At 38.1% G+C, this 63127-nt stretch overlaps 1 protein-coding gene across 2 annotated transcripts; it reads left to right on the forward strand.

Moving 5' to 3' along the window:
• Positions 1 to 33428: 33428 nt before the first annotated feature.
• PLEKHF2 (pleckstrin homology and FYVE domain containing 2) lies at positions 33429 to 60730 on the forward strand. 2 transcript variants are annotated; one of them, XM_066379168.1, is made up of 3 exons: positions 33429 to 33679; positions 48956 to 49065; positions 59611 to 60730. In XM_066379168.1, exon 3 carries the CDS (start codon positions 59625 to 59627, stop codon positions 60372 to 60374), a length of 750 nt encoding a protein of 249 aa, XP_066235265.1. In that variant the 5' UTR covers positions 33429 to 33679; positions 48956 to 49065; positions 59611 to 59624; the 3' UTR covers positions 60375 to 60730. The 2 variants fall into 2 exon arrangements, with proteins under 2 accessions (XP_066235265.1, XP_066235264.1); XM_066379167.1 differs by lacking the exon at positions 48956 to 49065 and having other exon boundaries at positions 33435 to 33679.
• The last annotated feature ends 2397 nt before the right edge of the window (positions 60731 to 63127 follow it).

A 63127-nucleotide genomic window follows, 5' to 3' on the forward strand; every position in this document is an offset into this window, starting at 1 on the left:
GCAAGAGGAAGCTGATCCTTATACACAAGTTTCCCCCTCCCACACTACCCAGACACAGAAAACGCAGACACAAACAGCAAACAGGGCAACCCAAGAAGACCCAGAAACAACACAATCAGGAGTGGGTGGCAGACAGCATCAATGCTGGACCTAGCTAGCTACACAAGCATCACACTCAAAGGAGGAGTCCCACAGGCACCAGACACTGTGGAGAACAAATACATTCAACAGGAAAGACACTGCACAGTGTTTAATTTATATGATCAAAGTTGACCCATAAGGCCAGACAGCCTGAGGGAATAACTGCACCCACAAAAGGTCAACTGCTTTCAATACTCACATACAAGAGGAGGGTAAATTCCACCCTCAAGAAAATTCCTAGAGCAAGAGGTCTATACCACTGAGCCCATGTTTCTCATAAAGATACCATAACAAATTTCAAAGTCAAACCAGAGCTACCTAATACACAGACAAAATGGGCAGATAAAGAAATATGACTCAAATGAATCAACAAGAGAAATCCCCCCCAAAGAACTTAATAAAATGGAAGTAACCAAACTACCAGATGCAGAGTTTAAAATAATGATTAATAGGATGTTCAAGGATCTTAGAGCAACAATGGATGGTCACAATGAGAACTTAAAGAGATAGCAAGTATCAAAAAGGACATTGAAATAAGAAAAATAAATCAGTCAGAAATGACAAATACAATATTAGTAATGAAGACTGCACTAGAAGGAATCAACAGAGGCTGGATAAAGCAGAAGATTGAATCAGCAATTTAGAGGACAAGATAAATGTAAGCACAGAAGAAAAGCAGCAAAAAGAAAAGAGGCACGAAAAGACTGAGGAAACTATAAGAGACCTTTGCAACAACATAAAGAGAAACAACATCCACATCATAGGGGTTCCTGAAGGAGAAGAGAATGAACAAGGGATAGAGAATTTGTTTGAAGAAATCATAGCTGAAAATTTCCCTAAATTTATAAAAGAAAAAGTCACACACATTCAAGAAGCACAGAGAATCCCATTAAAGAAGAATCCAAGGGGACCTACACCAAGACACATCATAATTAAAATGCCAAAGTTGATGAAGGAGAAGAGAATGAACAAGGAATAGAGAACCTGTTTGAAGAAATTATAGCTGAAAACTTCCCTAAATTAATGAAGGAAAAAGCAACACAAGTTCAAAAAGCACAGAGAGTCTCATTAAAGAGGAACACAAGGGGGCCTACACCAAGACACATCATAATTAAAGTGCCCAAGTTAAGAGACAAAGAAAAAAATACTAAAATCTGCAAGAGAAAAGCAGTTAATTACCTACAGAGGAGTCCCCATAAGGATGACATCCAACTTCTCAGAAGAAACACTTGAGGCCAGAAGGGATTGGAAAAAGATATTAAAAGACTTGCAAAGCAAGAACCTACAACTAGACTTCTTTATCCAGAAAGACTATTGTTAAAAATTGAAGAAGAAATAAAAAGCTTCCAAGACAAAAATCCCCAAACAACCAAAAAATACCTCAATAAATTCATTACAAGTAAATCAGTACTGCAAGAAATGTTAAGGGGCTTGCTGTAAAAAGAGCAAAGGAAAAAAATATCGAGAAAAAGAGGATTGTAAATTTAAAGAATAAAATGGCAATGAACAACTACATATCAATAATAACCTTAAATGTAAATGGATTAAATGCTCCAATGAAAAGACATAGGGTAGCTGCATGGATAAGAAAACAGGACCCGTACTTATGCTGTCTACCAGAGACCCACCTCAGAACAAAAGATACATATAGACTGAAAAAGAAAGGATAAAAATAAAGAATTTCAAGCATATGGAAAAAAAGCTGGGGTAGCAATACTTATATCTAACAAAATAGACTTTAAAACAAAGGCTATAGTAAGGGATAAAGAAGGTCACTACATAATGATAAAGGGAGCAATCCAACAAGAAGAGGTAACCGTTATAAATATCTATGCACCTAATATAGGAGCATCTAAATATATAAGGCAGACTTTGATGAACAAAGGGCAAGATCAAGAGCAATATTATAATAGTAGGGGATTTTAATACCCAGCTAACATTAATGGATAGATCCTCCAGACAGAAAATTAACAAAGAAACAGTGGTCTTAAATGACATACTAGATCAACTGGATTTAATTGATCTCTTCAGAACAGTTCACCCCAAACCAGCAGAATATACTTTCCTTTAAAGTGCTCATGTGCATTTTTTAAGACAGATCACATCTTATGACACAAAACAAGTCTCAATAAACTTAAGAAGTTGAAATAATATCAAGCATCTTCTCTGATCACAATGACATGAAACTAGAAATTAACTTTAGTAGAAAAACTGAAAAACATTCAAACACTTGGAGGCTAAATAGCATGTTATTAAATAATGAATGGGTTAACAATGAGATCAAGGAAGAAATAAAAAATTTCCTTGAAGCATGTGAAGATGAACATACAACAACTCAAAATTTATGGGACACAGCAGAAAGCAGTCCTGTGAGAGAAGTTTAAAGCATTTCAGGCATACCTTAAGAAGCAAGAAAAAGATCAAATAAACAACTTAACCCTGCATCTAAAAGAACTAGAAAAATTACAGCAAGTAGAGCCCACAGGAAGTAGAAGAAAAGAAATAATAAAGATCAGAGAAGAAATAAATGACATAGAGGCTAAAAAAAAAAGTACAGAAGATCAATGAAACCAAGAGCTCGTTCTTTGAAAAGGTAAACAAGATTGATGAACCTTTAACCAGACTCATGAAAAAAAAAGAGAGAGAGAGAGAGAAGACTCAAATAAGTAAAATTAAAAATGAAAGTGGAGAAGTAACTGACACCATAGAAATACAAAGGATTGTAAGAAAATACTATGAAGAACTGTTTTCCAAAAATTTGGACAACATAAGCGAAATGAATAAATTTCTAGAAACATATAATTTTCCAAAACTCAATCTGGAAGAATCAGAAAACCTAAACAGACCGATTACAATGAACGAAATAGAAACATTTATCAAAAAACTGCCAGCAAACAAAAGTCCTGGACCGGATGGCTTCACAGGTGAATTTTACCAAATATTCAAAGAAGAACTAACATCTATCCTTCTCATGCTATTTCAAAAAATTCAAGAAAAGGGAAGATTCCACGTTCCTTTTATGAGGCAAGCATAATCCTCATTCCAAAACCAGGTAGACACTACAAGGAAAGAAAACTATAGGCTAATATCCCTGATGAACTTATATGCTAAAATTCTTAACAATATACATGAAAAAAGTCATACATCATGATCAAGTGGGATTTATTCTAGGGAGGCAAGGCTGGTACAATATTCACAAATCAATCAATGTGATTGATCACATAAACAAAAGGAAGGATAAAAGTTACATGATTATGTCAATAGATACAGAAAAAGCATTTGATAAAATCCAGCACCCATTCATGATCAAAACTCTCAGCAAAATGGGAATACAAGGAATAAACCACAACATGATAAAAACCATCTATGACAAACCCACAGCCAACATCATACTCAATGGGCAAAAACTAAAAGCAATCCCTTTAATATCAGGAACAAGACAGGGGTGTCCCCTTTTACCACTCTTATTCGACATAATTCTGAAAGTCCTAGCTACAGCAATCAGCCAAGAAGGAGATATAAAAGGCATTCAAATTAGAAAAGAAGTAAAACTATCATTATGTGCTGATGACATGATATTGTACATAGAAAACCCTAAAGTCTCAGTCAAAAAACTACTGGACCTGATAAATGAATTTGGCAAGGTGGCAGGATATAAAATTAATATTCAGAAATCAGAGGTATTTTTACACACCAACAATAAATTGTCTGAAACTGAAATATAGGAAACAATCCCCTTCACTACTGAAACAAAAATATAAAGTACCTGTGAGTAAATTTAACCAAGGAGGTTAAAGACTTGTACTCGGAAAATTATAACACATTGATAAAAGAAATCAAGGAAGATATAGACAAGTGGAAGCATACACCATGTTCATGGACAGGAAGAATAACCATCATTCAAATGTCTATATTACCCAAAGCAATCCTTAAATTTAATGCAATTTCTATTAAAATACCAATGGCATATTTCAAAGATATAGAACAAATATTCCAAAAATTTATATGGAACCAAAAAACAAAAACAAAACAACAAGAGCCTCAGCAATCTTGAAAATGAAAAATAAAGTGGGAGGTATCACACTTCCTGATATCAAGTTATAGTACAAGGCCATTGTACTAAAATTAACTTGGTACTAGCATAAGAACAGGCATACAGATCAATGGAACAGAACAGAGAACCCAGAAATAAACCCACGCATTTATGGTCAATTGACATTTGACAGAGGAGCTAAGAGCATACAATGGAGTAAAGACAGTCTCTTTAATAAATGGTATTGGGAATGTTGGACAGGTACATGCCAAAAATATATAAAACTATACCACCAACTTATACCATTCACAAAAATGAACTCAAAATGGATAAGACTTAAATGGAAGTCACAAAACCATAATTATCTTGGAAGAACACATAGGCCATAAACTCTTTATTATCTCTTGTAGAAACAGTTTTGCTGATTTATCTCCACAGACAAGTGAAATAAAGGACAGGGTAAGCAAATGAGACCATATCAAACTAAAAAGCTTTTGCATAGCAAAAGACACAATGAGCAAAATAAAAAGACAGCCCACACGCCTGTCCAGGTGGTGGCACAGTGGATAGAGCGTTGGACTGGGATGCAGAGGACCCAGGTTCGAGGCCCCAAGGTCACCAGCTTGAGTGCGGACTCACTTGGTTTGAACAAAAGCTCACCAGCTTGGACCCAAGGTCACTGGCTCAAGCAAGGGGTTGCTCCATCTGCTGAAGGCCCACGGTCAAGGCATATGAGAAAGCAATCGATGAACAACTAAGGTGTCACAACGCAAAACTGATGATTGATGCTTCTCATCTCTCTCCGTTCCTGTCTGTCTGTCCCTATCTATCCCTCTCTCTGACTCTCTCTGTCTCTGTAAAAAAAAAAAAGAAAAATAAAAAGAAAAAAAACAACCCACACAATGGGAGAACATATTTGTCAATACATCTGATAAGGGGTTAATAACCAAAATTTATAAAGAACTTGTAAAACTCAACACCAGGAAGGTAAACAATCTAATTTAAAAATGGGCAAAAGACACTGTGGAAAACAGTATGGAGATTCCTCAAAAAATTAAAAATCAAACTGCCTTTTGACCCAGCTATTCCACTTTTAGGAACATACCCTAAGAACACCATAGCACTGTTCCAAAAGGAGAAATGCATCCTCATGTTTATGGCAGCATTGTCCACAGTAGCAAAGATCTGAAAACAACCCAAGTGTCCGTCACTGGACGAGTGGATTAGAAAGCTTTGGTACATATATACTATGGAATACTACTCAGCCATAAGAAATGATGACATCGGATCATTTACAACAACATGGATGGACCTTGATAACATTATACTGAATGAAATAAGTAAATCAGAAAAAACTAAGAACTATATAATTCCATACATAGATGGGACAAAAAATGAGACTCAGAGACATGGACAAGAGTGTGGTGGTTATGGGGGTGGGAGGACAGGAAGGAGAAGGAAGGGGTGGGGGGAGGGGAGGGGCACAAAGAAACCAGATAGAAGGTTATGGAAGATGATTTGACTTTGGGTGATGGGTACGCAACATAATTAAATATCAAAATAACCTAGAGATGTTTTCTCTGAACATATGTACCCTGATTTATCAATGTCACCTCATTAAAATTAATATTAAAAAAATAAAAATAAAAATGGGCAAAAGAACTGAATAGACACTTTTCCAAAGAGGACATTCAGTTGGTCAATAGGCATACGAAAAAATGTTCAATGGCACTAACCATCAGAGAAATGCAAATTCAAACCACAATGAGATACCACCTCACCCCTGCCAGAATGGCACTCATTAACAAAACAACACACAATAAGTGCTGGCAAGGGTTTGGAGAAAAGAGAGCCCTCTTGCACTGCTGGTGGGAATGCAGATTGGTGCAGCCACTGTGAAGAACTGTATGGGTTTTCCTCAAAAAATTAACAGTGGAATTGCCTTTTGACCCAGCCATCCCACTTTTAGGAATATATCCTAAGAATACCAAATCATTGATTCAAAAGAAGATATGCACCCCCATGTTTATGGCAGCATTGTTTACAATATCCAAGATCTGGAAACAGCCCGTGTTTGTCAGTGGACAAGTGGATAATAAAAAAGCAGTGGCACATACACACAATGGAATACTATTGATACATGATTGTGAAAAAGAAGGAAATCTTACCTTTTGCAATAGCATGGATGGACCTGGAGATTATAATGCTAAACAAAATAAGCCAGGCAGAGAAAGAAAAATATCATATGATCTCACTTACATGTAGAATCTAATGAACAAAATGATCTGATGAACAGAATAGAGGCAGAGTCAGGGTCACAGGGACCAGAGGGACAACTGTCAGAGGGAAGGGGGATGAAGAGATGGAATCAGAGAAGGAAAAGGGATTAGTGAAATTATATATATTGATATATAACAAAGAGATATAGATAACAGGACAGAAAATCCTAGAAAGAAGAGCGGAGGGAGTTAGGGGGAGAGGGGCAAAGGGGGTATAAAAAGGGACACAGGGGTGGGGGGTGAGGGAGTTATATTCAGTGGGACATTTGAATCTATGTAAACACAATAAATTAAAATGAATAATAAAATAAAGAAAAGAAAATGCCAAAGTTAAGAGACAAAGAAAAATTACTAAAAGCTGCAAGAGAAAAGCATTTAATTATCTAAAGAGGAGCCCTCATAAGGATGACATCTGACTTTTCAACAGAAACATTTCAGGCCAGAAGGGATTGGCAAGAAACATTCAAAGTGATGCAAAACAAGAATCTACTACCAAGACTACTTTATCCAGCAAGGCTATCTTTTAAAATTGAAGGAAAAATAAAAAGCTTCCCAGACAAAGAAATTCGCAAGAAATTCATTACAACCAAACCAGTACTGCAGGAAATGTTAGGAGGCCTTCTATAAAAAGAGCAAAGGAAAAAAGAAATCAAGAGAAAGAGGATTGTAGGTTTAAAGAATAAAATGGCAATAAATAAGTACATATCAATAATAACGTTAAACATAAATGGGTTAAATGCTCCAATCAAAAGACATAGGGTAGCTGCATGGATAAGAAAACAGGCCCTGCACATATGCTGTCTACAAAAGACCCACCTCAGGGGATCTTTTTTTTTTTTTTTTGTATTTTTCTGAAGCTGGAAACGGGGAGAGACAGTCAGACAGACTCCCGCATGCGCCCAACCGGGATCCACCCGGCACGCCCACCAGGGGGCGACACTCTGCCCACCAGGGGGCGATGCTCTGCCCCTCTGGGGCGTCGTTCTGCCGCGACCAGAGCCACTCTAGCGCCTGGGGCAGAGGCCAAGGAGCCATCCCCAGAGCCCGGGCCATCTTTGCTCCAATAGAGCCTTGGCTGCGGGAGGGGAAGAGAGAGACAGAGAGGAAGGAGGGGGTGGGGGTGGAGAAGCAAATGGGCGCTTCTCTTATGTGCCCTGGCCGGGAATCGAACCCGGGTCCCCCGCACACCAGGCCGACGCTCTACTGCTGAGCCAACCGGCCAGGGCCAGGGGATCTTGATAACATTATACGGAGTGAAAAAAGTAAATCAGAAAAAAACAAGAACTACATGAATCCATACATTGGTGGAACATAAAAACGAGACTAAGAGACATGGACAAGAGTGTGGTGGTTACCAGGGGTGGGGGGAGGGAGGACTTGGGAGGGAAGGAGGGAGAGGGTTAGGGGGAGGGGGAGGGGCACAGAGAAAACTAGATAGAGGGTGACAGAGGACAATCTGACTCTGGGCGAGGGGTATGCAACATAATTTAATGACAAGATAACCTAAACATGTTTTCTTTGAATATATGTACCCTGATTTATTAATGTCATCCCATTAACATTAATAAAAATTTATTTAAAAAAAAACAAAAACAAAACAAAACAAAACAAAAAACAAAAGACCCACCTCAGAACAAAAGATACACATAGATTGAAAGTGAAGGAATGGAAAAAAAGTATTTTATGCAAATGAAAATTAAAAAAAAGCTGGAGTAGAAATACTTATATACAAGATAGCCTTTAAAACAAAGGTTCTATTACGGGACAAAGAAATAAATGATATAATGATAAAGGGAGCAATCCAACAGGAGGATATAACCATTGTAAATATTTATGCACCTAATATAGGAGCACCTAAATATTTATATATAAAGCAGATATAGATGGACATAAATGGTCAGATCAACAGCAATACTATAATAGTACAAAATTTTAATACCCCACTAACATCAATGGATAAATCTTTTAGACAGAAAATTAGCAAAGAAACAGTGGTCTTAAATAACACACTAGATCAACTGGATTTAATTGATCTCTTCAGAACAGTTCACCCCAAACCAGCAGAATATACATTCCTTTAAAAAAGTGCTCATGGTACTAAGCATGAGCTTTTCTAAGACAGACCACATGTTACAACACAAAACAAGTCTCAGCAAATTTAAGAAGACTGAAATCGAATCAAGCATCTTCTCTGATCACAGTGGCATAAAACTAGAAATCAACTACAATAAGAAAAACTGAAAAACATTCAAATACTTGGAGGCTAAATAGCATGCTATTAAATAATGAATGGGTTAACAATGAGATCAAGGAAGAAATAAAAATTTTCCTCAAAACAAATGAAAATTGGCATACAACAACCCCATATTTATGGGACACAGCAAAAGCAGTCTTGAAAGGAAAGTTCATAGCATTAAAAGCCTACCTTAGGAAGCAAGAGAAAGCTCATATAAACAACCTAACTGCACCTAAAAGAACTCGAAAAAGAACAACATATAAAACCCTGAGAAAGCAGAGGGAAAGAAATAATAATGACCAGAGTGGAAATAAATGGCATAGAGGCTAAAAAATATTACAAAGGATCAATGAAACTAAGAGCTGGTTCTTTGAAAAGGTAAACAAGATTTATGAACCTTTAATGAGACTCATCAAGAAAAAAAAGAAAGGACCCAAATAAATAAAATTAGAAATGAAAATGGAGGAGTAACAACTGACACCAAAGAAATACAAAGGACTATAAGAAAATAATATGAAGATCTATATACCAGAAAATTGGACAATGTAGATAAAATGGATACATTCTTAGAAACATATAATCTTCCAAAGCTGCTCCTGGAAAAATCAGAAAACCTAAACAGATTGATTACAACAAATGAAATTGAAACAGTTATTAAAAAACTAACAGCAAATAAAAATCCTGGAGTGGATGGCTTCACAGGCGAATTTCACCAAACACTCAAAGAAAACTAACACCTGTCCTTTTCAAGTTAGTCCAAAAAATTCAAGAGGAGGTAAGGCTTCCAAGCTCATTATGTGGTAAGCATTATTCTCATTCCAAAACCAGGTAATGACATTACAAAAAAAGAGAGTACTACAGGACAACATTCCTGATGAGTGTAGATGCTAAAATTTTTAACAAAATATTAGCAAACTGGATCCAGCAATATATTGAAAGATCATACATTATGATTAAGTAGAATTTATTATAGGAGGCAAGGCTGGTACAATATTTTCAAATCAATAAATGTAATTCATCATATAAAAAAATGAAAGATAACAATCACATCATTATATCAATAGACACAGAAAAAGCATTTGATAAAATTCAGCACCTATTTATGATCAAAACACTCAGCAAAGTGGGAATACAAGGAACATACCTCAACATAATAAAGGCCATCTATGACAAACCCACAGCCAACATCATAATCAATGGGCAAAAATTAAAAGCAATTTCGTTAAGATCAGAAACAAGACAGGGGTGTCCCCTTTCACCACTCTTATTAAACATAGTTCTGGAAGTCCTAGCCACAGCAATCAGATAAGAAGAAGATAAGAAGATAAGAAGAAAAAATAAAAGAAGAAATAAAAGGCATCCAAATTGGAAAAGAAGAAGTAAAACTGTCATTATTTGCTGATGACATGATACTGTACATAGAAAATCCTAAAGTCTCAGTCAAAAAATTACTTGACCTAATAAATGAATTTGGCAAGGTGGCAGGATATATAATTAATATTTAGAAATCAGTGGCAAACTTTACTATTGCAAACTAAAGTATATACTTAGGAATAAATTTAATCAATGAAGTAAGAGATTTGTACTTGGAAAATTATAAGATATTGAAGAAAGAAATCAAGGAAGATACAAACAAGTGGAAGCATGTACTGTGTTCATGGATAGAAAGAATTAACATCGTTAAGATTTCCAAAACAATCTACAGAGTCAATGCAATTCTTATTAAAATATCAATGGCATACTTCACAGATCTAGAACCTATTTTGCAAAAATATATATGGAACCAAAAAAGAACATGAATAGCCTCAGCAATCTTGATAATGAAGAACAAACTGGAAGGTATCACACTTCTTGGTATCAAGTAATATTGAAAGGCCATTTCAATCAAAACAGCTTGCTTTTGGTATAAGAACAGGCATACGGATCAATGGAACAGAACAGGGAATCCAGAAATAAACACACACCTTTATGGTCAATTAATATTTGACAAAGGTGGCAAGAGTATACAATGGAGTAAAGACAGTCTCTTTAATAAATGGTGTTGGGAAAATTGGACTGGTACATGCAAAATATGAAACTAGGCCACTAACTCACACCATTCACAAAAATAAACTCAAAATGGATAAAAGACTTAAATGTAAGTTGTGAAACCATAAATATCTTGGAAGAAAACAGGCAGTAAACTCTCCAATATCTTTTGTAGCAATACTTTTGCCAATTTATCTCCATGGGCAAGTTAAATAAAGGACAAAATAAACAAATGAGACTATATTAAACAGAAAATCTTTTGCACAGCCAAAGACATCATTAACTAAATAAAAAGACAACCCACACAATGAGAGAAAATATTCACTGATACGTTTGATAAAGGGTTAATAACCAAAATTTATAAAGAACTTGTAAAACTCAACACCAGGAAGATAAACAATCCAGTTAAAAAATGGGTAAAGGAACTGAATAGATACTTCTCCATAGTGGACATACAGATGACCAACAGATGTATGAAAAAATGTTCAACATTCCTAAACATCAGAGAAATGCAAATTAAAACCACAGTGAGATAGCACCTCACATCTGTCATAATGGCTTTCATTAACAAATCAACACACAACAAGTGCTGATGAGGGTGTGGAGAAAAGGGAACCCTCCTGTACTGCTAGTGGGAATGCAAACTTGTGTATCCACTGTAGAAAACAGTATGGTGTTTTCTCAAAAAATTAAAAATGGAGCTGCTTTTTGACCCAGCCATCCCACTCTTAGGAATATATCCCAAGAACACCACATCACTGATTCAAAAGAGGAAATACAGCCCCATGTTTATGGCAGCATTGTTTACAATAGGCAAGATCTGGAAACAGCCCAGTGGACTTTCAGTGGATGAGTGGATTAAAAAGCAGTGGTACATATACACAATGGAATACTACACAGCTGTGAAAAAAAGGGAAATTTTACCTTTTGCAATGGCATGGATGGACCTAGAGATTATTATGCTAAGCGAAATAAGTGAGGTAAAGAAAAACAAATGTTATAGATCTCACTTATATGTGGAATCTAATGAACATGGCGAACTGAGGAATAGAATATCAGAGACAGGGTCATGGGGAACAAAGGGACAGCTGTCAGAAGGAAGGGAGATTAAGGGGCAGGATTAGAGAAGTTTAAGGGATTAGTGAAATTATATATACATGACACATAGATACATATAACAAGACAGCAAATCTGAGAGGGAAGAGTGGAAGGAGTTAGGAGGAGGGGGCAAAGAGGGTGTAATGGGGGCCATGTTATTGGGGGGTGAGGGTGTTATATTGACTGGGACACTTGAATCCATGTTAACACCATAAATTAAAAAATTTAATAAAAAATAAAAATAATAAATAACCTACATCTATCTTCTTCTTCTATTTTTTTTTTCATTTTTCTGAAGCTGGAAACAGGGAGAGACAGTCAGACAGACTCCCGCATGCGCCCGACCGGGATCCACCCGGCACGCCCACCAGGGGCGACGCTCTGCCCACCAGGGGGCGATGCTCTGCCCATCCTGGGCATCGTCATGTTGCGACCAGAGCCACTCTAGCGCCTGAGGCAGAGGCCACAGAGCCATCCCCAGTGCCCGGGCCATCTTTGCTCCAATGGAGCCTTGGCTGCGGGAGGGGAAGAGAGAGACAGAGAGGAAAGTGTGGCGGAGGGGTGGAGAAGCAAATGGGTGCTTCTCCTGTGTGCCCTGGCCGGGAATCGAACCCAGGTCCTCCGCACGCTAGGCCGATGCTCTACCGCTGAGCCAACCGGCCAGGGCTAACCTATATCTATCTTAAAATAAAATAAAATATTAGTGTCATTAGTCCAAGAATAGCCAATAATAATGGCCAGGTGTCCTTAGGGCCAATGGCATATGACCAAGAGATGGTTGAAGAAGCAAAGACTTCAGTTTGGGGACATAGAACAGAATGAATGATGTATTTAAGTCTACAGTTGTGTTCTCATTAGCATCCTGCCTCACTAACAAATCACACACCAGGCAGAATGTGCAACCACCAAGATACCTTTGGGGGGGTTCAATATTAACAGACACAATTTCATTCCTCTGTGAGGTTCATTTCATGGGTGCCACTTGCTAATGAAGCCAGATGGGCTATCTAAGCAGTGTCTGTAGTATTGGAAATGCTCCATAAAAGTATTAGCAGTTAAAACACACTGAGTGCTTGCTGAATGCATCCCAGGCACTTTTCAAAGTGCTTTTTATACATTTGCTCATTTAATCTTTAAAACATCTCAATAAAGTAGGTATTTCTATTGAACCAACTGAGCAGATGTAGAACAAACAAAGAGCTGTCAAGTCACATATCCAAAAGCAGCAGTCAATAAATGGCAGAGGAGGGGAATGAGCCCAGAATATCTGGGTCCAGAATCTGTGTTTTCAAATTGTTCTGCAATTCTGCCTTCCTTCCCACCTTTACTTATGATTTGTTATAATGGATCATTATATATCAGAACTGAGCTATCTTCCAGGCTCCTGAAGGACATGCTTGCTTGTTTTTCCCTAACAAGGTATCATGGAATTACATTCTTTCTGGATCCCAATGTTTAATATCAGATTTGTGTTGCTGTGAAATTTTTCTGAGTACAGTTTCTCTGCTGATTGGTAAGTAACTTGTAAGTTTTTCAGGCAATGTTTTTCTGGAAGGGAATTATTATCCCATCTCTCTGTTCCCCTCATTCAGGGGTCGGGAAGCTTTTTGGCTGAGAGAGCCATGAACACCACATATTTTAAATGTAATTCCGTGAGAGCCATATAACAACCCGTGTACATTAGCATTATCCAATAAAAATTTGGTGTTGTCCTGGAGGACAGCTGTGATTGGCTCCAGCCACCCACAACCATGAACATGAGCGGTAGGAAATGAATGGATTGTAATACATGAGGATGTTTTATATTTTTAACGTTATTATTTTTTTAAATTAAATATTTGTCTGCAAGCCAGATGCAGCCATCAAAAGATCCACATCTGGCTCGTGAGCCATAGGTTCCCGACCCTTGCCCTAGTTGGTGCTGAAGCCTGCAAGGCTGGCCTGGCTTATCTGACCCTGAGTAACCTGGCAGAGGGTCTGAGGTTCTCATCTACAGTTTTGAAGGGAGAGCCAAGACTCCCAGACTGGGTGGGTTATCCAGTGAACTTGGGAATTGCATTGTACTATGTCATCTAAACAAGGTAGAGGTGAGGTAGGTAAAGAGAGCTAAAGCTGGGTAGAATGGGATCAGAAACCCAGTGAGGAGAGGAGTAGGAGAGGCAAGCCAAAAGGAGTCACTGGAGGGCATTATGGGCAGTTCTGAGCAACCTGGCACGATTGGAGACAGGAGGCTGTTGCCAGAAGTGTAAGAATGTTTAAATAAACTTTACTTCAGAGAAAACTTAAAACTCTATTCAAATATTTATTAATTTATTATGCTTTAAACAAAATTTAATCATTATGAATAATTCTGTGCACTCTTTCTACTTACTTAGTGTTGTGAATAGAACCTTTCCAGAAATCAACATAGTCTACATTCTTGAATTTCTGGTAGTTTTATGGCATTTCTTCCCATTGCTGGTTGGCCATTTCCTTATTCTAGTATCTTTATGTTCTGGGCCATGCTTTGGTAAGGTGTTGTAAAACTGTGCCTGCTAAAGTGCCATTTCCCCATGCACAAAGACACCTGGACTACTCATTGTGGGCATAGACTCTTGACCAAAATAGTCATTCTTTGTCCACCTTGTCCAGATTTTCACCTATAACAATAACCAAGGGAGTACTGGGACTAAGGGCTTTATAAAAACCTCAAAGGATTAATTGAGGAAGACCAAACCCAGACAATGAAAAACTATATACCAATTATTCTATGTGGGTGGAGCGCAGAGTACATTCCTAGCAGCTGTGGCTGATGCAATGCTGTGAGAATACTCCAGCTCCCAGAAGCCTCCTGGGCATACCCAGGAAGGAAGCTCGCCCACTATAAAAAAGTGACTTAGCACCAACCACATAGCTCCCTGATCTTTTCAGCCATTGGCTATGAAGGACACGCTGTAACATCCTATTGCCTGAACCTGTGTATATAAGTTAACTGAATAAAGTGGATCTGCGTCACTGAACCTGGTCCCTGGAGTTGGGTCTTTGCGTCTCCGTCATCCTCACCCGCGGCAGGACTTGTCCACAATTCTATATGTGACCAGATATTCCATAAGTTTAAAAATTTTGCCTGGGGGCTTCTATGTTAGCTTTCAAATCCTCTGGTTATGGCTAACCCTTTTGTCCCTACTACCCAGTATGATTCTTCCTTGCTTTGTCATCCTGACTCTGCTGGTTTCACTTCCCTGCTCAACACCCTCCACTGAGTCCTACTGCTCTTAGAATGACACCCAAGTTTCCAACTAAGGTCAACAGAATAATAATCCCCAAAGATGTCCACATCCTAATTCCTAGAACTTGATTATGTTATCATACACAGCAAAAGAGACTTTGCAGATGTGATTAAATCAAGGACCTTGTGATGGGGAGATTATCCTGGATTATCTGGGTTGGCCTACTGTAATTATAAGGGTCCTTATAAAAGGGCAGCCAGAATCAGAGAAAGAAGATGTGATGATTGTGAGCAGAGATGGGAGTGAGGTGAGGCCATGAGCCAAGGAATGCAAATGGCCTCTAGAAACTGAGAAAAACAAATTCTCCCCTTGAGCCAGAGCAGCAGAGGGTGCTGAAGAACATTCTGGGTAAACACCAATGCTTCCACATTATACTTTTTAATTTTGTAGAATTAACCTTCTGAAAATCTTCAAGCACAGTGAAGACATGTATCAGTCACGGTATTTATTAAGTGCCCTAATATGCAAAGGCCTCTGTTTTGTATATAATTGTATTGGGTTGATAGTACAAAATAGTGGTTTACTCCAAAAGATATGTTCAAATCTTAACTGCCAGAATGTGACAGTATTTTGAGAAAAGTTTTTTGCAGATGTAATTACATTAAAGATTTCAAAATGAGATCATCTTGGACTTAGGAAGGACCCTAACTCCAATGACAGATGTTCTTATAAGAGAAAGGCAGAGGGGGGATTTGAGGTCCAGAGACCCACAGGGGCAAGGCTGTGTAAAAAAGGAGGCAGAGACTGGAGTTATGTTGCCAAAACCCATGAACACTTGGAGCCATCAGACTGTGGAAGAGGAAAGGAGAGATTCTTTCCTACTGTTTTCAGAGGGAACCTGGCCCGGCCAACACCTTCAGAGAGAGTTCAAACTTCTGGCCACCCAAATTATAAGAGAATCAATTTCTTTTTGTTTTAAACCCAGGTTGTGGCATTGTTATGGCACCACAGAAAACAAACACCACCATGTTCCCTACACTTGCTATTATGCTGAAAACCATTAAGATCCTGTTTGCCTATTGTTTTACAGATGAAGACACCTTGCTATCCTGTGCTCTCCCATTCCTCCATGCTTCTGCTTGTGATTCTTGTCTCACCCTCCAGTGCTTTGATGAACCAATGGGACACATTTCTTTGACTTTGCTTTTACTATATGTAGTACAACCAGCATAAAGATTAAAAATGTTTAGCAACCAGGATGTCACAGGTGCTGAGCAATCGGAGTAGACACTGGCTGCAGTATTGGAGCAAAGTCCAGGAGGCCCCCGCTGTGGCAGGCATTACCTCTTTAGGTGCTGGATCATGGCTACCAGATATTGACAAGAGTCCTAATTTTAATTCTTACTGTGTCCTGGGAAATGTGCTAAGTAAACTGTCTTTTGTTGTAAAGTACCTTAGCGCCAGGTTTACGTAGAGACACCAAGTCCAAATGAATTTTTAAGGAGTTTTATTAAAAGGAGGGAATTGAATATGCCGGCTGCATATGGCTAACACAGGGCATAGCTGACCCAAATCATGCATGCCGCACACAGCCCTGAGGCAGGTTATATACCTTTGATCACACACAGGTTGGTGGGAAAAGGGGGAGGTTAAGAGATGACACAATTCCTTAGCAAGCTTATAACATTCTTCTATAGGATTTATAAAAAACATTTCTACATATTAAAACTTATAAGATAACACCATAGCAGAAATGTTGTTCTACATATTAAAAGATATTCCCAAATTTTTTAGTGTTCATTTGCCACCCTTTGTTTAGAGGTATATACATTAATCACACGTTTTTTAGGAGGGGAGGAGGAGTCTACATGGTGCCTAATGGATAAATGCCTGCAAATGGCCCATTAAAGAGGAAAGAAGGAGAAAGGAAAGGCTTCACTTAATTTTTTCTTCCCATCCCCCGCACCTGGCTAGGTGTTTACTGTTTCTCACAGAGGTGGGGGAAGGGGAAATTTAAGTCTCCTTAGCACAAAATCTTTTTACAATACAATACTGTTGTCTATCCTGAGTTGGTGCAAAGCACACACAAGTATAAAAATCATTTTTACAAAATATCTCTGTATGCCTAGCCCAAATTATAAAATGCCCTTTAAGCTTCCTGGTAAAAAGGGGTTTCCTACACAGTATGTCTCTGCAAGCTAGGAAACTCCCACATCCCTTTACTTTCACTCCCTACAGAAAGGAAAGGACAAGAAACCTGACTTTAAAACATCAATATTAATTTTTCAATTCTTTGGTACCTTACCACACTTTCTGAAACCTCACTATAGCCTGATGGGTGAGAAAACTGAGGCTTAAAAGCAGTGGTGGGATTCAGCCAGTTCGCACCAGTTCAGCAGAACTGACACCTAATTTTTTGTTGAGTTCTGCGAACTGGTTGTTGAAATGGCATTTATAATCAGGGTTCTCTCTAATGTGGGTGTCTGAGCAGCCGCCCTATATGGAAATCACAAATTTACGTTCCTTACTTTTTTTTTTTAACATTCATCTGCTCAACAGCTTATTCTAAGTGCCTGTAGTAATGTTCATACTGTCCACAAGTGAAAATAATTCAAGTGAAAATGCCAATCAAGAAGCAATATGAAAATATCTTAAATAACAGTATTACTGGGTATTTTTTTTTGGTCAGGTATTATTTAATATTTTTTCGTTAATATTTTAAAACTCTTCCTTATAACATAATGTAGTTTTGTGTACCTGTATGGCCAGTGGCTGTAGCCATTCAGGTTCCATTGGATTTGGGCAGATGGTAAAGGAACTGTGGAGCCAGAAAATGGTGGGCTATTCTGCTTATTAGAGTCTCGCAAAGGCGGACAAGCAAGCAGATGGGGAAAACCGCTTCCTTCTCTCTCTCAAGACTCCCTGGTAAAACAGGCAGGCCAGGCAGGAAAAACCCCTTCTCTGGCAAAAAATAGCAAACAATGACCCCTCCAAAGCAGGCAGGCAATCCACAATTTGCAATCTGCCACCCTGAGGGCAAGCATTCCTTAGACTATGCACACCTGGGGCTGCCTCCCATGATGCATCAATCAGGCAAAATACAAGCAAGCAAGTCTAACACACTTGTTATACACTTGTTTGCCCAACAGTACCTCTTTTATTGTTCTTATTTATATTAATTGCATGAAATAATAAACTACCTTTTAGCATATTGTTTTTTTATACTTAAAACAGTCATTAGGGGAGAGAACCAGTTGTTAAATTATTTTAACACCACCACTGCTTAAAAGAGTTCAGTAATGTGCCCAAAGTCACACATGTGGTCGAGCAAGTGCAAGGGAGAGGTGAGCTCCATGCTTAGGATACAACCCAGTGCAGAGAACTCAGACTATGCAGAGGCTCAAGGACTGCCAGGAGTCAGAAATTTCAGCCAGGACGTCTAAGGTGAGAACCTGGTAAGATTTCTTGAGCCCTTGGGCTTCCCCACACTTGCTGTTCTTTCCCTGCCTGCTATCTGCACTGATCTGCAGGGAAGTCTTGGCATGGAGAGGACACGTGCTTATGTGAGGTCGGAGCAGAGACTAGGTAAAGCAAGCAAACCTGTATTTCTAGCCTTGGAAGGGGGAAGTGGAGCCAGAGAGAAAATGGGTGGTAAGGCTATAAAGAGGAAATGGCCCTCAGCAACCTGAGGCCTGTAGAAGAGAAGAAAGGAGAACCAGTGAGACCCACTTCAGCCTTAGCCAGATGCATAGCCCCTGGGGCTTAGCCACTGAACACCTGTGCTCCCCAGACAGGCAGGGGGAGGATAGAGTAAGGGGGCTTGTGCCATGATGCTTTTTAGTGCTTGACCTTCCTGCTTGTTCCTTATAATGCTGATAGCCGTGCTTGCTGAAAGTCAGTGGCATTTCTGGTACTACAATTGTGGGTGTACTTTACAGGAACTTTTAAACAATTCTAGTCCCAAGTGACAAATCTATCACAAGTATGCAAAGTGGAGCTATTTCAGGGGATATACTTATGAGTCATTTGCTGACTTTATATTTTCTACCACTGTTCTACAATTGCTTTCTTTCATTCAGTGTATACAGGTGATAGTTATGTTTTTACCTCTTTCTACCTTTTTCCCCCCTGTGAGATCGAAATGGCATCAACATCAAAAAAGGCAGGTATGGTTTTCTTTAATATTTCATGGAGATTTATAGAATTAACTTTGATACTAGTGCTTCAACTTACATCTGAAATTACAAATAAGCTAATTTAAATGCTCTTCAGAGATTTGTAATACATAAAAGTATATACATCAAGATAGCTTTGCATTTGAAGAGTTTATCAAATTGTGTGCCCATCTTGCAAGATTGCCAACTCTTCATAAAATTTTTTATGTTTAATATATCTACTTAATCCAACTTTGCTAGTGAATTTTAAAAAATTTGTCTTAAACACCTAGCTCATTTTATGGCAACACCAGGAGGGCTAAAGGAGAGAAGAAAAAATATATATAGTGACCCAAGAAATGATGACTTGGTGTGACTGAAAAGACCAAGAGTTTTTATTCACTATACTATTTCTGGAAGGTCTCCCTTGGCAACTCTTAAGTGTTGTTATATCACTTTTCTTGGAGGCTTCTCTAGTGGTTTAAATATGGTGAGATATAATGAGAGAATTATAATACAAAGGGAAGGGAGAGTTTGGCTCCTCTGATTGAAAATGTGTCTCCATTTTCCCCTTTTAAAGCTCGAAACCCTTTCCAGTTGACTCAGCTATACTGGTTGGAGCTGTGTTGCAAACACTCAGAGGGACCCACACTTCCCCATTCATATCACCACATCAGGAAGTTAGAAGCATAACTTTAACTCAACAGTCGTTTTTCTATCCACATCTTTTCCATAAAGTAGTCAGGCCTCAGATGAGGGTCTTTACTCTGCACCAAGGTTTCTTTTCTGTGGTGCCAAACCTGATTGCTCTGCGAGAAGTTCTCAGATAGTTCCGAGGGAAGCTTGGCCCTCAGAGAACTTCCCACAGTCATTTATCTAAGCAGATGCTCTAAAATTACAGCTATCTACAAATTAACACTCAAGGAACGCTGTTCCTCAATAGCTGCAATGTTCTGTTTTTAAAAGGCTTTCGAGATACTGCAGATGGTAATTTTTTTGTCAGTCATGACAACAGAGATCAGGATCATGTTTATGGTGATTATGCTCATTACATTTAGGGCTCAGTTTAAGCATATTTTGAAATAAAAATAACTGTATTTTAGAGACCCAAAAGTGACTCAAGGTGGCTGGATAAGACTGTTGGTATTATGAATTAGGGGTCTTTTTTGAAATCAACAGAAAACCCAATTTATACTGACTTAAACAATTAAGGGAATTCATCATTTCACCTAAAAAGATCAAGGTTGTTTAGGCTATAGATAAGGCTTGATGCTGTCCAAGTATTGTTTCTCTTCCTCCCTCTGTTCTGGCTTCTACTGTGTAAGCTGCATCAGAGGGCAGACTTCCTTCACGGTCTTGAGATAGTTGCCAGCACTTCTGGGTTATAGGATTCCAATATTTCACAATTAAAAAGTGAAAGTAACATAAGGTTATGGCAGACATTATCAGTTTTCACCAGTATATCATTTTCCTTCCTTCCCGGATGCACAAGAGACTATACTTTCTAGCTTGACTGGTGCTGACCAAAAATGAGTGTATCGCTTCCAGACTGAGGCAGTGAAAAGTCCTGTGGGAACTTTCAGCTCTCCCTTCCCTTTCAGGGGGATAGGGAGGGCCAGATATTGAGATGGTGAAGCCACAAAAGCAAAGCAACCTAGATCCCTGAGTCACTACACGGGTGTCTGTTGCCTTGGAGAGTCTTTAGATGTTCTGGCTGTTGATTTCTGTGTGTTACATCACTCCAAAACTTAATGGCTTCAGACACCAATTTACTATTATCTCTATGGTTCTTTTTGGGGTGACTGGGCTCTCACACAGTTGCAATTCTCACACTGTTGCAGTCAGGTGTTGGCTGGAGCCACAGTCATCCAACAACTCACCTGAACTGGATGTCCAAAATGTCTCACTCATCTGGCTGGCTAGAATTGATGTTGGCTATTAACTTGGTGATCTGGAGCTGTAACCAGAGCACCTATATGGCTTGGGCTTCTCACTGCATAGGTTCTTGGCTCTAAGAGGAAGTATCTATCCCAAGAGTGTGTGTTCCGAGAAACCCAGGTGGAATTGAAAGGTTTCTTATGACCTTGGATGTCCTTGAAGCATTATTGCTGTCATATTATATTGGTCAAGGCAAGTCACCAAGTCTAGTCCAGGTTCAAAGGTAGGAAAATTAGATTCTTAAAATTTTTTTTTTCTTGAGAGAGAGTGAGAGAAAGAGACAGGAAGGGAGAGAGATAAGAAGCATCAACTTGTAGTTGTGTCACTTTAGTTGTTCATTGATTGCTTCTCATAAGTGTTTTGACTAGGTGACTCAGGTTGAGCCAGTGACCCCTTCCTTGCTCAAGCCAGCGACCTTGGGTTCAAGCCAGTGGCTTTGGGACAATGTTGATGATCCTATTCTCAAGCTGGCAAGTCTGGGCTCAAGCTGGCAACGTTGGGTTTTCAAACCCAGGTCCTCAGCATCCCAAGTTGACAGTCTATCTGCTGTGCCACCAATCACAGGCTAGATTCTTACTTTTGATACAGGGAGTAACATATGGTATAGAAAGGGAAATTATTAATAGTGGTGATCTTTTATTATCTACTATACTTGACCAAAGTGGATTTTAGGAGAATGAAATGTAAATTTTATGTGTTAAGCTATTGAAATTTTAGAGGTTGTTTGTTACTTTAGAATAAGCCTAGCCTATGCTGGGTGGGAATTATAGAAAATACAAAATAGACTGAATAAAAAGATGATGATTAATCTTTTATATATTTCCTTGTCAATAGTTATCAGGTTATTTAGACAAATTTGTAGTGTTTTTCCTCACTTAGCATTACAATATAAACATATCTCTTTTTCATCAAGGTCTTAGTAAAGATTTTAATTATTGAATAATATTTCATTGTGACAAAGTATGTGACTGCTCCCAAATAGACATTTAATGTTTCCTCGTTTATTTGATAGTATAAATTATACAGCAATAAATACCTTTATGCACAAAGCACTATTTCTTTGTTATATTATATTCACTCATCTTTAGATCCTTGGTTTTGAAAGGTTTTATTATAATAAATTTCTTGAAAACATTTTAACTATACTGTCATTCCCATTTTTCGGTGGACAAAGCCCACATTTAGATTTCTAGTCCTGATATCTCCTCTTACTCTAGATTTGACATTATTGCTTGGGATCACTAATAGGCATTTCAAACTAAATATGTCAAGTGATTCTTGATTCTCTTTCCATTTTCTCAAACTAGCTTCTTTCCTAGGCATCTTTATCTCAGTAAATGGTGCTACAGTCATCCCAACTGCTCACGCCTAAATCTAGAAGTCCTTCCTTCCAGTCTCTCTCCTTCTTAGTCAGTTAGCAAGTCCTACTTGTTCTACCCCCAAAATTTATCCCACCAGTCTGTTTCTCTTTCTTCTCAAAGCGGCCAACCCGGTCTAAGCTATCTGCTTCCCTTGAGCTACTTACTGCAATGGCCTGCTGAGAGATGTTCCTGATTCCATTTTTGCTTTCCATTCTGAATTAAATCTGGTGAAACTGGAAATCAAACAGTATCATTGTCCTGTTTTTTATCCTTTAGTTCCAGGGGTCCCCAAACTTTTTACACAGAGGGCCAGTTCACTGTCCCTCAGACCGTTGGAGGGCCGCCACATACAGTGCTCCTCTCACTGACCACCAATGAAAGAGGTGGCCCTTCCGGAAGTGCGGAAGTGCGGTGGGGGGCCGGATAAATGGCCTCAGGGGGCTGCATGCGGCCCGCGGGCCGTAGTTTGGGGACGCCTGGTAGGCTCTTCTGGTTCAGGCCCAAACTCGTCTGGCCTCTGCCTACCTCACTTAGCTCTTTATAGCTGCTCCTCTGCCAGCAACACTGCTCTTCTTTCTAGTCTGAGTTCACTACAAACTCTTTCCGCCTTGAGGCCTTCACATATGTTTCTCTCTTGGCCTAGAACACCTTTTTCTATCTCTTCCAAGAGTGGCTGCTCTTATTTTTCAATTTCATTGTTGTCTACTTAGAGAGGCTATATGAACCTATCTAATGTAGCCAGTCACTTTCAATTTAGTACCCTGTGATGGCTCCAGAACTTTTCTTTTCAACCACAGTTTATATTCAATATTATTTTATATTAGTTTCAGGTATACAGCATAGTGGTTAGACATTTATATACAGTGGTACCTTGAGATACGAACAGACCAACATACAAAATTTTTATTTTTTTATTTTTTTAAGATATGAGCTGCGACTTGGTTCGTACTGTATTTATGAACAGATTCCCCCAATAAGTCTAGTACCCATCTGGTACCACACATGGTTATTACAATATTATTTACCATATTCCTTATGCTATTTTATAACTATCAACTTGTACTTCTAAATAACTCCAGAACTTTTATAGGAGAGTAGTTTAGGGGCAATAATCTGGTTGAAAGTGTGTGATGGTGGAAAGGGATAGTGGTGACTTTAGGTTAGGACATTTGTTTTGAAGACTCATTTGCATAGCAATTTACACGATCATAATCAAGAGATTCACAATTTTCCTTCTCAAAAAAGAGTAATAGTGGTTGTGGGATGAATGAATATTATAGAGCTAAAGTACCCTAAACAGACTTAAGTGATGCCATGGTACTTACCATGTCTATATCCTTTATTGTATTCATCACTGTCTATAATTATTATTATTTTTTTTTAGTGAAAGAGGGGGGGTGGGGACAGACAGAAAGGAAGGGAGAGAGATGAGAAGCAACAACTCATTTGCGGCACCTTAATTGTTCATTGATTACTTTCTCATATGTGCCTTGATGGGGTTGGGAGGCTCCAGCTGAGCCATTCACCCCTTGCTCAAGCCAGCGACCTTGGGCTTCAAGCCAGTGACCTTTGGGCTCAAGCAGGTGACCTCTGGGCTCAAGCCAGCAACAATAGTGTCATGTCTATGATCCTAACCTCGAGCTGGAGAACCCATGCTCAAGCTGAATGAGCCTGCCCTCAAGCCAGTAACCTCGGGGTTTAACCTGGATCCTCAGAGTCCCAGGTCCACGCTCTATCCACTGCGCCACTCCTGGTCAGGCTGCTTGTAAAGCATTCCAGGTCAATGTTTTATCCACTGCATCACCTCAGGTCAGGCCCCCCAGTTCTTAAAATAATATCTAGCTCATAGCAGTCAATAGATATTTATTTGAGTAAATGAATAAATTGATATATAAGTAAATAAGATTAATTCACATTATCTTTACTTTCCACCCTAACTTATCCCCAACTAAAAGATTTCCATGGTTCATTTTAGTTTTCAAATACATGATGTACATATTTATATTTCTATACATATACACCATGCTCCATTTCTGGGAAAGTAGAACATATATCAGAAGTCTTATTTCAGGAAATCAGAGGCTAAGAGAAAATAAGGTGAAGTTATGTTGTTGACGATCTGGCAAACAAATAGGAAAGCAGTTCAGTCCTTGGAGAGAGTAGGAAGAAGGTGCTGCGTGGCAGGAGGAGACCCTTCATAACTTTGTGTCACCATCAAAAAGCTTTTAAGTATTTTTCAGGTTGACATGTCCTTTCCAAACCTTAGGAGTTTTGACCCCAGCTTTAGAAGTAGTCCTCTGCACCAAGTCCTATGGTCTCTGGCAGTGAGCCCAGGTTTCTTGCCTCTGTTTCCTGTTTCTGGGGGCTTTGACAGCCAATCAGTTTCATTTCCAAATTTGGGTTTCCTTCTGTGTGAGTCATCATGCAATAAATAGTGATTGTATGCACTGAGGCCCAGTTGAGGTGGAGCAGGGCAACTACTCTGCAAGTTTGGACTTTCTCTCCGGGTGCTCTTGGTCCATCCACCTTGCTCCTCTTCTAGAACTAGATGCATTGCTCTATCTGGCCATCTGTGCCTGTCCTGGAGCTCAACAGGTCTGATGGCTGAGTTTGAGCTAAGAAGTCAAGAAATATGTGGGTGGGTTTGGGTAGAAATCTGGGTTGGAGATCGGTGTCAGGGGTAGCTCCGTACAGAATTAGAGGTAGACCAGGTGGGGAGTGCAATTGAGTGGTTGCTGCTGAATGACAGCTTATTTACACAGGGTTTGTCCTGTTTATGAACATTCCTGCTTATCTCAATTTAAAGTATGTAAAGGGTCATTAGAGAGGCACAAATACAGAGGAAAGACTTTTGTGAGAATTGGCCAGAAACTGTGAATCAGGGATATCTAGGTTTTATTACTATTTCCTGCCTTTTCACATAAGTGGTAAAGCTATTTTATTAATAATTTTGATAACGCCTGACCAGGCGGTGGCGCAGTGAATAGAGCATCTGACTGGGATATGGAGGACCCAGGTTCGAGACCCTGAGGTCGCCAGCTTGAGCGCAGACTTATCTGGTTTGAGCAAAGCTCACCAGCTTGGACTGAAGGTCGCTGGCTCGAGTAAGGGGTTACTCGGTCTGCTGAAGGCCCACGGTCAAGGTACATATAAGAAAGCAGTCAATGAACAACTAAGGTATCGCAACGAAAAACTGATGATTGATGCTTCTCATCTCTCTCCATTCCTGTCTGTCTGTCCCTGTCTATCCCTCTCTCTGACTCTCTCTCTGTAAAAAAAAAAAAAAAATTTGATAACAACATTTATTACTACAACTAGTAGCACCACATCCATTGTTTACTGAGCACCTACTATTTGCCAGGCACTTATTATTTACTTATATTTACTTATTTAGTTCTGTTATCCTTAATCTTTATAATCATAGGGAGTAGAGATTATTTTCCTCATTTTACAAATTTTGGCAGTAAGAAAATTGAGGCACAGAATAGTTAAGCCATTTATACAAAGTTATACAGCTAAATTACAGAATTAGAATTTGAACCCTGGTCTATCTGGCTCTAAATTATAAAAGTTTTTGTTTTTAATTTTATTTAAAAAAATAAAATTTTAATTAAACAATGCTTAAACTTCTTCTCTTCCCATAAAAGTATAAATGATCTATTTATGCCAGTATTCTAGAAAAATATATTGCTTTTTTAAAATAGATTTTTTTGAGAGAGAGAGAAAGAGAGGGAGAGAGAGAATGAGAAGAATCAACTCATAGTCGCTTCACTTTAGTTGTGTATTGGTTGCTTCTTGTATGAAGGCTTGACCAGGGATTGGATCTCAGGCTCAAGCCAGCGACCTTGGGCTTTCAAGCCAATGACCTTTGGGATCTTGTTGATGATCTCATGCTTAAGTCAGTGACTCCTTGACCTATGCTCATGCTGGTTACCTTGGAGTTTTGAACTGGCGACCTCAGCATTCCTGGTAGATGTTCTATCTACTGTACCATCACAGGCTAGGCATAAAATAGATTATCCTGATAATATATAGATTTAAAGTTTCTGTTGAGTTTTATTCAATCTGGCTCCTGCTTTATAAATTATATACAGTGTTCTAACTTTGCAGGTTGTATACTTATTTTGGCCTAGTTTTATAGAAGGTGAGCTTTTTCAGTAATACTCATTAAGGTTTATGCTTCATTTATAATTTACAGTAAGTAATGTTGAAGAGTAAGGAATTAGTTATATAATTTCTCTCTACTGGAAGGGAAGGCTATGTGTAAATAACTTAGGAATTTTCTATAGAATAAAGCAGCCATTATGTCCTTTTATGTATGAGTACTTGAATATGATTTCTACTTCATTGAAAAACTTACTCATGATATTTGCCTTTAAAAAAATAAAACAAGTCTGACCAGGTGGTGGCACAGTGGATAGAGTGTTGGACTGGGATGCGGAGGACCCAGGTTCGAAACCCTAAAGTTGCCAGCTTGAGCATAGGCTCATCTGGTTTGAGCAAGGCTCGCCGGCTTGAGCCAAAGATCGCTGGCTTGAGCAAGAGGTCACTCAGTCTGCTGTAGCCACCTGGTCAAGGCACATATGAGAAAGCAATCAATGAACAACTAAAGCGCTGCAACAAAAAATTGATGCTTCTCATCTCTTTCTTCCTGTCTGTCTGTCCCTATCTGTCCCTCTCTCTCTCTGTCTCTCTCTGTCTCTGTCACAAAAACAAAACAAAACAAAAAAACAATACATACTTATTATAGAAGTAAATTGCAGAGAAGAAAAGAATCATGAATACTCCCATCAAAGATAACAATTGATGTAGTTGTATATTTTATATGTCTTTTTATTCAAAAGTTTATATATTTTACATGTAATTCACTAATCTACCTGGAATTTATTTTAAGCCTTATGTTTAGGATAAGACAGAGATAATGAGAATGAAACTAGTTCCTTTAGTTTCCAATATGACAAATAAATTATGTTCTTGTTAGAAATATATAAACTTAGTTTGGAATGAGTCAAATCCTAATAATTTTTTTCCATTGTTAGAAAAATTCACAAGATTTTTGCTGTATATTAGGTAGATAGGTTAAAACCTTCACAATCAAGATCAGATTTCTACCATGAAAATTTAATTTTTAAAAATATGAATATGCTTCTCTGTTCAAATTAAAAAAAATTTTTTTTAGGTTAGTGAGGCAGACTCCCACATATGCCTGGACTGAGATCCACCTGGCAACCCCATCTAGGGTCGATGCTCCAAGACTAAGCTATTTTTAGTGCTTGAGGCTGATGAGCTCCAATGGAGCTATCCTTTGTGCCCAGGGCCACACCTGAACCTATGGAGGCACTGGCTGCTGGAAGGGAAGAGGGAGAGAAGGGGGAGTGGGAGGAGGAGAGAAATAGATGTTTGCTTCGCCTGTGTGCCCTGACTGGGAATTGACCTGAGACATTCATATGCTGTGACAACACTCTATCCACTGAGCCACTGGCCAGAGCCTAAATGTCATTTTTTAATTTAAGCAAGGGAGAGAGAGACAGAGACAGAGAGATGAGAAGCATCAACTTGTAGTTGTGTTACTTTTAGTTGTTCATTGATTGCTTCTCATACGTGCCTTGACTAGGGGGCTCCAGCTGAGCCAGGGACCCCTTGTTCAAGCCATGGACCTTTGGACTCAAGTCAGCGACCATGGGATTATGTCTATGATCCCACGCTCAAGCTGGCAACCCTGTGCTCAAGCTGGTGGGCCTGCCCTCAAGTCGGTGATCTCGGGGTTTCAAACCTGGGTCTTCAACATGCCAGGTCGATGCTCTGTCTACTGGTCAGGCTTAAATGTTATTTTTTTATTCTAAGGTAAGATAGCTTGACAGATGGTTAAAAGAGCAGTAGTCTGAGAAATATGATTTACAATAAATCTTTCAAGAAATGAATTAAAATGCCCGCCAAAAAGCTTTTCAAATAACTTCCCAACCTCTCCGAGACATATGCAATAAGTTTTTTAAAAATAGATTTTATTATTTTTTTAAAAGACGTTTTAGGTTCACAGCAAAATTGAGTGGAAAGTAGAGTTCTTATATATCCTTGCCCCCTTCCCTCCAACACGCACAGCTTCCCCACTGTCAATATCTCCAGAGTGGTATATTTGTTACAACCCATGAACCTACGTTGACATGTCAATATTACCTAAATTCCATAGCTTACATTAAGATTCGCTTGTAGTATTGTACATACTATGAGTTTTAACAAATGTAAAGTGACATGTATCTACCATTATATAGTATCATACAGAATAATTTCATTGCCCTAAATATCCTCTGTGCCCTGCCTGTTTATTTCTCCCTTCCCCCCAACACCTGACAACTTCTGTTCAGTTTACTGTCTTGCAATATTTTAAAAGGAATCTTCTATGTCATTTAATTGGGAAAAAATTTAAAAATAATCTTCCAACTGGTGACTGTAAGGCTCTCTGATAAAATAGCATTGAACTGTATTTCCATGAGTCTTAGGGCTTCTTGCTTCAAAGCAAAAAGTACAATGCTGCAATTTGGGAATGTGGTTATAACTTTTATATATAATATTTAACTTATATGTTATATGTGAATTTTTTTTGTGAATCATTTGAGGGTAAATTACATCATGGTCCTTTACCCTAAATATTTTAGTGTGGATAGTCCAAGAATAGGGATATTCTTTTATATAACCAGAACAGTGAATTTAACTTTGGTACAACACTTTTATCTAATTTTCTGTTCATACTCCAATTTTGTCAATAATGTTTTTCGTTGCATTCTCCTCTTCCAGTACAGGATTCAGTCTAAGGTCAGGTATTCTATTTAGTTGTCATGTCTCTTTTGCCTCTCTTAATCTAGGACATTTCTACTGTCCTTTTAGAGAATATATTCCCCACCCTCTTTTAAAAATAGAATATTCATTTTTTCAGGGTTGTCTGAAACACACCCAGAAGTCTAGGGAAACAGCCCCCTGTGACCTGAGCTGCCTGTTCAAAGCTGTACTGGAAAATAATAATTTCTCATTTTCTTCTGCCTTTCAAATCTCACACACGTGTCTCCATTGGCAGAATTCAACCCGGAACCATTTGGGAAAAGTTCTCTGGAAAATAGAGTTCTAGGATTTCTCCTCAAAGTGTAGAAGAGAGTGTAAAAAGGAGTGGCAGTAATGCTGAGTGGACCACTGACTAACTGGCCAATCCTGTCCTATTAGGACTCTCAGATAGAAAGGAGAACAGGACAGTGAGTTGTCTGCCCTCATGGAGCTTATAGTGTTCAGGGATATCTGTAAGTATTGTAGGGGAAATACATAGGGCTGTGACTGAGAATAATAGGGGCACTCTCTAACGGCACAGAGGCCTGAAAGATGACAAGGAGCCCCAGCTCTGTGAAAGCAGGAAGGGGTGGGCTTTAACTGTCTATGTAGAGAAGTGGCCAGGGCAGTGGGATCCATAGCAGAAAAAAGCTTGATACAGTTTAAAAACGACCAAAGGTCTGTCTACATGACTGGAATTTGGTGGAGCTTGGCATTATTTTTAGGTGGAGGGGATGGTGGAGGTTGGATTGTGCTGGAGCTTATAGGACCTGGTGATAAGGTGGCATTTTGTTTCTATGTGAAATAAAAAATTTTCTACCCTATGTGTCACACTTGGGCACATAAAAAGGCATCCATTCCTCAAGACTTTTCTTTTTGTTGGAAAATAATAGTATTAGAACAAGGCACTTCACTAAAATCTACCAGAGAATATTTGTAATAAACATAAAATTTACAATGCTTCAATGTGAAAGGTACTCTTCCAGAGGGTTGTTCTACTACAACCTATATATAACTGTATATGGCAGCCTCAGTGGGGAGCCCCAGAAGGGTTTTTGCAGAGGAATGACACAATTGTGTGTGGTCCTATACGATGGGACAGAGGAGAGGAGTGTTTTGGTGTTCGATCCCACAATATTTTGAAGGCAAAGGGATTAGATGCAGAGATGGGAAAGCGGATGAGATGGTGATGAGTCATAAGGTTTGTGGATAGCAGTGGCATTTCACTAAGATGTGCAAGACTGGGAAAAGACCAGAGTCTATGGGTGGGGAAGACAAAGAAATCAGGAGGTATTAAAATCCAGGTATTTAACATTCCCTTGCACACTCTGTTTTCAACTAAAAGTTAAGCAAACTTCTCTCTTTTCTAAAATCAGTATCCTTCAGCCTGACCAGGTGGTGACGCAGTGGATAGAGTGTCAGACTGGGATGTGGAGGACCTAGGTTCGAGACCCCGAAGTCACCAGCTTGAGCGTGGGCTCATGTGATTTGAGCAAAGCTCACCAGCTTGGACCCAAGGTCGCTGGCTTGAGTAAGGGGTTACTCGGTCTGCTGTAGCCCTCTGGTCAAGGCACATATGAGAAAGCAATCAAGTGCCACAACGAAAAACTGATGATTGATGCTTCTCATCTTTCTCCATTCCTGTCTGTCTGTCCTTATCTATCCCTCTCTCTGACTCTCACTCTGTCTCTGTTAAAAATAAAAAAATTAAAAAAAATAAAATCAGTATCCTTTATATGCTTACCCATTAGAATCAAGGACAATAACAAGGTTTTTGCCTTCTAGACTTTTATAATTGGGTTAATTTAAACTCAAATTTTACTAATATTTGCAAGTTCCTCTATGTTTTAGGCACTCTGCCAGAGGCTTACATACCTACCGTTTCTCATTTCCTTCGCTCAGCCATCCATGAGGTATTTTCCATATTTATCTTCTTTTTTCAGAGAAGATGTGAAGCAACAGAGAGAGATCTATGGCTTGATATGAACAGTTGCTCTTACTGCCTGAGTCCCTTGTTGTTTTTTTTGTTTTTTTTTTTCAGGCTTGCCAGTGCTATACATTAGAACTTTCTGCAATGATGAAAATATTTTAGATCTTCACTGCTCAACTGTCATGTGCTTTTTAAGTACTTGAAATGTGGTCAGTATGACTGAAGAACTGAATTTTTAGTTCAAATAACTACAATACATGTGGTTAGTGGCAACTGTATTTGCAGCATGCTCTAAATCAATGGTCTCCAAATAGGGGTCCACACAGCCCAGGGAGGGTACAGAATATTCAGACTGCAGAAAGAAAACACACACACACACACACACACACACACACACACTTTAAATCATTATTACTGATTTTTTTCTGTATGTTTTATAAAGTACCTATTAGATATATAGTATATAACTATTATATATTGTATATAGTGATTTTTATTTAACACACAGCAGTTGCCACTTTGCTTTGCAAATATTACCTCATTTAATCTTCATAATGACATTTTTGGGTAGAGACTTTTATTATCCTCAAACTAAAGCAATATTTGAATGTGTTTAAGGACACAGGCAGTTGATGGCAAAGCCAAGATTTGAGTACATTTTAATTTCTAAGTTCATGCTCTTTAGGATAAACTAGATAAGTACACTGGACAGGGGGAAGGCGGCAAACATTTTTACTGATGGGTGACCAAAAATCTTTGGTGACTAATTGTACTAGACATTAACAACCAATGAGACACAGCAATTCCTAATCTCAAATTTTAAAGGTACTTTGGAGATGAAGCTCAAGTCCATCTTTTTTCTACTGATAAATGTTGCTCTGCATATATATGGGTATGAGGATGCATGAAAGTGGGGTAGGTTACGGTTGAGCCAAGTCATCAGTACTCATCTGCAGAGACAACTATAAGGCATGTAAAGATTTGTGTGATCGTGATCCTGTAAGTTTCCCCATAAAAACAAAAAGTTTATCCCTTCCATTTTTGTTCTAGTTACTAATTAATATATATATGTATGTATGTATGTGTATATATACATATATATATATGCTTGTATTTGAGGCATTGAAGTTCAGAAGGGTGGGGGGGGGGGGGGCAAAGACCTGGAGGAGTTAGAATCCCAGACCCAAGGGCAGGTGGAAAGAACGAACGCACATAGGAACTAAGAGTTCCCTTGGTGGGTGCTGAGTTCTGTGCGCTTTCGTTGCTGGCGGTTCTAATTAAAGTGTAATCAAACAAAGGTAAAAGATCCCTGAAAGAGATCAACGAGGAAGATAAATGTACCCAAATCTAATTTCCACATACACACTTTGTTTGAAGTGAGTATGCCGTCATCTTTCTCCAATTCCTTGTCTATTCTAGAAATCCCCAGCAGCTCTCCAAGCACCCACCAGCGCGCTAGCCTTACACACTTATCGTTGGAGTTTCCAGGTAAGTGAAGTACTAGATGAGGTTTTGCGTCATCAGAAAAAAGTTTTGGAAAGACTAGAGATCTAAGGCAGGGAATAAAGCCACTCACTAAAAAAAGCAAATAAAAAAGGGGGGACGGTGGGTGGGTGGGCTGTGCAGAGTACGTGAGGTATGGCTCGCTCGGTTTCAAGCGCTAGGAATTTTAGAGAAAGCAAATGTAAGATGTGCCTAGCAGGACGGCCCTGCTAAGTAGGAGTAGCAAATTTCCGCCCAGCAGCCTTTGGGCATCTAAATTCAAAGCCTTTTTTTCCCGGCTGCAGAAGGTTCTTGAGCTGCTGAGGAAGGCTGTTTGGTGGTGGGAGAGAGGGGGCCCAACCTCCCTTCTATTCTCCCAGTCTACCTAAGAACTTCGGAGAGAGATGAACAATTCTTTTTAAAAGCTTGAAGGAGCTAAGGCGGGCAGGGAAGGTAAACTATTCCACAAACACTCAAACTACTCCCGAGACCGCACCCCACTCTCGGCGGAGAAACCAATCCCAAGACTGGCTGGCCGGGTGGGTGTGGCCTCCGAGGTGGCCCCGCCCCCTAGAGCGCGGCGCGCGGCGTGCGGCGCGCGGGGCTGCATGGGCGGGGCGAGGGAACCAGCAGGAAAGGGCGGGGAGCGAGCGGTGTGGTTGGCTGTGCTTGTGCCCGCGCGCTCGCGCGCTCGCGCATGGCATGTGGGCGGTGGCGCGCCCGTGCGCGCGTAGAGGAGGGGCCGGCTCCAGCGCGGTAGTAGGTTTCGACCAGGGGGGTGGGGGAGTCACCTGAGAGAGGCTACGCCCGTCGCCCGGCCGCTTGTCCGCCGCGTCTGGATCGCGCCGGCTCCGCGGGGCGGCTGGCCGCACACGCTGGGAGGCCGGCGCGGCGAAGCGGGTAGAGTCCGCGCCCCACTCCTGGGACAAGGAGGAGTCGGACCTTGGCCGTCGCCGCCGCTGCTTGTGCCCGGCCGGGTAGGTGAAGGCTGGTTGATTGTCCGCCGGCCCCTGGCGGGCCGGGAGAGGAGAAGCGAAACTTTCCGGCGCTTCTCCTCGCGGTCCCCGGGCTGCTTGCGGCGCGGGGGGGTGTTGTCGTCGCGGGCGGCGGCGGCCGACGCCATGTTGGGGTCTGTGATAAACGGGGCGCTCCCGGGCGGCTCCCTGCGCGCTGGGCCGGCCCGCGGCGCCCGGAGCGGACGCGCAGCCTGCGGGGCGCTGTCGCTGCCGTCGGCGGGCTCCAGAGCCGCCCGCAGGGTCCGCGTCGGTGCGGGTCCGGTCCGCGGATCCGCGGGTCCACGGGGCGGCGGTCGGGCGGACGCACTAAGGGGGCCCAGAGGTCCGGCTGAAAGTTGTGGGACTAGAGGACCAGAGTCCCTGTCGTGTCCAGGGCGTCTTAGGGCTCCAACATGTTTCTGTCCAGAAGTTTGCAGAGTCTGGGCATCAGAGACGTTGTAACTTCAACAGCGTATCTTCAGTGACTTGGGGCAAAAAAAATGGCACCGCAGGATTTTCTGTGATAGAAGCGATGGCCCTTACACATGATTTATTTGGAATCTAAAAATTTTGTGGGTTTGTTTTTTTTTTTTTGCCGAGTTCATGTTTCCTTTTTAAAATTTTATTGAAGGCCGGCAGCTTGCTGTTCATGTTGCTTGAATATAGCCTGTGTCCTCTTGGTCCATGATAGCAATAGTCTGTGTACGGCAGAAATTAGTGGTATTAAGGTAGCAGATAACTAAACCCTGCTTAGTATTCATCGATTCACAAAATATGTAAGTTGATAAATGCCTTCTTGGGTTTCCGTACAGGACTGAAGAACGTCATTAAAGAATGATTTAGACAGGAACTTTGAGAGACTTAAAGGCACGTGTTCTCTTAAGAACCAGGTGAAGTGATGATCCTGATATAGCGAAGTTTTTTTCCTTTCTGGTTCCTTAAAGGTGCATGCCTGCCATGTTTTGAGCATTTACTTTTTTCTGTACTCTGGTAGCTTATGGGGTCCTTAGGTTAATTCAGCATTAACGAAGGCTTCTATTTTTAATCTCTTCGGGTCCTGACAGCACTGGAGGTGAATGGTATTAAGTTACGTATTTGGAAAGCACATATAATCGCATCAGTAAAACTGGTGTACTAACCAAGGCCTCAAACGACATTCAGCTTCAATTACTCCAGTAAATATGACTTGCTATTTTTTAATAAAGGCTTTAAAATTCTGTTAAATTAACTGACAAGACATTTCAACACATGTATGATAAACCCTAAAATGTATCTTGAAGAATTTATCTTAATTTATAGGTAAAAATACAGCTTATGTTCAGATTTGGTTGCTGATTTTCTTATTTATTAAAAAAATTCGTTTTTGTTTTGCTTCGCTGTCAAGTAAGTGCCGTTATACATACTTGTTTTTATGGATGAAGAATTACCTAGAAATGAGGTGACTTAACTAACTGCACAAATCTAGCAGCCATTCTGGGGTTTAACTCAGGTCTTATGGCTCTGAAGTCCTCTCATTTTTCTTATAGTATCATTTTATAATAGTGATCTGTTACAAAGGTGTTTGTAACATCTCTGTCCACTTTTTCCTGTGTCTTGCTGCTCATTCTAATTTTAATTTAGTTTCTCAATATGAATACTTATTTTCAAGAGAGCTGATATACAAGGGTTCTTGTACTGAAAATTTTCCTCCTGAAAATGCTTAAGCCTCTATATTACTTAAAGCCTTTTTTGCCCTGTTCTTAACCACAATCCCTCTCTATCTACAAGAATAATTCACTTATCCCATTGCATCTCAGTAAATATTCATTGACCTGTCATGGTACCTCCTTGACAGCAGGCTTTGCAGGTCTGATTTGCCTCTCCAAACCCAGTGTGCAGAGAACATAGCAGATGCTCATGGAAGGCTTGAGCAGATGAGTACACATATGTTTCTTGTAAATATACTTCATGAATTTCTTACTAGAGTTCAATTTCCATGGCATAGTAGTTAAATATTCTCTAATGCCTTTATTTATTTATTTTTTTGAGGATATACCTTGGTAACTCAAATTTTGGCCTGGAGATACAGGACTTGAATGTTAAGGAAATTTCCAAGTAAATTATGGACTGAAATATACACTATATAATCAGCAAAGAAGAGCCATGGGTCAACAAAAGGATAATAATCATAGTATTAAAGTGTGATTGCATTTATTTACACAGGATGGAAATAGAGTTAATGCCTAAACGTTTTGAGTTATGTTTATACATTTTAAGTTCTTTGATGGAGCAGAGGTAATTTTTCTGCCAGTTAGTGTTTTGTAAGAATTGTCTTAGGATTTTGATTTAGTATGCCTTGCTTAGTGGAAAGCATGTACAAATTACTTTTCTGTTTATAAATTTTCTTTGAGAACCAGCTTTGTACACCAGCTGCATGTTTAATAGCAACATGAATGTACATGTTGGCTGAACCCAATGAAATGTGCTTAATAGATATGCTTTTAGAAGGCTATTTTATAAGTTGCAAGAGCCCTGTATTCTGTAATAAAACTGCTGTAGAATTTGAGGTTAATTCTCTGCCCCCCACCCGTGATAACTTTCTCTCCAGTGAATCCATAAACTACAAACTGGTGTGCTGCTCAATTTGGTACGTTCTGGGAAGAAAATACAACAGTAGACATTCAGGTCGTTCCTGTGAGTGCTAGAGAAAGCAAGTTACATATAGGACTGGAACAAAAAAGCAAACCTGAATCCTATCTAGCTCTGCTCCTTACTAGCTTGTGACTCATGGACAAGTCCCTTCACTTCTCTAAGCTTTACTGGTTTTGTTTGTGAAATGTACAAAGAAATATCTGCCTCACAGTGTTGTGAGGATTTACTGAGGTGTTCGTAGAAGTGCCTATTGTATGAAGTTAAGTAAGTTATATTAACAAATGAACAGAGTAACAGTGAATTATTTAGAAGCATAGAATTAAAAAAAATTTAAAGGAAGGTAACCTTTAGAAATCCGTAGTTCAGGTGTCACACTTGGCTGCACATTAGAATTCCCTCAGTGGCTTCTTAACAATACTGATACCTTAATGCCACCGTACAACAAATAAATTAGAATTACTGGGTTTGGGTAGTAGGTAGTTTTATCCTTTTTCCCCCCACCCATTATTTTAATGTACAGTTGGGGTTGAGAACCATTGATTTAATTCAGTATCCTATGTCCTTATTTTCTTCATTTTGTGGTGGAATGAAGTGCAGAGAAGGTTAAATGGCAGCCAAATTATTATCATTCAGGCTAGATGTATTTGCAGGGGAGGAAAGTGAAATTCATATAGGTTAAAGAATAGTTACATTTATCTCAAACCAGAAAGGCCACATTTGGAAATACAGATCACTAACTCCAGGGACCTTTACCTCTACTCTACATCAACATCCTTGTCATTATTTAACCTTGTCATCATTCAGAACTACCTCTGCTCTTAAGCTCAGTTGCTAGAGATGGTGATTGAATGCCTGTCTTTCTTTGTATTTCTGTTTTCTGTCATACTTGATGAACAAGCTTTTTGTCTTCATTGTCACCTCTAGTTCCAGGTTGTTAGTTTTCTTCTGTCTTTGCAATCCTGCACTCTGTTGTTCATATTCTGTGAACTCACTAGCACTGTATAGACCTCCTCTCCTTGACCTTTTTGTTTATAACTGGTCAGTTCTCAACTTGTAAATGTCACCATTTACTTTTTCTACTTTTGTCCCTGCCTACCACCTCTGAAAACAGTCACAGCTGTGGTGACTGTTAATACTTGTTTTCCGGCTACCTATATACTAGTTGCTTTCTAATCCTTCTCTTTGTATGTGTGTGTGTGTGTGTGTGTGGGGGGGGGGGATGGGGGGTTCATGAATCAGTATCGTCCATTCCTTTTTTTTAATTTTAAAATTTTATTTAGAAAATTAACTTTAACACAAGAGTAATATGTTTCAGGTACACATTTCTGTGGCATTTGAACTGTTGATTATGTTGTATACCTATCACAAAAAGTCAAATCATTTTCCATCACCTTATACATATTTGTCTTCTTCACACTCTTCCCCACATCCCCTCCCATGTCCACATCTCCCATGTCCCCTTCCCCCAAGTAACCACTTCACTTTTATGTCTATGAGTCTCAGTTTTATATCCCACCTGTGTGTGAAATCATCCAGTTCTTAGCTTTTTCTGATTTACTTACTTCACTCAATATAATGTTCTCAAGGTCTATCCATGTTGTCGTAAATGGCACTTTGTTATTGTTTCTTATTCCATTGTATATACGTACCACATCCTCTCTATCCAATCCTTCATCGAGGGACACTTTGGTTGTTTCCATGACTTGGCCACTGTGAATATGCTGTGATTAAATGGAGGTGCATGTGTTTTCAAACTTTTGGGTAGATACCCACCCAGTAAAGGGATTGCTGGGTCATATGGTAATTCTATTAATTTTTTGAGGAAACACCATACTTTCTTCCATAATGGTGGTACATTTCCGATGGCTTTAGGCGACCCCTGTGTTTTGGTCGTTTGACCCCCGCCGGGGTCGCGACCCACAGGTTGAGAACTGCTGTTCTAATCCATGAACATGGAATAGTTTTCCATTCCATTGTGTCTTTTTAAAATTTCTTTCAATAATCCTTTGTAGTTTTCAGTATGTAGGTCTTTCACAACCTTTGTTAAGTTTATTCCTAGATATTTTATATTTTTTGTTGCAATTGTAAAAGGAATTGTTTTTTGAGTTCATTTTCTGATGTTTCATTGTTGGCGTAGAGGAAAGCAATGGACTTTCGTGTATTGAGTTTGTATCTTGTGACTTTACTGGTTTATTGTTTCTAATAGTTTTTCAGTATAATCTTTGGATTTTCTATGTACAAGATCACGTCATCTGTAAAAAGTGATACTTTTACTTTTCCGATATGGATGCCTTTTATTTCTTTCCCTTGCCTGATCGCTCTGGCTAAAACTTCTTGAACTATGTGAAATAAGAGTGCAGAAAGTGGGCATCCTTGTGTTGTTCCTGATTTTTGAGCAAAAGCCTTCATTTTTTTTTCACCATTTAGCCTGATATTAGCTGGTGGTTTGTCATATATGGTTTTTATTATGTTGAGGTACTTTCCTTCTATTCCAATTTTATTGAGTGTTTTAAACATAAAAGGATGTTGTATCTTATTGAATGCCTTTCCTGCATCTGCTGATGGGATCATATGATTTTTTTTTATGTTTTGTTGATGTATATTACATTGATCGATTTCCATATGATGAACCATATTTGTGTTCCTGAAATGAATCCCACTTGATTGTGATGTATTATTTTTTTAATATGTTTTTGTATTCTATTTGCTAGTATTTTGTTTACGATTTTTGCATCTGTATTTATTAGAGATACTGGTCATTAGTTTTCTCTTTTTGTGTTGTCTTTGCCAGGTTTGGTAGGAGGGTTATGTTGACCTCATAAAATGTGTTGAGGAGTATTGCTTCTATGTTTTGGAAGACTTTGAGGATAGGTACCAAATCTTCTTTGAGTGTTTGGTAGAATTCACTACTCTAGCCATCTGGTCCTGGACTTTTGTTTGGCGGAGGTTTTTGATAGTTGTTTTGATTTCCTCCCTGCTTATATGTCTATTTGGGCTTTCCACCTCTTTGTGACTCTATCTAGGAAGATTGTATAGTTCTAGGAATTTATTCATTTCCTCTAGGTTGTTGAATATAGTGACATATAATCTTTCATAATATTCTATGGTCCTTTGTATATCTTTGCTGTCTGTGGTAATTTCACCTCTTTTATTTTGGATTTTGTTTATATGAATCCTTCCTCTTTTTTCCTTAGTGAGTCAAGCCAGTGGTTTGTCAATTTTATTGATCTTTTCAGAGAACCATCTTTTGTTGTATTGATTTTTTTTGAGTGTGTATGACAGAGACAGAGTTAGAAAGAGGACAGATAGGGACAGACAGACAGGAAGGGAGAGAGATGAGAAGCATCAATTCTTTGTGGCACCTTAGTTCATTGATTGCTTTCTCATGTGTGCCTTGACCCTGGGGCTACAGCAGACCGAGTGACCCCTTTCTCGATCTAGCGACCTTGGGCTCAAGCTGGTGAGCCTTGTTGAAACCAGATGAGCCTGTGCTCAATCCGGTGACTTCGGGGTCTTGAACCTGGGTCCTCCGTATCACAGTCTGACACTCTATCCACTGCCTCACTGCCTGGTCAGGCTTGTATTGATTTTTTTCTATAGGTTTTTTGTTCTCTATTTCATTTAGTTCTGCTCTAATTTTTACTCTTTCCTTTCTTCTACTGACTTTGGGTTGCCTTTTTTCTTCCTTTTCTAGTTTCTTAAGGTGTGATGTTAGGTTGTTTACATGGGGTCTCTCTGGTTTCTTAACATAAGCCTATAATGATATAAACATCCCTCTTATACTGCTTTTGCTGCATTCTTAAAATTTTGATTTGTTGTGTTGTCATTTTCATTTGTCTATATATGTCTTTTGATCTCTGCTTTTATTTCTTCTTCAACCCAGTCATTTTTTAGAAGTATGTTATTTAATTTCCACATTTGTGTGGGTTTCTTTACTTCCTTTATACAGTTGAATTCTGATTTCAAAGCCTCATGATCAGAAAATATGGTTGGTATAATTTCAGTCTTGAGTTTCTTGATGTTAGTTTTATGGCCCAACATATGGTCTGTCTTTGAGAATGTTCTATGCACACTGGAGAAGGATGTATAATCTGATGTTTTAGTATGAAATATCCTATAAATGTCCATTTGGCCCAGTGTGTCATTTAAGGCCTATTTTTCTTTATAGATTTTCTGTTTGGATGATCTATCTAAAGCTGTCAATGGTGTATTGAAATCTCTAAGTATGATTGTGTTTTTGTCTGCTTTTATTTTTAGATCAGTTAGTACATGTCTTATATATTTTGGTGCTCCGATTTAGTTCACATACATTAAGAAGTGTTATGTTTTCTTGATACAGTGTCCGCTTTTTCATTATGAAATGTCCACTTTTGTCTCTGGTTACCTTCATTGTCTTGAAGTCAGCATTTTCAGATATTAGTACGGCTATACCTGCTTTTCTTTGGATATTATTTGCTTGGAGAACTGTTTCCAACCTTTCACTTTGAATCTACTTTTGTCACTGCTGCTTAGATTTGTCTCTTGAAGGCTGCATATGGTTGGATTTTGCTTTTTGATCTGATCTGCTACTCTGTGTCTCTTTTTTGAATTCAGTCCATTTACATTAAGGTTAATTATTGACACGAGGATTTTCTGTAGCCATTTTATGTTTTGTTTTCTGGTAGCTCTGTGTCTTGTTTGGTTCTTCTTCACTTTTTTGTTTCTGTCAGTTGTTTTTGCCTGGTGGTATTCCACACTTCTTTCCCCTGTTTCTTCTTTAAGCTGTGTGTTTTAGAAGTGGCTTTTTCATGGGTGATTACCATTAGGTTATTAAGAGAAAAATGTTCATATGTACAAGAGTCCTTTGTCTTATGAGTTCTTCTGCACTCCATCCTTCTTTGCTACTGCAGATCTTTATCCTCTCTCCCTTTATGTTGTTGTCACAGATTATCCTTGTTTTTATTGTGACCTTGTTGGAGCTTTTACTTGCAGTTTTGATTTGTTTTGTTCTTTGTGTGATCGAATATCCCCCTTGAGTATTTCCTGCATGGGGTTTTCTGGTGATAAATTGCCTCAGCTTCTGTATATCTGTAAAAATTCTTATTTCCTCTTGGTATTTGAAGGATAACTTTGATGGATGTAGTATTCTTGGCTGATAATCTTTCTCTTTTTTTGAATGTTTGGGTCCACTCTCTTTCTGGGTTTTAGAGTTTCTGCTGAGAAGTCTGATGATAACCTAATGGGCCTTCCTTTATAGGTTATGTTGTTCTTTTCCCTAGCTGCCTTTAGGATTCTTTGTCATTTATTTTTGATAATTTAATTATGATGTGCCTTAGAATAGGTCTGTTTGGTTTGAGGTAACTTGGTGTTCTGTTTGCTTCTTTGATTCAAAGCTCTCTCTCTTTCCATAGGCCTGGGAAATTCTCATCAATTGTTTGAATAGGCTCTCCATTACCTTCTCCCTCTCTTCTTCTGATATACCCATTATTCCTATATTGCTCTTTCTGATGGAGTCAAACAATTCTTGGTAGAGCTCTCTCAGTTTTTTAAAATTTGTGAGTCTTTTACTCTCTGTAGCATCTCTAGTTGCCTGTCTTCGTTGTCACTGATTCTTTCCTTTATCTTGCTCATTCTGTTAGCTAGACTTGCTACCTCAATCTTCAGTTCATATATTGACTTCTTCATTTCTGTCTTTAAAGTTTCATTCTCCTTGGTGAGGTATTTGCTTTGTTCATTAATTTGTTTTCCAAGGTCGTTAAGTTGCCTATTGATGTCTTTTCGCCTCTAGTTGAGTATTTTCTTAACTTTAATTTTGAATTCTTTATTATTTAAATTCAAGGTTTCTATTTGATTGAGATTTTTTTTTTGGATATTTCATTTTCTTCCTGAACTGTGTCTCTGTCTTGTGTAGCCATGTTATTAGTTTACTTTTCCCTTGATGGCATTTGAGACTGCCATCAAGCACTCTAACATGAACCCTAATAAAAAAAATTTTTTAAATGGAAAATTAAAATGAAAAAATACAATAAAAAATAAGAAAATTATTAAAAATGGCAAGTAAGGAAGAAAAACCACATAAAAGCAATTGAAAGCAAAGAAAAAAAGAAAACACCCACAAAAATAATAGTATAAAAATTAAAATGAAATTCAAAAGAGAAAAAGATTAAAAAATAAGAAAAAAGAGAAAAGGGGGAAAAGAGGAAAAATAAAATTTGATTCTGAGAGGTTTCTTCAATAGGTGTTTCTGTATTGCAGTTTTATTTCTGTGATGTTCCTGGGGTGTCCTCCGCTGAGATGTTGCTGTGGCAATGTAGGCGGGGTCAGAGTCGGAATGGTTTCTGTGGTGTCTTGTGAGTGCTTTACAGCCTTAGCTTTTCCCAGCTTACGGCTCTAGCAATGGCAACCTCAAGTTTTGTGGGTGCCCCTCCCCACCTCTGAACAGACCCAGGGACCGGACATGTAGCATCACTGTTCTTCTTGGGAGAGAGTGGCTCTGGAGAGATAGCTGTGGGGTTTGTCTGCCACTCTCCATTTGGTGGGATGGGGGAGGTGTGGGATATGGAAGGCTGGGGAGCTGCACTTTAGCTTTCTCTGTCTGTTGAGTACCAGCGGCAGGCAGACTTTGGGAACGCTGGCCGTGACCCTCTGGCCTCTTTGGTTTATCTTCCCCTCTGCCCTTCTGTCTCACCACTCCTCCCAGCAGAAGGAGACCCAGTCACACTGAATTTCCCTCTCCATACCCCTCAGACCAGAGAGCCCAAGCTTCCTTTGTGGCCTTAGTCCAGCAGAGAAAACAAGACCCAGTCACTCCAGGTTTGTCTCCTCTCTTTACCAGAGCCCACCATGAATGCATTTTATCTTCTGTCCCCCTTTTCACCCTGACCTACCTTTAGTCCATTTGGTATGTGGATCTTTCCAGTGTGCCTGTTAGTCCAGCTGGGGTTCCTTCACTGTGTTATAGTTGTTCAATTTGTTGAAATTTCAAAGGGAGAGATAAGGAATCTCTCTCATGCTGCCATTACTCTGATGTCTGCCTCTTTCTAATATCAAGTTGACTCATGTTCTCTATTGCTTTTACCCTCAAATTCAGGTTGCTAACCTCAGTCTTGAAACCCTTGACTCTTAGCAGATGACCTTACTTCTTTCTAAAATGATTAATATTTCATGATACGAGGTTTCTGTGTTCTTTCCCTTCCCTTCCCTTCCCTTCCCTTCCCTTCCCTTCCCTTCCCTTCCTCTTTTCCCTTTCCTTCCCTTCCTCTTTTCCCTTTCCTTCCCTTCCTCTTTTCCCTTCCCTTCCCTTCCCTTCCCTTCCCTTCCCTTCCCTTTCTCTTTTCCCTTCCCTTTCCTTCCCTTCCTCTTTTCCCTTTCCTTTCCTTCTTTTTAGAGGAAGAGAGATAGACTACTGTATATACCCTAACTGGGATCTACCTGGCAACACCTGTCTGGGGCCGATACTCAAGCCAGTTTAGCCACTGGCTGTGAGAGGGGGAGAGAAAGAGAGAATGGGGAGAGGGAGAAGAGAAGCAGATGGTTGCTTTTCCTGTGTGCCCTGACTGGGGATTGAACCTGGATGTTCACATGCTAGGCCTACATTCTATCCACTACCAGGGGTCCCCAAACTTTTTACACAGGGGCCAGTTCACTATCCCTCAGACCGTTGGAGGGCCACCACATACAGTGCTCCTCTCACTGACCACCAATGAAAGAGGTGCCCCTTCTGGAAGTGCAGCGGGAGGCTGGATAAATAGCCTCAGGGGGCCGCAATTTGGGGACACCTGCACTAAGCCAACTGGCCAGTGCCTGAATTTTCTTTCTTCTTAGCTTCAACTTTTTTTTTTGTCTTTCCATTTTTATAAGTGGAACTATCCTTAATTTTTTTTAATTGAACTTTATTGGGGAGACACAGGTTAACATAATTATATAGGTTTCAGGTGGCCAGTTCTACAACACATCTCTGTACACGGTCTTGTGTTCATCCTGCTCCCAGGCCTTTGTCACCATTTATTCCCCCATGCCTTCCTCTGCCCTCCCCCTCCCCTCAGCCCCACCCCTGCAGTTACCATACTGTTGTCCATGTCCACGAGGCCTTTTCTGGGGGGGATCCTTTATTCTAGGCCTCCACCTTTCTCACCCATCCTCAGATATTTATACTTGTTTCATTTAAACAGTAAGTAGTTGGGGAAAAATTAAAATGATTTTTGTATTTTTCATATTTTTATTTGCCTATAATTGTATTTGCTTATTGTTTATAATTTTCTATATATTATTAGCATTTTGTAACTTAAAAGTGTTGTGTTTTTTTTTGTTCATGAGAGAATATGTATTCATTTATAAAATTATTAGGCAGTATCAAAATATTTTACCCTAATACATAGATAAAACCAGTACTAAATTTTTGTTGTGTATCTTTCTAGACTTGAAAGGATTTCTATTATATGTGTCGTTTTAAAAACTTTTATTTAATGTATTTCCTTAAATTTTTCCACATTAAATATTAATCTGTATACTCTCAAAAGTTGTCTAGTTCTGGCTGGGTTGCCCAGTGGAGAGAGCATTGTTTTCATGTGCCAAGTTTGATTCCCGGTTGGCACGTACAAGAAGCAGTCAGTGAGTGCTCATCTAAATGGAGCAACGAGGTGATGCTCCTCTCTGTCTTTCCCTCCTCCCCTCAAATCAGTGGAAAAAAAATGTTAAAAACTGCTATAAAAAAGCTTGTCTAAAAATCTATTATATGGATATGCCATAATTTACTTAACCCATCTTCTGTTGCACGTTTAGTTTGTTTTTACCTTTTTAGCATTATAGACAAAGCTACGGTGAACTCTATATGGACAACTTTGTACAGTGGTCTAATTAATTTTTGTATATATTCTTGGGAACAAAATTGTGTGGACCTTCTGAAGTGCTTATATTACCAAAAATGGTATTAAGAATAGTTGTTCCAGTGTATATTCTTAAGACTATGAGTGCCCCCATTACCCCCACATTTTTTCTTTTTTTTTAGAGAGAGAAAGAGAGAGAGAGAGACAGACAGACAGACAGACAAGAAGGGAAAGAGTGGAGAAGCCTCAGCTCATAGTTGCGGCACCTTAGTTGTTCACTGATTGATTTCTCACATGTTCCTTGACTGGGGGGGGCTCCAGCCAAGCCAGTGACCCTTTGCTTAAGCCAGCAACCTTGGGGGGCTTTAAGCTAGCAACCTTTGGGCTCGAGCCAGTGACCATTTGTGTCATGTCTATGATCCCATGCTCAAGCTGGTGACCTTAGGTTTCGAACCTGGGTCCTCACCATTCCAGGCTGATGCTCTATCCGCTGTGCGTGCCACCACCTGGTCAGGCATCAATAATACACCATTTAAATTTTTATTTCTCTGATTAGCATGGAGAAATAACATATTTTTTTCTATTTACTGGTCATTTTCATTTGTTCTTTTGGATTTGCCATTTATATCTTAACCATTTTTTCTTTGGAAGTATTTCCCTTTTTTCTTATGATTTACAGGAACCCTTTATATATATATTAAAAAGTTGACCCTTTGTGATAAGTTACAAATTTTTTTCTTTAATGCTTTTCCCCTCCTCAGTGTTGAAATGTACAATTTTTATGTGGTAAAATGTTTTGTTTTATGCTATTTGACTTTTTCATGTTATATTTAGTCATTTTTCTCTATGGCTAGAAATTTAGGTTCTGTTTTTATATACAGTATTCTCTCCCTCGCCCTTAACAATAGTTTATTTCGCAGGATAAATTTAATTTCTGAGCTTAAATATGGAAAGGTCAAAGGGCAGTGTTTTCTGAAATATGTTATTACACGTTATCATTACTTTTAAATTTTTCCATGTGTTTCACTGCTTATTGTGACTTTATTTAGTCTCTGAGACTTGTGACACATGTGAAAGCATGTTGAAAATGTTTTGTACTGCTCAGTTGTCTCCCCTTATCTTGTCTCTTCTACTTTCTAAACTGGATGTTCCTCAAAGTTTAGTCCTTGGCCCTCTTCTGTATTGCATATCATCAGCCAACTATGTGGATGACTACTAAATCTTTTCTGTCCTGGAGCTCCCTCCTCATCCTGGTGTTTTTGTTTGTCTGATAGATATTTGTCTTATGGGTACCCTAAAGGATCTTCAAGTTAAATATGTCCCAAACTGATTTTTCTCTGTCCCAAAACAAAATTAGCATCTGACCAATGGCTTGTGCTTAAAATTTTGAAGTCATCTTACACTTACTTTTCATCTGCATATTTATAGGTGGCTCCTGAATCCTAACTGCTGCCCCTCAGTAATCTCTTGTTTGCATCTGCCCTTTTTATTTCTGCTGGCAGTTATTGTGGCTTAGGCTTTCATTACCTTTAACTTAGAGACTGTTATAATACCCTTCTATCTTTTTTCCCTTCAATTTGGCTTCTTCAGTAGTCTCTGTAGTCCATACTGTGTACTGCTTTTGTGTACTGATTGATATTTCTCTATTTAAAAAGTTTTTTTGTTGTCATTGCCTGTATAATAAAGTCTGGCTTTCCCCCTTTTTACCAGATTTATGTCCTACTGCTATACTTTCTCCTGGCCCTGGCTCCTCCAGCCTGGGCTCAACTATTTTCTCTCTGGGGAATATATTTATTCCCTAACAGGTTGTTGGCGGTTACTAGAATTATTATTGTGATTAAAAATATTAGAAGGTATTTGAAGAAGCGGTTAATATGTGGTCTGAGTGTACCATATTGAGAATTCTATACCATCATCTGCTGATGTGCCACTTTTGCTTTAAGGCTCAGTCTGAAGTTCTAGTCATTTAAGAGTTTTTCCTAGATCTCCCTGTGATCAAAAGTACCTCTCAAGTAAACCTTTTGCTTCACTACTTTATTTTTTTTTTAATTAAAAAGATGTTTTTGGTTTGTTTCTCCTGTACTCCTTTAGACTTTGAATCTACACAGTAGAGGTAATCAGTCTTCAGTTTATAGCGCACTGTGGGTACCAAAACTCCTTTCTTGTCTGTTTTTTCCTTTCTTATCAAAGATTGTTAGTTTTGAGTGCTTCTACCTTTTAATGCTACTTTGCAAATAGTAAGTGGCCAATAAATGTTTTCTACTTGAAAGTCAATGAAAATTATCGTTGATTTTACTAGCTTCCATATTGCTTAGACTAAAACCCTGGGGATTTAATTTCAGCTTTACTCTTTCACATCTAGTTAGAGCAATTCTGAATCTATTCTCCTGTTGTAAACTTCAGACTCTGACCATTTCCCCTCTACTTTTGCAGTAATTTTTCAGACTCTCCTTTCTCAGTTTAATTGTCATTGTGTGTACAGTTAGTTTCCTTAGAAAATTACGGATCAAATCAAGCTACTCCTTCCAACAGCTTCAGAAAGAACTCTCAGGAACCAATAAGATCTCTTATTTTTTCTCCCTGTTTTTTTCTAGTAAATAATTCCCTCTAGCCTTTCCTGCAGCTGTATAGGTGACATTAAAATAAACAATTTACTTTCAGAGCTTAGTGCTTTTACTTATCATTTTTTGCCTTTTGAAGTTCCATTCATTGTTCACAACCTTTTTCAAGTATTCAAATGCTTCATTCTCTAAACTGTGCCTACCCTTTTAGTTTGCTTACCACTTTGTTAATATTTTTATTGTAGTACTTAATCTCATTGTGCTTTGATTTAAAACCTTGTGGTACGTGTCTTCATTCCCAGTGCCTGATTTAGTCTCTTTTCTTTCTAACACAAAGCAGAAAGTCTTAAAAGTGTATTAAGCAGATTGTAACTTCTTTGAAAAAATACTGAAGATAATTTGGTAGGAATGTGATGGGATAACCAGTTCCATGGTAGTATTTCAGTTGAGTTTTGCCAGCTTAATTTTTCAGATATTATACAATGGTTTCTAATAGCTGTCAGCACTGTACAGATGCTCCTGTAAAAACTTTTTTTTGTTTTTATTTTTTAAATTAGGTGAGAGGCGGAGAGGCAGACAGACTGGCTCCCTCATGTACCCCAATCCACTTGGCAAGCCCCGTACGTAGCGATGCTCTGCCCATCTTGGGCTGCTGCTCCATTGCTCTGCAGCCAAAGCTATTTTAGTCTGAGGTGAGGCCATGGAGCCATCCTCAGCACCTGGGGCCAACTTACTCGAATCATTTGAGCCATGGTTGCCGAAGGGGAAGAGAGAGAGAGGGAGAAAGAGAAGGGGAAGGGGTAGAGAAGCAGATGGTCCTTTCTTCTGTGTGTGCTGACTGGGAATTGAACCCGAAACTTCTACACGCCAGGCCTGCGCTATACCGCTGAGCCAGCCAGCCAGGGCTACATACAAATAGCTTTGGAAATGATGAAGGTTTTTAACGGAATTTTGTTGATGAAAATATGCACACATTGTTTTATTTGCTGACTAAACAGCTGTGCATTTTGGGGAGAGAAGAAGCAATCATATTTATATATATGTTATGAGATTGAGATTTGCTTGAAATCAAGATCTGTTGTGCTCAATACTTAGAATTTGTAATTAGATACTATAGTTAAATTAAATGAACTAGACATTTGCTTGTAAATTTAAAATATGTGGGTCTAGTGAAACACTTAATGTGTGGGGTGTGTTTCCTTATTTTCTGTGAAAATTAGTATAGACATCAAAAATAAAGTTTGATTTTTGTCAAACTCCAGGTGAAGAAGTTGCTGCCACTTTTAACTGCTGGTCATATTCAGCTCAGTGCAGTTCGATAGCATGTATATGCAAGCGTTCAGGAAACTTCAGATCTGAAAGGAATGAGCAGGTACACAAATCCTTGTAAAATGTAATAGAATTAAATGCCATAAAGTACAGATAAAATGGTATGAGAATTTAAAAGTGAAATAGTATCTGGCTGTGAGGCTACTGAACTGACTGCATCTTGAAGGACTGGTAAGATTTCAGAATATCCAGGGAGGGGAGGACATGTTAGCCCAGAGTGGGCAGGAAACCTAGAGTATATTCTGGGGAATAGCTAGTAGTCTGGTTTGACCACAACAGAGAGAAGGTCCAGAGGAGGTAAAACTGGAAAGAGTGAGTGGGACAGGCTGGGGCTTGATTGTGAAGGGCATTGCATACCAGGTTAAGGATTTTGGATTTAATATGGCCAGGGAATACTTGGTTTTTGAGTTAGATTTATCTGATCATAGTTGTAGATAAAGAATATTAATCTTGCCTTGTGTGGTGTGGTTTAAATGCTAAAGACTAGAGAGAGGACTTGTTTAAAACTTGAGGCCCATATTCTTAACCTCTCTCCTACCTTTCTACAGAAAGACCCTGTGTAACTCCCAATGTGGCTGTTCTGGTTTTCCAAATTAATTTTCTGATATCCTCTACTGTGACTTAGTTGTTGTTCTTATATACCATGGTGAATTTCTCTGTCAAGCCTGATATACTTGAAACCGCCTGTACTGACACCCTTAGTCACAGCTTTACTTCTTACTTCCTTTAGTATTTGAAGAAACATTTTGAGCACATTTTATACTTATTACTATATGCTTTAAATTTTTTCTTTTATTTATAACTGGCTTTCCCCAAATATTTATACATAATAAAGTCCATGTATAAAGTATTCCTAGCATATTTATCTCTGAAGGTAGCAAAATATAATGGAAAAAACATGCATTCTTATAGAACCTAGTAATGAGACCATAGGAAAATTGTCCATGATTCAGTTTACTTTGTCAAATGGATCACTTAAAAAAATTGAAACTACCCCATGACTTAATTTACATTTTTTGTGAAGCAGATCACTTAATGAAATTGAAATTAGTAAACAAATAGTAAAATGTGGACATGCCTACCACATGTGTAGGTATTGAATAAATGTTAGTTTTTTTCTGTTTTCCTTTTTTTGGCTAAGACTGTAGAATGAGTCTGCTTTTCAGAAAGAGACATATTTGGTGCCTAGAAGAGATTTAAAAATTACTATCACTTCTCCCTAACTGTGATTCACAATTCTGAAGTTTCAGTTCTTCTCAATGCAGCTTTACGTGAGTTCAAAATTAAAATATAAAAGCTTGTTTTTTCAATGAACCTGTTTCCTTTTTATCACTGTTAATTTCTACAGTTGGTTTTCACAGTGGCAGATAATCCTAGTGGAAAAAGCAGGAAAAAACTTTGTCTCTTCTTACTGATGGAATAAGAAAATTTACTAAAATTCAAAATTTAATTTGCTGAACTTTCTTTAATCCTGCTAATATTTTATTAAAAGTCTCACCTAGAATTCCTTGATTATTTCTGTGCTTACTATAGAATTTGTGAAATTATGAACTGTCTTGTTCTTTGCATAAGGTAGGCATTCAGAACAGTTGTTCATCATTTTGACTTAGATGCATTAGAAGAGGGTGTAGTTTGCTCTCATGCTTACACATTTGCTCAGGGAGGCTCTCTACCTTTGATAGTCTGTTGCTGTTTGGTTTTACCTCTTCCTTCCCTACTTTCCTGTATGTTTCTCCCTTTCCTTTTACATTTTCTGAAAAATATCAATTAGGCAGTAACAGATTTTAAAATCTTGATTTGTATTAAGAAAGTAAAAAGTTTGATTAAAAATTAGTTTGTAGACAAGGGAGGCTTGCTGCTGCTGCTGCAGCCACAGCCTCCTCGTCCCCCTCCCTCCCACCTTCTCTTCCTCTGTCATTTGTGTTAATTTTTTATTCAGTGCCTGAGCTTAGATTAGAATTCAGGTCTTTTGGTTCATAGGTCATTGATTTTTCTCAGTATAATGCACAGTTGAATACTGCAGTTCACTGATATCAGATGTCATGGGTACGTGTACGGAATCTGATAATTTTTTGTCTTAACTCACCTTTACGGATAAGTAGTATTGATTTTCAGTAAGAAGAACTGGGCCATAGTATTTTGTGACAGTTGGGCTTTTTTCTCAGTTGTAAATAGTATTCTTTCTCTTTTTAAAAGAGTTTTTACCTCTTCTAGTAGTATTATATATATTTTTAACAGGTGAAGAGACATTCCACTGAAGAACATATTACTTTAGCAACAAGATATTACCAAAAGACTAGGATGGAATTTGGACAATTCAAATGCAGTACATTTGTGAAGGAGATAACTTGAAACTTTGAATTGTTTAATTTTTAAAAATTGAAATATAAAGCTGGCTTTATGAATGTTGAGACTTGGTGGGGGGTGGGTTATGGTTCTTATATTTTTAACTATGAATTAAGATTTCCAGACACTAATTGCTAAAAAAGAAGACAAAGGAAGTCAATTGGAAAACTTTGGAATTTATAAAGTTCTGTGAAGTGTCTGGATGTGAGGAATCCCTCCTCCCTAAATTTCAAGTTTTCTTACCGATAGTAATGAATTAAAAAATATGTGGGAAAGAGATTAGATTCATAATAACAATAATAGCAATGAAATACTTGGGAACTTTCCTAAGAAATGTAATAATCTTGTGAGAAGAAACCTACAAAACTACTGGGTCACAAAAGGAGATTTGAAACCTTGGGAAGAGACACTGTCAGCGTGGCTGGGAACACTAAAAACTGTAGATGTTAATTTATTCTAAATTAATTTATGGGTGTAATATAAGTTCCATCAAAATTTCAATGGATTTGCCTGTTTATTTTTTCATTTATTTATTGTAACTGAAAAATGGTTCTCAACCATTGCTGCACATTAGAATGACTCGAGGCCCTTTAAATATTCCAGTGCCCAGACCATGCTTCACATTCCCTGGACCAATAGAATGGATAGAAGCAGAATATCCGGGGGAGCATTGCTGTCAATTTTGGTTTTTGAGTTTTTATTTTAAGTAGATCTAATTATTTGCAGTAATTGATATTTTGTGACTTTTATTATTTCTTAGAGATATTTACAAACAAAAAGGAAATGTAGTTATTTTTAAAGAATAGAATAAAATTCATTCTAGCTTGCCATTACATGGGTTCACTGGTCAAGTATAAATCTAAGATGGGATCTTGTTTTTCTTATATCTTGAAGCATTTTGCTATTTCAGTATCTTAGGAATTATTTAATCAAAAAGAAGAAAATGGAAGAGTGGTATAATTGCCTAGATGATGATGCTGTGATGAAATAATTCATTATTGTACCCTCTTTTAGTTTAATTATTGCATTGCCCAAAGTATTGCATCATCTTTGAAGAAGCTACAAAAGCAGTTTGAAGATATTCTTGTTAGTCTTTCTGTTTGTTTGGTTTAAGCTTTCATTTAATATATTTGAAAATTTTAATTTCTTTATTTTTCTTTTTCCATCTTTAATGGGAAAGAAAACTGGGAAAGGTAGACATTCAGAACTAAGAGACAAGTCAAAAGATGAGTGCAAAGAAACAGCAACACTTAAACTAATGATGATGAATCATTATTAAGTACAAGTGAAATCTCAGACTGGGAGTCTTCAGATTTTTCTTAGATGCACATTCTCAAACTCAGAATTAATAAACAGTATTACTAAAGAAAAGAATGAAAATACAGTTGACCATTGAACAATATGGGTTTGAATCACGTGGGTCTACTGCATATAAGCAGATTTTTTTCAATAAATACCTCTACTGTTTTCATTTGAGGTTGGGGGTCTGCAGATAATACAGAGGGCCAACTTATCATATGTATCAATATAGGACATTTTATATAGGGGAATTGATCATGTACTGATTTTGGCATATGTGAAGGGGAGTTGGGTGGCTGGGGCTGGAACCAGTCCCCCACAGATACTGAGTGACAGCTTAAGCTTTTGAGGAGTCAAAAGTTAAACAAATTTTTGACTGTGGGGCGGGGGGTGTAGGTGCCCCAACCCTTGTGTTGTTCAGGGGTCAGTTGTATTACAGATTAATACGTGAGAGCTTATGAGCAGTTAGTTGCATTCAAAGGATGCTGCTATTTTGGATAAATGTACCTTCAATACCAGAGAAACATGGAATAAGAAATTTGCTATGTTAAAATTTTATATTTAGATTTCTCAAAGTAATTTTTTTTTACTATCTCTTTATTTTTATTTATATGAATTAGTCATAAAATAGCTTAAAATACTAAAATTTAAAAGGGTATTTTGGACTTGAGTAGTAAATTGGATGATTATTTTTCCTGGTACACTGAAGGCTAATGCTTCCCTGTGGTCCCTGTGTTCAGCTAAGGTTGAGGACCACTGTTTTTAGTAGACTTAATTTGGACAAATACACAAAGGAGATTTAAGTAAAACGTTTTTGAAAGGTTAAGTAATGGAAAAAAAAAAAGGTTAAGTAATGGGGTTTATATAGTCTAGACTAGTTCTGCCAGATGTATGGGACTGACCAAGAATTATGAAGCAGTTGAATATATATATTAGAGCAGACAGCCTAGAGCAGACGTTAGATTAGGGAACAATTGAACGTGATAAAGAGAATGTCATATCAATAAGTTAGATTATTAATATCATTAATAAGAGGTACCACTTGTTGACCTCTTGCTGAATATTTATATACATTATTTCATTTAATCTGTTTTTTCTCTGACATAGCTGCTATTATTCCCAGTTGTTACAAGCGAGGAGACCCGAGGTCACACAGTACTTGGTGATTCTGGAGCAGTTCGTTCACTCTTTTGGGATGCAAACATTTGTAAAGAGAAAAGGAATTTTTATCAATGTGAGAGTAAATTTCAGATGGATAAAAGAAATATAAAATTTATATCACAAGATAGGTAATAAATGTATCTGATATTTTCCATTATTTAGGAGGGAGCTGCTCCTAAGGCCGGGTTGCTCAGTTTGTTAGAGCGTCGTCATGAAAGCCATGGTTGCCAGTTTGATTCCATGTCAGGGCACATACAAGAAATCAACCAATGAATGTATAAATAACGGGAACAACAAATCTGTTTCTCCCTCTTTCCCATCCTTTTACTCTCTAAAAATCAATTAGAAAGAAAGAAAGCTATCTCTGTGTCAAATACCATAAACAAAATGATAGATTAATATATGAAGAAAAGCAAAGAAATAAATGAGTTAATAGCCTTTGTGCATAAAATAATCATTAATATTGATAGCCCCTAAATATATATTTATATATGATCTAGAAATACAAATAGTTATTAACATATTAGGAAGTGGCTGACTTCACTACATAGCTATGTAATTTGTAAGGTTGATAAGATGCTGGAGGAACTCAACTCGTTTATATCAATTAGCTTATGGTAAAATTGGTTTTGATATATTTTTTTGCTTACAGTCACAAAACTTAATGACCTTAGGTAGGGACTTACTGTATTCAATAAATGAGTTTTTTGCTGTATCTTGGCACCCTGTGATTTTCTTCTTTGCACTTACCTTTCAGAATTACCAATTTGTTTACTTTACTTTCTTCTTCACTGGACTCTAAGCTCAGAGAGGAAAAAAATGATATCTGGCATCTGGAAAATGTTCAATAAATGTTGAATGAACAAAATAAAAGTGAATGAAATGAATAAAATGAGATACGACTTTTGTTAAAATCCTGGCTGATGAAATTTTTAAAGAAAAATATTTTCTGTGAGACAAAATGGGATGGATGCAGTCATTGTGCTGCTTGGTACATTGGTGTTACTTTTCAGAATGGAAATTTTGTAAAAGGTAGCAAAAGCCTTAAACATTCATGCCTTTTGACCCAGTAATTTTACTTCTTGGAATCCGTCCTAAAGAAGTCATCTCTGCCAACCGAAGGGGAAGCTTTCTTTCTAGCTCTTCCTATATTTACTGGTAGTCCTTCCTCAGAAAAGTAGACGGCTCCTATTGGACCACATTTTGTAGTCTTCTGCTTCCTCTGTCTTGTCCCTCAGTGAGTAAAATATGCAGAGGATTTAAATCCTTGCCTGGGCCTAGTAATCTTGTATTCTAGCACTCAAAAAGGCTTTAAGAATTCCTGTTGTTTGAGGCACCTCAGTGTTGTGGTGGTAAATTTGGATTTGGGTTTTGAGAGAAGACTGAGGCCCTGCTCAAAGGATAGTGCTCTAATCCAGTTTACCAAAGAACCTTGCCTTGGGGTATTGAGTAGTAATTCAGCTAAAAATGTACTTTGATTTGCCTTTTCCATTCACCCTTTCCTTCTTCCCTCCTTCCCTCCCTCCCTCCCTCCCTGCCCTACTCACCCCCAACCTTACAGCCTTACAGTATAAAACGTACTTCTTATGTAGGTTATTGTCAAACTTTGAAAGCTGTTGGTTCCAGCCAAATACCAATTAATAATACCCCAGATTTCTCTTATGTTTCATCATTCTTAAATGGGAGAAGGACTAACGAAGAGAGATAGATGTAGGCTTAATAAAACTGCAAAATGTGTATAATGAAACAGTATCAGGAGACTTGCAAAATAAATCATGATGACCTAGTCTTTCAGATTATTTGTTCAAGATAGCATTCTCTTATCTATCTTCAGTATTTTGGGGGTTTGCAGCGAAGGTCCAGAGGTTAGCAGTAGCTTTCTTAGTTCTTTGTAGTCTCAGTGGAGCCTTAAGAAGTAATTAGCGTACAGTAATATACTGTTAACAGCACAGAGGAATCAGATTGAGCCCCAGTTCTGTGACAGCTTTGGGCAGGGTACTTAACTCCTTTGTTTCTGTTTACTCATCTATAAAATGGAGCGAATAGAGCATAATTATACTAAGGTTAACCTGAGTGGGAAATATGATAATGAATGCAAAAGACTCAGTTGCTTGCCTCAGCTCCGGTGAATAAATTCCAGGCTGCTTTGCCCTTTACACCATTGACTCTCTGTTGGTGTCTTAGTTCTTTGTTCAGCTCACACTTCAGTTAATATTATTAGATACTTGTTTGGAAGATAATAATTTCTCTAGTTCTCAAGAATTTGAGACAGTTAAAATCAGAAGGTAATAAATGTAAAAAGTACTGCACAGATTTGTGGTAGTTTTAATTCTAGGAATAGTAATAATAGGAAACCTGTTTACATTGCATGTGAATTGATTAATATCTCTTATGTTCAAATGAGTAGAATTAGCATTTGATTGTGATGGGAATAAATAGGTACTTTCAGTTTTCTAGAAGTGCCAACCAATCTCTTTTCTGCCTTTGGGCCTTTAAAGTTACTCCTTTTGCCTGGAATATTCTCCTTGTCCTCACCCCTCATCCTACATACCTAGTTCTTCCTTATCAGCCTTCCCTGGCTCTGGCACGGTAGGTCTGTTGGTTAGAGCATCATCCCAACATGCCAAGATTGTGGGTTTGATCCCTGGTCAGGGCACATACAAAAATCAAACAGTGAATGAATAAATAAGTGGAACAGCAGACCAATGTTTCTCTCTCTCTCTCTCTCCCCCTTCCCTTCTCTCTCTAAAAATTAATAATTAAAAAATTTTTTTAGAAAGGTCTTTCCTGACTATCCAATCTGGGTAGCTTTCAGTTTATTTTTTTTTAATCACAACATTAATTACTACTTGGTTCTTAATTTTATTTTATTTTCCCTCTCTCTAAGTAGGATGTAAGCCAGGGTTCCCCAGACTTTTTACACAGGGGGCCAGTTCACTGTCCCTCAGACTGTTGGAGGGCCGGACTATAAAAAAACTATGAACAAATCCCTATGCACACTGCACATATCTTATTTTAAAGTAAAAAAACAAAACGGGAACAAATACAATATTTAAAATAAAGAACAAGTAAATTTAAATTAACAAACTGACCAGTATTTCAGTGGGAACTATGCTTTTCTTACTGACCACCAATGAAAGAGGTGCCCCTTCTGAAAGTGGGGCGGGGGCCGGATAAGTGGCTTCAGGGGGCCGCAGTTTGGGGACCCCTGATGTAAGCCTTGAAGAGCAGGGACTTTACCTGTGTCATTTCTTATATTTTTTCTGAATGTTTGAATATAATGTAAAGTATGAAAAGTTATCCTCAGTTGTACTTCCCAGTGGTAAATAACCATTGTTGATATTATGTTTTACAGTTTTCTAATTTTATTTTCTGTGTGTGCTTATGTATTTATGTGTCTATGATTATATGCATTTACACCATATATTGTGTCCAAAGATGAACATTGTTTTACTATATTTTATGTCTGTAATTGGGATGCCATATAATCAGCGTTATGCCGTGATTGAATTGGAAGCATTTTTCTTTCTTAGTGGCACATAAAATGCAAATGTGTCTTAAAATTCAGAGCATCTTAGATTTGATATAGATTTTGAAACAAAAAAGAGAAAATGATGTTAAATTCTCTCCCCACCTGAATAAATATCTTGAGCATTTTCCCATATCACTATATTTAGATCTCATTCTTAACAGATATCTAACAGTTTATAAAGGATGTATCATATAAATTATTTAATTCCTCTTGATGGACATTTGGAGCTCTTGATTTTTATTTTTTTGGTAGTATTGTTAAAACAGTACTGTGCTGAATATCCTTCTATAAAATTTTATGCACTTGAGTGAAGTTTCTTTTGATTAACACCTGATTAGTGGGTATACATTTTCTAGTTTATGAGGGTGCCTGTTTCCCTATCTCCTCAGTAGTATTGCATTTTTAGAAATTTAAAAACTTGTTGATCTGATAAGTGAAAAAACGACCTAATATTTTAATGTAATTTCTTTAATTATGATTGAGATTGAGCTTTTTTTCATGTTTTATTAGCAATTTTTATTTCCTCTTCTGTGATGCTCTTGTGCATAGGATAGTAGACCTTTAGTTGACTGGCAGATTTGCCTTAATTAAAAAGAGGTTGTATCACAATTTGGAGCCATGCATTAGGATATTAATTCTTAGGAACAACTTTTAGGGTGTAACCCACCCTTGTGGAGGGCAATAGAATTTTATAAAGACCCAGATTTGGGGATGAGACAGAATTCAGGATAATCAGAATTATATCCTTTACAGTGGATACCAGGAAGGATTATAGCATTGTCAGTTTGTGAGTTGAATACTGGAACTTAGACTATGTTTTAAACTTTAAATGCTCCTCTTCTCTTTAATATGCTTGATTTAAGTGTGGTAGATTAGGTTAGTAGTTGTGAAATAGGACACAACTCTAGGATTTGAGTGAAGTATCAATATAAACATTGGAGCTATAGATTATTATATCTATGATGGTTTAAGATTAGATTTAATATGGGTTTGCTGTGCCAGTCTGTCAGTTTCAAAGTTGGCTATCAGAGGTTTCTGCCATTTAGGTTCCACTGTAGTCTGCGGAGGAGACAGCTGGAAGGTACAAAGAACATAAAGAGTACAGAGGAAGGTGCTTAGTCTTAAGAGTTCAAGGAGGGGCTTCTTGTGTAGATATGATAAAATAACTGAGTATTGAAGAATGACTTAGAGTTAGCTGTGGGGTAGTAAGTAGTAAAGGATACAATATGAGAGAAGACGTGAATGGATGAAATGGACTACAAGTAGGTAGGGTATTCCTGGAACGTGAAGTTTGAGGTGAAGGTGACTATGATGAGTCTGAGAGATACTGTATTTCCCCATGTATAAGATGCACCTTAATTTTGGGGCCCGAAATAATAAAAAAAAAAGTATTACATAAAGGTATTGAACTCAAGTTTTATTCATCATAAAATTCATACAACTCTTCATCACTGTCAAAACTCCCATCCATTAACTTGTCCTCATCTGTCTCTGATGTCGAACCACTGTCTTTATATATTGACTCATCCTCAGTTCTATCTATGGCATTTGAAATGCCACAACTACTGTATAAGACACACCCAGTCTTTAGACCCCAAATTTTTTGAAAAGGGGTGCATCTTATACATGGGGAAATAAGGTAAGTAAGAATCAGATAATGATTTAAGTGCTGTGCTAAAGATTCTACATTTTATAGGTTAAGGGAAGTAATTTTGAATACTTTCATGGTCATATTTGTATTTGAGAGATCATTACCTGAAGATTGATTCTGAGGCAAGACCAAAGGCAAGAAGACTTGCTGGGAAATAGTTAATTCATCTGAGAGGATTAAGGCCTTAGCTCAATGGTAATTTTTTACTGAAAAAATCAGTCATTTCTTTTTGTTTATATAATATTTGGTCCTCTTGTTCAGAACCTCTCTGAGATTAAATTTCCTGAAACTGGGTTTATTATTTTGCAGAGATGACTTATAGTCATTGTCGGATTGGTGTTCCTTTAAGTCTATAAGAAGTTTGTACTTTTAGAAATTACCTGCCTAACTGGAATGGTGCTATGTATAGATGATTAATAAGTGTTTTTGGTTATTATAAATTGAGAGATGTTAGCCCTTTTGGTTATCTTAGAGGGAAATAATTTTGGAACATTTTGCCTTTTGGGTAAAAGTAATGATTTGTTAGACTAAATTTAGGTTATATTCTTACATGACTTTACAATTTCTGTGTGCTAATTTCTTATTTTCTTTTTTTAAAGGCTATTAGCAAAAGATGGTGGATCGCTTGGCAAACAGTGAAGCAAATACAAGACGTATAAATATAGTGGAAAACTGTTTTGGAGCAGCTGGTCAACCCTTAACTATACCTGGACGGGTTCTTATTGGAGAAGGTGTATTGACTAAGTTGTGCAGAAAAAAGCCCAAAGCAAGGCAGTTTTTCTTATTTAATGATATTCTTGTATACGGCAATATTGTCATCCAGAAGAAGAAATATAACAAACAACATATTATTCCCCTGGAAAATGTCACTATTGATTCCATCAAAGATGAGGGAGATTTGAGGAATGGATGGCTTATCAAGACACCAACTAAATCATTTGCAGTTTATGCTGCCACTGCCACTGAGAAATCGGAATGGATGAATCACATAAATAAATGTGTTACTGACTTACTCTCCAAAAGTGGGAAGACACCCAGTAATGAACATGCTGCTGTTTGGGTTCCTGACTCTGAGGCAACTGTATGTATGCGATGTCAGAAAGCAAAATTCACACCTGTTAATCGACGTCACCATTGCCGCAAATGTGGTTTTGTTGTCTGTGGGCCCTGCTCTGAAAAGAGGTTTCTTCTTCCCAGTCAGTCTTCTAAGCCTGTGAGGATTTGTGACTTCTGCTACGACCTGCTTTCTACTGGGGACATGGCTGCGTGCCAGCCTACTAGATCGGACTCTTACAGTCAATCATTGAAGTCTCCTTTAAACGATGTATCTGATGATGACGACGATGATGATAGCAGTGACTAAGGACATAGTTTGAGTTACTTAATTGGGTATGACTATCTGAGAAGTCAGCTTTGGAGGGAGTGTAAAATTCTGAGCTCTCTCTCAATTTTGCTCTAGCCATGAATTTGCCTGAGAAACTTTTAACCTATGTGCCTTAATATATTCTATAGAAAATATGTCCTGTTGTCATTCCCTTCAACCCTCCTAGAACCCCCCTCCACCCCCACTCTCTACTCTTCTACCAGGTTAGCCTATTACAAATACAGCAGATAAATTTTGGTTTCTTATTCTTGTTTAATTTTGGATTGTTTTCTTGGAAGATTGGGAAAAGGTGTTTATTTAACAGGTCATGTACTACGTTGTTGCTTATTATATGTTCTGTTATATGGAAAAACTAAAAGCAAGGTAATGGATAAAGAAGTATAATGTGGTTAGTTAATATTATAAGCTTTTTTCTAACTAGTCTATCTAATGGTTAAGACACCAGTAGCAAAAATACATGATTTGGAAATACTTTTGCTTTTTCATATACCAAGTGGTGCCTTATCATTGTAATAGCACTGTTATATGAAAGAAACCCCTATCTTCTCACTTTTTAGTTTGTTTTAAAAATGTACTGGTGCTCTTTGAGGTGATAAAAGGAATGTTTATGAATGGGTATAGTTAGAAAATGTTTGTCATCTGACAGCTACAAATAACTAAATTTAGAGGTTTTTCATTCTATAGGAATATTTTTCCATAAAATAGTTATGATTATATTTTTATGTTTTATAGATACCAAATTAAAATTGGCAAATATGAATTTCAAATTAATAAGAGGTCATTCTTGGGAATTTGTTTTGAAACTTAGTCAATACAGAATTGTCATATTGCATTAGTTTCTATTTTTAGTATGACATTATAGGTATGAATTCATCTGCTTTAACATTATTTCTAGAATGAAAAATCTTTTTTTTTTTAAGTGAGAGAGAGAGAAAGACAGGGACAAACAGGTAAGCAGCATTAACTCATGGTTGTGGCACCTTAGTTGTTCATTGATTGCTTTCTCATGTGCCTTGACCCGGGGGCTCTAGCTGAGCCAGTGACCCCTTTTTCACCTTGGGCTTCTAGCCATTGACCTTTGGGCTCAAGCCTGTGATCATGGGGTCATGTCTATGAACCCGCACTCAAGCCGGCAACCTTGGGGTTTTGAACCTGGGTCCTCAGCATCCCAGGTTGATGCTCTACCCATTGCCCCACTACCTGGTCAGGCAAGAATGAAAAATCTTATAAAATCCTTGAAATATATTTAAATCCTATGACAGAGCACAGATCTACTTAGGCTAAGATTTGGAAGAACTAATGTGTAAGAATGATCAAGACCAGTTAAATTTGACTAAACTTCTATGAAAGTATTGTCTATTTCAGTGTGAAACTATCTTGAATTTATAAATATAGTGTTATATTTTATAAAGTTTTGTAAAGTCCCAAACAATATTCTATTTTTATAAAAGTTGTATATTCAATCTGTTTCTGAAATCATTTTGCAATGTATGGAACTAGAGTAGCAATTGATCTTTCTAAATTGTGAATTTTACAAAGTCAGTCTAGATTTTGAGAAATAGTTTTATACACTGCTTTAAGGCAGCCTTTAGGTTGAAAGTATATTTATCGTATAAAATTTGATGCATCTTGCACTATTTTCTCCATTTGTATCCTGCAAATAACTACAGTCTTTCAAATACGAAAAATCAGTCTAAAGATTGTATTAATTTCTAATTTTTTTTGTTTTTAAACCTTTAAATCTGGATATATTACATGCATTATGAGAAGTTTGATTCAATAACTTATGATGGAGGATTCTTTGGTTTGATTAAGGCACTTAACTTTGCTGTTAAATTTGAAAGCATTTGAGATATGTAGATCTCCCTGTAGGAAATGTGAAAGAATGGAACGAGATTGTTTGTTTTAATATCAAATGGGCTTTTGTTTCCAAGCAATATATCATATAATCAGTGTATCTGAAAAGGACCATACACCTGAGAAGTGCTAATGGAGACTTACTGGTACAAAGGAGCCTAACAGATTCAGGAACCAAGGGGAAATGTTCTGCGGTAACATTTGCATTGTCAACCTCTTGACTTTTTTTTTTTTTTTACAATAAAAAATACTTCACAATTTACCTTCTGTTTTGTTCGTATTGTGACTTAAGAGTTTTCCCTCTCTTACTAAGATAATGGAAATATGCACTTTTTGTCTCATTCAACAGTTGTGAGTGCCTCCGTGGTGCCTTGAGGAAGAGTAATGAACACAAATTTACTCCTTTCTGTGAAGTTTACATGCATATAAAATTTAAGATGTATTTTCTTCCAGATTATTTTTCTGCAGCTTTTAAAGCCTTTGTAAATCTTACTTGTATATAAACCTGAAATAATTTGGTGCCAATTTTTCATGCCGTTTCTTTGGAATGAAGTTTACTTGAACTGTACTGGAACCTGAATACTTTGTCCAAGTTAGTAACCGTTGTTGTAAAGGGAGAAGTGTTTTGTAGATGCTAAGGAAAAATATTGAGAACAGGAACTTAGGCTTTTCGGTCAAGTGCATAAAATGGCCATAGGTTATATAAAGTCATTTGCTTATATATCTTTGTCATCTTTATGCTAAAGTTCTTAGAAGTAGGTAGTATTAAATTGAATACCTTTTGATTCTTGAAGGGTTGCAGTACTTGAGTTGCAATCCCCTTTCTCTTGGATTGGGTAATTTGGTTTTCAAATACATGTTGTAGCATACTTTTT

The sequence above is a fragment of the Saccopteryx leptura genome, chromosome 3 (assembly GCF_036850995.1).
Source record: "Saccopteryx leptura isolate mSacLep1 chromosome 3, mSacLep1_pri_phased_curated, whole genome shotgun sequence".
Lineage (NCBI taxonomy): Eukaryota > Metazoa > Chordata > Mammalia > Chiroptera > Emballonuridae > Saccopteryx > Saccopteryx leptura.

Bases quoted from the DNA above. Each gene is read 5' to 3' on its own strand.
- PLEKHF2 (XM_066379168.1), top strand. From the start codon at position 59,625: ATGGTGGATCGCTTGGCAAACAGTGAAGCAAATACAAGACGTATAAAT.